Source organism: Triticum urartu, chromosome 4A, assembly GCF_056163025.1.
Source record: "Triticum urartu cultivar PI428250 chromosome 4A, HENAU_Tu73, whole genome shotgun sequence".
Classification (NCBI taxonomy): domain Eukaryota; kingdom Viridiplantae; phylum Streptophyta; class Magnoliopsida; order Poales; family Poaceae; genus Triticum; species Triticum urartu.
The window spans coordinates 319,436,937-319,509,025 of NC_141876.1; the positions used below are offsets into that span (position 1 = coordinate 319,436,937).

Below are 72,089 nucleotides of genomic sequence, written 5' to 3' on the forward strand. Positions count from 1 at the left end.
ATCCCCTCGCCCACGCCAAGCCCCTCTCCACTGGTCGTTGCTATTGAGTATCGTGACTATTAGGGTGTATAGGATTTATCCCTACCTTTTCTTGTACTGCAAGCAGGTCATGTACTCACTATATATACGCCCACGAGGCTCCAGCAATACAACGAACAACTATTCCACCAAATCCCTCTTTCTCTTCTTACATCATATTAGCCTACTCAATCCCAAACCTAGTCACCACTGCTTCCACACCCGCGCGCTGCCCCAAGGACGGTCGGCCTCCATGACCGCCGCTGGGGTCCGCGCCGCCCGTACCTAGGGCTCGTTCGTCGGTCATGTTGACTAGCTTCCCTAGAGTCTTTTTCCCGATCCTTGATCCGGGTTTTTTATCTCTCACTGGTCATTTGATCAGTGTTTTTTTGGGTTCTCTGATCTATAGATCGGGTTGAGTCACTCGCCGCCGTTGGTCATCAGCAACGCTCGACTACTCCATCAACATCTTCATAGACTTGGACTGGATCGGGTGTCCGACGATGCCCCTGACTTCATGCCCGATTCAGATGCGGTCGATCACACGGTTGTGCATGACCGGTCGTGCTCGCTGCGTTGGTCCATGAGTCACACGTCCTGCGCGGGCATGCTTGGCTGCCCGATCGCCCGCCCCAAACCACCGATCCACAGCATGGCCATGTTCTGGATGCATGCATGTTGGCTACCCTTGCCTGGTGCGTCCCATGCTAGTGGAGACTCCTCTTGTGCCTTCCTGCGGCACGTGTCCAAGCCTGGTTGCAGGCTGTTGCAACATCCCGTGTCTGACGTGTGTCATGCTGGATTACATGAAGTTTGTTCTACAGTTTGTGCGCCTATACCGATTGAGCACGGACTGCAACTGCGTCGTCTCTACGGACCGCAGTGTCGCCGCCCCGTGGTTCTTCCCACGATAGCAGAGATCCACACCGTAGCTGCGTCGCCCCTTCGGGCCGTAGCGCCATGGCACATGGTCTCCACCGCTACCATGAGGCCTTCTCCGTAGTTGCACTAACCCGCACGCTACCGCTATGTCGCCTCTTCGGGCCATAGTGCCGCAGCCCGCGGTTAACTGCCGTTCCAAGGTTCTCCGCTCCAGGCCATCCCCAAGCCTGCTCCGACCCTCGCGCTGCTGCTGCATCGCCCGGTCGGGCCATATCCAGTGTGGCACGTGGTCCCTGCAACCGCCATGAGGTCTTCCCCGCCGTGACCCCGACCCGCGCGCTACTGCTGCGTCGCCCCTTCGGGTCGTAGCGACGCGGCGCGTAGTCTACTCCCCCATCCTGGCACGTCGACTTCTATGTAGTATGTGTCGCGCCGCCTCCTTAGGTGCGGGAAAGCCACCGTCCGTGCCGGTCTTCGTCACGCTGTCGGATTCATTATCGCCTACTTCGAGCACCGCCACCGCACTTTTGACCTAGTTGCCGCCGCCTCCTTAGGTGCGGGAAAGCCACCGTCCGTGCCGGTCTTCGTCACGCTGTCGGATTCATTATCGCCTACTTCGAGCACTGCCACCACACTTTTGACCTAGTTGCCGCCGCCTCCTCAGGCCGCCGCAGCCGGTCTTCTACCCGGTCCACGGCAACTTCCTCAACACCGACTATCCCAACTCGACACCGACCACGGCGTTCTTCGCACAGCTACCTCGACTAAGGATACACCACCTACACTCTCGGCTACCTCGACAAGTGGCAGAAAGGGCTATCGCCTTGCTGGAGCAACCTCATCGGCTTTCCCTCCAGCCACTACTGCCATGATGTGTCGACCGTTACGACTGTGTGTGTTGTGTGTGGGGGGGGGGCTGTCCGTCATCTAGCCTTTGGATTCTTCTCCAGTCTCACCGTCTGTGTCACTATCGTTGTGACTACGGGTGGATGTTGAGTATCGTGACTATTAGGATGTATAGTACGTATCCCTACCTTCTCTTGTACTCCAAGCAGGTGATGTACTCACTATATATATGACCATGAGGCCCAAGCAATACAACAAACAACTATTCCACCAAATCCCTCTTTCCCTTCTAACAGTCGCCATGCCCTAGTGCCCGCGCAGCCGCCTCCCATGGCGCCCTGATCCGCGCCGTGGGACCTCCCCATTGCCAGCACCGCTGCCCCCCACGCCTGAGCCTCCTTGCGGCTTCCTGCAATCAGGTGGAGCAGAGAGCTCGCGCTTGAGCTCCTACTTCCTTCGTCCATGGCGCTGTCGCCTCGCCTGTGCCTCAAGCTCCGACCCGCCTAGCTCCATCATCTCTGCTTCGCCCCGCAGCTACCGCCCCAACTCAAGCCTCCCCCACGCGATCCCGCACCCTACACGGCTCTATCGTCGCCCTCGTCTCCCGCCGACCTTCAACACCTCATCACCTAAGCCCTCTGCTCGACCAGGAGCTCATCACCTTGGGCGCCTCTACATCTTCGGTCGAGCACCCTGCCTCCTCCTTTCCATGGTCGGCCATCTACAGCACCTCGAGGCCGTTGGGTGGCTCCTTGGTAGACCACCATGACCCCGTCGTCGTCCCACACCATCGGCCAACCCTCCTTCCTTTTCTATTGCCATGCACGCGTGGTTGTTCGCTGTGTGCCAAGACCGCAGCTCCAAGTTCCCAGCACGGATATGATCCCCGCGAGACTCAGATGTCCACCAAGTCCAAATACACGACCGCAACCGGGACCTTTGTTCTGCTACATTTTGGACATGCCATTTCCTCGAAGACCAGCGATGCCTAGTATGACTACATGAACGGAACACAAGTTCCGCGACAACCTTGTACCACTACCCTCAAAAGAACCGAGACCGGCAAGTCCCAAGACCCCAAGTACCACGACATCAACGACCCTCAAGTGCGACTACACGAAACCGCCAAGTACCTCTACACGCGTTTACTCTAAGACCATCCTGGATTCACCAAGTACCACGATGCATGAAGTACCTCTACAATCGTGTACAACCACCGCCAGTGTGCAATTTGCCGGGTACCACTACTTCCACTACCACCGCCACGAGAACATCTACGCGCATCAAACTCGATCCAACTCGAAAATGCACGCTTTGAAGGTATAATCGTCGAGGCGACCATCCAAGAAAGAATGCTTTGTTGTATTATATGCTTGTGTTTGCAGCGTGCATGACCCTTGTATGGCTTGCCGCTGACACATAGGACACTCGGTATCCGGGATCGCTCCCCATTGCTCTTGCACTTTTCCATCATCCCTACTTGTTCCTTGCATCGGTAGCTCAATCGAGTTAACGGAACCGGAGTGTTGCCGTGGCATCATTTTCGTCTTCGTCGCCATGGCACCGCTTTCCATCCGCCATGACGATAAATTCTCCATATCGATCATGCCACCTTTTTCATAAAAAATGCATATAACTTCATGACATCCTCATACATGTTACGAACACTTAAATTATTGTTTGCATTAAAATTGCTAATTTACATGCTAAATGGCTTATTTCATAACTAATTAACCATAGCTCCGAATCAAATAAACTTTATATGTAAATGGGGCTAGAAAATGCATAGATTTACATCGTGGCATTACTTTGCATGTTTAGCAACTCTAAAATTGTGTATAGGGAAGAACAGTAGCAAATTTGAAATATGCATATGGTGATTTTCCGGAATTGTTGTTTGTTGTTTCCGACCTCATTTAAACTTGCCTAGATAGTTAGTTTAATTATGCTTCACCTCTTGCCATGTTTAACAACATTCAATATTGTTGAGTAGCTTAAACGGGAGAGAACTAAATAATTTTTGTGAAGTTCCGTCAGTATGCAACTCATTGCATATTGAGCTCTACTTAATTTGTAGTATTGTTTTTTTGCATGCCATGCCTCATTAAAATGGACATGCGTCATAATTGGTTGTGCATCATGTCATGTCTATGTGATTGTTGTTTACTATGATGTTTGCTTCTTTCCGATTGCGCTTCTTCTCGATAATTTCAGTTACATTGCGATTGTGAGGATCCATTCGACTATGCCCATTCGTCTACTTCATGGATTCGGTCTTCTTCCTAGCAGGATTTCTGGCAAGATGACCATTATCCTGGATACCACTACTATCTTTGCTTCACCAGTTGTCTTGATGTTATTGCTATGTCGCGCTAGCTACCACTTGTTTATCAAGCCTCTCACTATGCCATGATAAGCGTCTAACCTTTTCCACCATCCTAGCAAACCATTGTTTGGCTATGTTACCACTTTGCTCAGCCCATCTTATAGCATTGCTAGTTGCAGGTTGTTCCTTGTTGGGAAATAGATATCATGGGATATCACAATATGTCTTATTTAATTAATGCATCTATATATTTGGTAAAGGGTGGAAGGCTCGACCTTTTGCCTGGTGTTTTGTTCCACTCTTGCCGCCCTAGTTTCCGTCATACCAATGTTATGTTCCTTGTTTTTGCGTTCCTAGCACGGTCGGGGTTTATCCCCCCATGACAGTTCTTTTTGAATAAAACTCCTCCAGCTAGGCCCAACATTGATTTTACCATTAGCCAACACGATAATAAACATGATAATAAATTTGGCGCATAGGGAGTTAGCACTACCCGAGGTTCGTTATTCAACATAATACAGGGGGGGCAGTGCTGAAGGTGCTGGTCCAAACGGGGCAGCATGCGGGGCCACCACGAGCAAACTCGAGGTCTAGTTTTACTCATAGAATGATCCATCTGATTGTGGCCTGAGACGAGATACGCGTGGCTACTATCATGGTGTCGGCACGTGGGATGTCTTGCTGGACTTGTTTTACCATTGTCAAAATATCTCATGAACCGGGATTTCGAGCTTGATCGGGTTTTTACGGGAGGAGGATTTTCTTCTGTTGATCATGAGAGTTTGTGACGGACTGAGTTGGGACACCCCTGGAGGGTTAAATCTGTTGAAAGTCGTTCCCGCGGTTATGTGGTAGATGTGAATTCTTAATATCCGGTTGTAGAGAACTTGACACCAGATCAGAAATAAAATACACCAACCACGTGCGTAACCGTGATCGTCTCTTTTCGAGTGAGTTCGAGAAGAGAACACGGGGGGAGGGGGGTTATGTTTTACTCGTAAGTAGTTCAGGATCACTTCTTGATCATTACTAGTTGCGACTGTTATGTGTAGATTCTCTTCTTACTCTTGTACTCATCAGCTAGCCACTAAACAAATGCTTACAAGCTTGCTCCAACCTCACCACTTATCCATTTCGATACCCATTAAGCTTTGCTAGTCTTGAAACCCATGGTAATAGGATTGCTGAGTCCTCGTGGCTCATAGATTACTACAACCACAGTTGCAGGTACAGGTAATGCGATGTCATGACGTGAGAGTGATGTTTACTTGTTTTGGAGTACTTCTTCTACTTCTATTTCAATAGAGAGGTAGGTTCCTGGTCGGCAGCCCGGGCTAGCAGGGTGGATGTCATTTGAGTTTTTGTTTGTGTTTCATCTGTAGTCGAATGTTGCTTTCTGTATGATGTTTGATGTATTTGTGAGGCAGATGTATGCCTTTTTTGGTTCTCCATCTATTATGTAATGGTACGATGTAATGATATCCACCTTCAATATCACTATTGAGAATGTCCTTGATGTGGGTGTAAGTCTTCAATATGCAGCTCTATCCTTGATGGGCCTTCAAGTCACTCTCGGATAGGATCGCATATTGGGCATGACAATGGACAAGAAAGTACAGTCAACAAGTCACTAAGAAATACAATTCCTGCTGCCTCTCTATATGTCGCAACATGCATTTGGGAACTCAAGTGGGACCTTTAGCAAACCATTTAAATGTGTCTGTTAACTAATATTAGTATCATATCACAATCATATTTGAACAACTAAGCTTTGGAATTATGATTGCTGTGTTGTTTAGCTTGAAGGGTGGAGTACTGCTAGTACGACAAAAAGCACCTACACAGATCATAGTGGTGTAGATAAAAGGGGAAACCCTAAGCATCACAAGTAAAATCAGGAAAGTTGAACTAGCTGGAACATATGGGCTTGTATTACCGGTATGGCTAGAAAGGGTTCAAAAAGGCTTCGGCCCAAAAAGGGTCAGCTCTATTCAACTAAAGACACAATACTGTTACTATCAGCCTAGACTCTCAAATGTTAGAAGTATATTATCTTTAAGAAAGAGATAGGAGTTATAGATAGAATATATTAAATCATGTATGACTTGCTTTCTACTCTTTGTGTGTGTGTGTCTCTCTCTCATGTACATCTATATATATGCTACACAAGGGTCAGATCAATACAACAAATATTATAGGTTCTATATTTTCTACATCAAAGACGACATAGCTCCTAGCATTTCCCGGATATTATGGCAGACCATCTAGAATAGTTGAAAGCATCCATCTAAAGCGACCCAATGGACCCGTCGACTGCAAATGTCCCTTCTCCACTTCCCGACAAGGAACATACACTACTAGGGAAAAGCCTAGCAGTAGCGAGGGTTTTCGGCCTCTCAGTAGCGTGGGTGCCGGCGCTACTAATAAGGCGCTACAGCTAACGTATAGTAGTAGCGCCTGTTGTCCCACGCTACTGCTATACATGAATAGTTGTAGCGCTCTTTGTGAAAGGGCGCTACTGATATTATCTGCAGCGCTGTTTGCTGGGACGCGCTACTGGTAAGGAGGCGCTACTGCTAAATTTCCCTCCTCGCTACTACTAGTTTATTTATTAGTTTTTTCCTGCATATTTGTTTTGTATTTGGTTTGTATTCGAATAGGCTTTATACAATAATCTTTAGCATATCATACACATACAAATGTAATCATAGCATATACATACAATTAGTCTCATCAAATCATGTCATCATCATAATCATCATCCAACACAAAGTCGTCTCTTGTCATCATCTCGAAAATAGCGATACAAGTCTCGGTTACTTGCAAATACATCGTCATCCATCTAAACAATGATATATGCGAGAAGAGCTATCACTTTGAGAACATGAGTTCGTATCCCTCTCTCGCATTAGCGTGAACCTAAACTAATTACTGCCTGTCGCTCAGAAACCGGAAACCGGTACACCTGGGCGGCCTGACACTCCGGCCACTTGTCGTATATATACTCCTGGCGTAGCACTTCTTCACCATCTATGATCTATGCACCTGCATCATCACATGAGTCGATGATATGCAACATATATAGTTGAGCAACGACAAGAGACAGACTTGGCAAAAATAGAAACAACATATCATAAGCATACATAACAAAGTTCATTGTACCCCAAAATGCCCTAACTAGAGTGATTTTCGCTAGTCGAGGAGGAGGACGGTTTAATTACATCACAAATAAAGTTTCACCGTGGATAACTCAAAGTTTTGTCATACAGAAAGTATGGACTAAACGGACACATTGTCATATGTTGACAATCACTCCAACATGTCGTTCCATCCATCCAAGTCAGGGAGATAGTCCCCGAGCCTAGTGAAATGCTTCAGGTCGAGACGCTGAGAGGCTATCCATGTTTAGTCGTCTTCCCGCGACATTTGTCCTTCTCCGTAGAACATCGCTGTTTTTCCGACGACCTCCTTCATGATGATTTGGGCAAGTTCGCGCTGGATGTTATAGAACTCAGCTCGAAGTCGATGATCCTCGATATCTCCTATGTCCTTTGCCCATTGCAGAATATGGGCATCACCGGAAGAAGGTGCCATGCGAAGGTTCTGGTGATCCCATCTGTACTCCAGCATGTGGTGTAGGACATAGAATCCATCATTAAGAGAATCGTTCAGTTGCTGGATGCAGCAGAAGTCGGTCTTATGGCCGAAGGCGACCCTGCCGCCCATTATCTTCTTGTCCCTGACCTCTCCACCCATTGATTGGTAGTAATACATAGCACTGTTGAGAATATCCTTGATGTGGGTGTAATCCTTTTTGTGAATGTTCTTCGACGAGTCCAAGTAAAGAGCGTGGGAGAATCGGGGGTAGAGGATGATGAGGACGGCCTGCCCGCCGCTGCGCAAAATAAGTCCTCAAATTAATTAGCCTCCACCGTGCAAATGAATGATTGAAATCGAAGGAAGGATAGCAGCGCGGATGACTTAAACGGGATGATAAGGCACGAGAATCGCCCCCTTGTCCTTATTGGAGAGCATGAAACTGGCGATGTAATCCCTCGCGTATTCACAGTGCTTTGTGCAGACTCCCAAAGAAGCACTCGTGCATGTAGTATGGGTCAGCGACACAGATATGAGATATCTGCTCAACCCCAATGATGTAGTTCATGTGCAAGGCATAAAGGCAGACAAACGTAAAATCCAGCTTCTTCACGTGAAACATGTCGAATATGTAATCGAATCAGAGGAAGAACTTATCCGTGGGGAAGCTGTCGACGTACGACATTTGCCGCGGAACATTAACCACATAGAGTGGGTATCCTGGATCTTTCGAGGCGATGAGGTCTTTCTCTACCCGCAGAACATCATCATGAAGTCTCTTTAGATCGCCGAATCTGGCCCGTAGCGCTGTTGTAGGTAGGATTGGGTGACCGAGGATATGCCATTTATCCGCATCGGGGATATTTAAACGGTCCTGAAGCCGAGGCTGCTGAGGCGGCTGGATCATAGAAACAACTTTTTTTTCCTTTCCTCGCTCTCTTCCTAAACTTCTTTACTACCGGAGGGTCGCCCATAATACGTTGAGACGGCAATTCAGGCATCGACTCATGATGCTCAAACCCTGAGGAGGCGCCAGTATAGACATACTGTTCAGCAACGCCATCGTCGTCCTCATCCTCATCCATGGCGACGTCATCAGCGACTAATGGAGCCTCCTCCTTACCCCGTCCGCTATCACCCAACCCGACACCCGACGCTATTTGGGTAGGTGGGGTGTTGATGTTCATACCTTGCTGAGGCTGCGTGCTCGTGGGTGTGCTCCCGACCGCCTCCAGACGAAGCAGACTCTTTGGCCACAACAGGACCCACCCAGCATTGCAACAATCACCAAGCCGCCGCGGTGTCTCGTCGTCATCCCCAGTAGTACTGGAGGAGGCAAATTCTCGTGGCCCGGTTTGACACTGGCCATGGAAACCTTGAAGACGTTCGGGGGGATCGGCCGGCTGTGGAACAATGGTTCCTTCGGCTCCATTATCGTCGCCTTCCCCACGTCCACCTTCTGGTCGCCGATGGTGTACAATATGGTGCACGGGGTTTCGTCGGCCTGCAAAGAAAAGTCTGCAACGTGAGACATCCAAAAGGCAACGAGAACGGGAGATTATACATTTATATTGAAGGGGGTCGGTGTGATAGATACCGTGAGGGCGTCGAGCTCAGCCAAAGACAAAGCACCGCCTAGCACGCCCGGTGCGGGAGCCGGTGCGGGAGCAGGTGCAGCTGCAGGTGCTGGTGCAACGCTAGTGGAGCTGCTCCCCGCCAAGAAGTCAGCAAGGGGAAAGTCCGCTGCATTTTTTTCTTCTGGATTTTTCCTGGTCCAATTGAAAACGGCCGGAACCAAGGTAGTAGAAATATCTACAGCCACCTATTTTGCGGCAACTACCGCTGTTGCGACTGTCTGCGTTGATTTCTTCTCAACCGCAATCTCAACCCTCTTGTCGATGTTTTCTTCATTTGACCTCCGTCTTTCCTTTCACTCCTCCGTGGTCTCACGGTAGTACTTCTTCCACGTGGCGCCGTCTCCGACACCGTGCACGTGTCCATACGACGGTCGAGTATCCACCAGTTGTTGTTTCAATATGTTCAACGCCCGGTTGAATAGAGTGTCCCACTTAGGCCTCGCCAATGCCTCAGACAGCGAGTCGCTTTCGGCCGCAATCCTGTGCTGCTCTCTCTGCAAAAGGCACAAGGATCGTTTACAAATGTGACTAACGTGTGCAGTCGAATTGATCAGAAACTAAAATTACCAGCAGTCTCACGAACTCCGTAATGACCGGTGTTATCTCGTAAAGCTTCTTCACTGGGTCCCAACGGTGCCGGGCCCTGAGGACGTAACGCTCCTGTAGGACGGTGAACTCCGCCAAGGGGTCTGGGATGCCCAGACTCGTGGCTTCCGCGTCCTCCTTGGCCCATTTGGACCTCTTTCCGCTGTAACCACAGCTTCCGAGGTGGTGGCTCCCAAAGTTCTCTCTTGAAGCCCCTTCATGTACTTAGACTTTTTTTGGCATCTTCGGCCTCGCAAGCCTCCTTGAATATTTGAAACTGCTCTTCCGTGATTGTCGGATTATCCTTTACAATCTCGGAGTAGGGTTCCTTCTTGTCAATGATCCTTGCTTTCACTCGATTTTTCCAGGCGGCCAACGCGTCGCTAAACTTGGTCATGGCGTGTTTGTTTATCTTCTTCATTGCCGGCTCCTCATCTGGATCTTTATAATCCTTCTCATTCCTGCCCGGGAACAAGAATATCTGGTGAAACTTCTTTAGGAGGGAGCTCCTCGTATTTTCTATCTTCTGTAGTTTCTCATCATTGATGGTGGCGGTTGTCCATACGATGCAGCCTATTTGATTGGCGTAGCATCGACGCGCTTCCTCGGGCGCCGTTGGCTCAAAATTGCCGTCGTCCACCTCCGTGACCACCACTCTAGTAGTCCTGAGTTTGTTAGGAACCCGTTGCCTCTTTGCTTTCGGTTCTACACCGGCTCCGCTCCCCGAGGCAGCGCCGGTCTCAGTCTCAGCGCCGGTCTGAGTCTGAGCGCCGGTCTCAGTCTCAGCACCGGTCTGCGTGTCGGTCTCGGTCCCGATGCCACCGGTGGGCCCAGCAATAGCATCGGTTGATCGTCGGTAAGGCTAAAAAATTCGTCTGCCGCCCGGTAGGCGTCATCGCAATCACCAGAACCCTATCCTTCATCGTTGCTAGCCATGTTTCCTATGATTAAATCTAGTCAATTAATTCTAGACCTAATAAAATGAATAATGACATAAAAAAGGCCTATTGTTTTGCAGGAATGTTGACTCCTTCCTGGTGCGGCAAATCATGGGCACTCGATATGTCCTAGTTTGTAGCACAAGTCATGCCGAAATTCACGAAAAATTTCGGCATGACCTTTGCTAAAAAGTGGACAAATCGAGAACCTGAAATTTGCCGGAACAGAAATGAATCAACATTCCGGCAAAACATAGGCCACTCAGCATCATTCCCTGGAAATAGTGTTCAAATATCCCTCTTCGACACCGCAACACATGTCCAAATATACACGAGCAACCACATGTCCAAATTTCACAAGCTAATTCAAAAACAAAGTATAGAAGAAAATTTATTTAACTACTAATAGAACAAAATTCAGTTAACTTTAGTTCTCTATAATGATGAAAGGAAAAAATTTTCAGTGAACTACTAATTTCATTCATTTAGGTTATTCATTTAACATCACCTAATTAACCTACTGTACCACTACTACTAGCAGCACTACTAACCTAATTAACCTAGCCAAACTCTAGTGCCCTAACTGAAAAACATCTAATTTACATCTACTAGTACCACTATTGCCCTAACCTAATTAACATCTAATAGTACCACTATATACTATACAAGCAGCATCTACCCTAATTAAACCCTACTGCCCTAGCTAACTTTTGTTGTAAACCAAATTTTTTGCTCTAAACTAGTTTTTGCTCTAACATCTACTACTTAACATCCTTTGCTCTAAACTAAATTTTTTGCTATAAACAAACTTTTGCTCTACTAATTTTTTCTCTAAAATGCAGAGAGAGATGAGTGGGGGGGTGGGGGACTTACAGAGAGGGGAGAGGCGGTGGCGGGGAGGTGCTCGGTGACGGAGGCAGGGGCGGAGAGGGCGGGCTCGGGCACGGGCAACGGCGGTCCTGGGCGGGCTCGGGCGGCGGTGAGGTGGAGGGCACCGACGGTGACGTCGAGGGCGGTCTCGGGCGGCGGGGGTGAGGCCTCGGGCGGCCTCGGGCGGCGGCGGTGAGGATGATGGCGGCCTCGGGGGGAGACGGTGAGGTTGCGGGCGTCCACGCCGGCAGGAGACAGCGGCGAAGTGGGGCGACGGCTAATTGGGGAGACGGCAGCGAGAGCGAGGGATTTTGGGAAGAAGTGGTGGCCGGGGGGCGGGGGGGGGGGGGGACTGCTGTTTAAGTGAAACATAACGGTAGTGCGTTTCCGAAAACGTGCTATAGCTAAGTTAGCTATAGCGCGTTTCCTGAAACCTGCTACTGCTATTCCTTTTTCCTTTTTTCCCTTTTTCTTTTATTTTTCTTTACATTTTATTTTTTTCCTTTCTCCTTTTCTATTTCTTTCATTTTCATTTACTTTTCTACTTGTTTTTAACTTTATTTTATTTCCGGTTCAAACATAGCAGCAGCGCTTTTCGCTAGTACGCGCCACTGCAAAAGTCATAGCAGTAGCGTGGTTTATTTACGCGTTCTGCTACTAAGTAGCAGTAGCGTTTGGTTTTGTACAGCGCTACTGGTAAGATTCTGTCTATAGGCTTTTCCCTAGTAGTGATACTGTACTATTCCCTCTGTTCCTAAATATAAGTCTCTTAGAGATTCCAATGCGGAGTACATACGGAGCAAAATGAGTGAATGTACACTCTAACATATGTCTATATACATCGGTATGTAGTTCTTACTCGAATATTTAAAAAGACTTATGTAACTGTAAAAGGATTTCGACTTGCTTTATAAATAAAGCAACGATGAACAACACCCAGTCCAAATGCACGCCACCACAACACACGCACGCACCCAAGGCAGTTCTGGAATGGAGGGAGTAATATACTTATTAAGAAGAACCGAGGAGAACACGATAACAAAGAGCAAGCAGATTTTAGATAATATGCCCACCCATCATGAACCAGAGCGCACAGAGAAATACTATTCCTTCCGGTCTCTCCATATGTCAGTCACGTGCATTTCAAAAATAAAGTAGGAACATTTAGTTGACCAATTAGACCCGTTTCAGTATTACTAATATCAGCATCATATCAGATTCGAGTTTGTACAACTAAGCTTGTTTAGCTTGATGGGTGGATTAGTGCTATTATGACACGAACCACGTAGGCTTATCGTGGTCATCATAAACTGCGGAAAACATAAGCATGATGAGTATAGTGTTGATCGTGCCAGTGGCATGGCAGATCTGAAGCCGCAAACCGCGCAAAGGGTACTTAGCAACCGAGGTTTGCTTGGAAATAACAACTAAGATTTGGTATGGACAAGAAAGTACAGTCAACAAGTGACAAAGAAATGCAATTCCTGTTGTCTCTCTATATGCCGCGACATGCATTTGGAAACTCAAGTGGGACCTTTAGCTAACCAAATAAATGTGTCTGTTAACTAATATTAGTATCATATCACAATCATACTTGAACTACTAAGATTTCGAATTATGGGTGTTGTGTTTTTTAGCTTGAAGGGTGGAGTACTGCTAGTACGATAGAAAGCACCGACGCAGATCATAGTAGGGTAGATAAAAGGGGAAAACCATAAGCATCAAGAGTTAAATCAGGAAAGTGGAACTAGCAGGACCATATGGGCTTGTATTGCCGGTACGACAAGAAATGGTTCGGAAAGGCTTCGTCCCCAAAAGGGGTAATCTATTCAACTGAAGGCACAATACTGTTACTATCTGTCTAGACTATCAAAGACGACATAGTTCCCAGCATTTCCCGGATATTATGACAGACCATCTAGAATAGTTGAAAGCATCCATCTGAAGCGACCCAATAGACCTGTAGACTGCAAATGTCCCTGCTCCACTTCCCTACAAGGACTGTACTGTACTACTCCCTCCGTTCTTACATATAAATCTCTTAGAGATTCGAATGCGGACTACATACGGAGCAAAATGAGTGAATGTAAACTCTAAAATATGTCTATATACATCCGTATGTAGTTCTTATTGGAATATCTAAAACGACTTATGTTTTACCGAAAAAGGCTTTCGTCCCGCTTTATAAATAAAGCAACGATGAACAACACCCGGTACAAACGCTTGCCACCACAACACATGCATGCACCCAAGGCAATTTAGGAATGGAGTAAGTAATATAGTTATTAAGAAGAACAGAAGTGGAACATGATAACAAAGAGCAAGAAGATTTTAGATAATACAATGCGTGTTGCTCACCCATGATGAACCAGAGCGCACAGAGAAATGCAAATCCCAGTTGTCTCTCTATGTGTGGTGCACATGCTTTTTGAAACAAATATAGGAACATTAGCTGACCATTTAAACGTTCTCTGCTTTAGTAATATGAGCATCATATCAGATTCGTATTTGAACAACTAAGCTTTGGAATTATTAGTGGCATGTTATTTCGCTTGATGGGCTGAGGTCTTGAGGAGCAGCGCTAGCACGCCACGAAGCATTTATGATAATGGTAGTGAATATAAAGCGGGAAAACCATAAGCTTTATGAGTATAGTGACCGTGCCATGGCGGGTCTGAGGGTACAAATAGGGCAAAGGCTGCTTTGCAACCAATGTTTTCTTTCAACTAGCCACTACGATTTGTTATGGACAAGATAAGTAAAGTAAACAAGTTACAATCTATTTTCACGGTGAGATCAATAAGTTAATGTCATATGAAAGAGTACCACCTATCTTGCGACGCCGTGTAGGCCCCTGTTGATACGTTGTGTGTGTTGCGGGTGCGATGGCTATTGGCGGCGCGGAAGAAGACGTGAGATGGCAGACGGCCAGGTCGGGGGATAAGTCCTGCTGTCGTGGAGGAGGTGGTTGTAGGAGCGGCAACGACAATGTGGACGACAACGCCGATGAAGTAAGAGGACGTGATGAAAGGATCCTGGTCCGGCGCCATGGGTGAGAGACGTCCATCTCTTGCAGTGGACGACGGGGTAGGGATAGCGGCTCTGGCAAGGTGGTGGATGGGGTGGCAAATGGAGGAGGCTGGCCGGTGTGTGGAGGTTGTTGTGGCGCTGACGGTGTATGAATGGGGAAATGGAGGGGGAGGGGGAGGGGATCTCAAACTTTGGGACCCGCTTGTCTGAAATGTGGGAAAGTTATGAACTTAGCCCCCATTTAAAATTTCAGATATCTCATCGGGGGATAGGACGGTAATCTCGCATCTCCCCAATATTTCCCGATAGCGATTTCAGGCGAGGAGAGGGTGTTTTGCCGCCCACGATTGGCGCCCATGGTGTATGAACCCGGCAAATAGCTAGGGCGATTGTGTCATGTCTAAGGGAAGTTACACACTTACCCCTATTAAAAATATTTGCCTACATTGATTTCGGATGAGGAGAATTTGTTTTGCCGCCCACGTGTATGAATGGGAAAATAGAGGGAGAGACAGGCCCTTCGGACAAGTTTGAATCAAATGTGTGTTTGCCGCCCATGTTTGGCGCCCACCATGTCTGAATGGGGAGACAAGTGGTCGTGTCACGTCTAATTGAAGTTACTAACCTACCCCTATTGACAACAGTGGAAATTGGTCTGATTAGGATGTGAAGTGTCAAGGGTAGACAATAATTTACATCTCGCAAACACAGGCTTCGGGCACGCAACAAATGATACTGGGTGTTTTGCCACTTCATTCAAAATTTGGGAGAATTAGCATTCACGTTTACCCTGGGCCCTGGCAACTAAATTCAAATCCAATTTGTATACAATTATGAATATCCATACATCATTCTACATTTTGTTATTTACTAACGAAAGGGCCCATGCGTTGCACCGGTTGTACAAAAATAAATATATTCTTAGAAATTGAAAAAATTACCACTAAAACAACATTGCAATCAGTCAAACAGCCATATCTTAACAAAAAATTTAAACAATTTTGGTGTAAAATAATTTTCAAACAATTAATGCTTTTTCAGTTTGTAAATCCCGTACCATTCTCAGAAAACAAACTAATAAGTAAACATGGATATGCTCGTACTCTCAGAAAACAGCCATATCATAACAATTTTTGTTATAAAAATCGAAGTACGTATCAAAAGTATTAGGATAAGATTTCCAATAAAAATTGATGAATGATTTCAGTTTAAATAGTTAACAAACAATGCAATTAGATCTCATTGATGCATGCCTAAGCCTCAAACCCAAGAATAGCCATGCATCCATAGTGAAGAATAACCATTCAAACCATTAGCAAATTCATTCAAAAAGATTGGCTGCTTGTACTTCATTTAGAATTCGCAACAAAGAGTCAAGTGATGGGCGTAGGTAAGTTTCATAGCTTTAGAGATATTTCACTTAGCTAGAAAAATAGTAGGAAACTAAAAAATGAAGTTTAATCAATGGTCATGGCTTGCTGCCAAGTAGTGTCAGTGTTGGGAGACAATGATACAACTAACCAATGAGAAACGAACTTGCTACTTAAATTGCTTCCTGGTTAAAAGAATAGATCGCTTAGTTATCAGATATAAAGATGGACATCAACATACACATCATGAGCCAATCTTAACCTCCCTAAGATGTACATATAACACTATTTTCAATTGAATCACATACCACATGCATACTTAGTAACTGTCCCCTTCTTATTCTTTGTTGTAGATTCTCATGAATGGAAATATTTCTCCCGTCTCTTGCTCTATGCGTCTCTTCATCTCTCTTAAAATTAGAATTGGCCCACTTTTCTGGAGATAGTTTTTCCCAGCAAATCCTTGCATATATATATGTTCTTCACACCTAATGGTGGAATGTTTATTTGCATGTTTACCAAGTGTGAGGAATCAGTCAAACCCGGTACCTGAGTTGGGGTGCATATAATATAAACCAGTGTATCATGAATTAGCATCTTCTCAACTAGAATGTCATCCACTAATTAATTTTCATGTACTATACTCATAGACAATAGTGGAAGATAAAACTACTAGATCCATGATTAGTTAACGATTATATGAAGAAAAATCTATCATATAGAAACTAACAAACAATGTGTTTTTACCAATGCACATTAAGAGCCCATGGCAAGAAGGATTCTATCTTATAAAACACTCTACACCCTGTATACTATTCATTGAGTTTATCAATTAATCCACATTCTCATCAATGAACTCATGCATCATATGGGAATTTCAGCAAGCACAGAATAGGTAACTAAATTTTTATTTTTTTGAGAAACAGAAATCCAACGAACACAGAACGGAGAATCCCTCACCGTTCACATAACGTATTAGGTCAAACGAGAAGACATGACACCTGTGGCCATTGGATTGCATCTTCTCAAACATGTCAAGTCCCATATGCAGGTCAACCAAACTATAATGGTTGTTGGCTCACCCCTATCTCCTCTACACCAACCCCACATTGCATTTAGTAATTATTATTTTTCACATGGTGCAATTGTTCATGTCTAGAGTTGTAAGTTCATCTAGTGCCACCCCTAGTTGTTCAGGTCTAGAGTTGTAAGAGAATGTGATGATGCCTGACCCTCCAGTTGCCGAAAAGTTGGAGGCTGAAATCAATGAGGCTGCCACCAACAACGCCACTGAAGACAATGACACTATCATGGCTGAAGATAATGTGGAGCCCGAAGACAATGTGACCATCGACACCATTCTACAGCCAATCATCCCTGATGATGCCATTCCTCCTCTAAGCACTCACACCATGGAATGTGCGTTCAATCGTGGTGAGTTGGTAACTATCAGATGGCCCATCATGATTCCACCCACTTCTCCCGGGCCACAATATGGTTATCATGTGGAGCAGTGGCCTCAAGTTAAGAAACCAAAACCCAGATTGCCAAGGCTTCCAAGTGCTGCCACAACACAGGGATCATTCAGTGTGCAAAGCTTCAGCGCGCACAACACTTTCTTCGACAGCGCCAAGAACCCCTACAAGGATCCCAAGATCTCCCCTGACAGGTATTAGAGTCATCAGCAGCGAGGCTATTACTCATGCATCATGTACAATCAAGACCGGATTTTTATGCATAAGTGTCTGGATTATGAAGCTATTGCTGGGCTGCCATGTCCTAAGGAGGCCTTTGACTTCTTTCAGGATCTTGGACTTTTGCCTTTTGTGACTGACAAAGAGCACTGGAACGAAGAGCTTCTATTGCAGTTGCATGCTACACTACACATTCGTGGCTACAACAGGGATCCAAAGACTTGGATCCTTGACTGGATGGCAGGTGATGTTCATCATGAAGCTAAAGCTCAGGACATCATTGAGCTTACTTCCCTGCCCACTCCAGGTGACTTGTATGAACCTGGTTGTCAGCTTCATCAGAACGAGCTGCAAAGCATTTTTCATAAGACAGAGCCCAACATGAGCCAAATACTGAGCATGATGAAGCCATTGCCCCATGACGCCGAATACTCCAGGAATTCTTTCTTCAGGACCTCGAGTACTTGCCACGTACAATCTATCACATTCTGAGGCGTACTCTCTAGCCTATCGAAGGAAATTCTTCTGAAACTAAACTTGAAGGCGCCATGAAGACATTGCTTTTCTATATTGTCAATGGCATCAGATTCAACACTCAGGATTTCTTCATCCGACAGCTTGCTGCTTCTTGGATTGATTTGTTCACTACAAAAAAAGACACATCCATGACATTTTGGGCCGAACGAATTTTTTTTCTGTCATACATATGACACTTCTATGACGATAAATGTGACAAAACCCGGTATCATCATAGATGTGGTGGGCTCCTACTTCTATGACAAAAAATCATGACAGAAAATGGGCTTTTCATCCTGGGCGGGCCGGAGACGCAGCTGCATGACATTCTTTGGGCCATCCATGGCGGAAAAAATCGTGATAGAAGTGAGGGCGAGGAAAATTTCGGGGAGTTCCCGGTTACGATGGGAGGTCGGGGACCGAGCGATGCGCATTTCTCTCGTACACGTACGCGCGTGTGTGCGAGGCGTTGGCTCTAATTGAACCTGAGCGAGGCGTTGGGCTCTAACTGAACCCGAGCGATTGCACTGCAGGCTTCGCGTTACTGAACCCGAGCGATCGATCGATGGCTGTTAACTGAACCCGATCGAGCGATTCCTTCGCTACTACTGCTAACTAAAGTCGATCGATTGGCTGAACAGTGAGCGTTGTGGGGGGGGGGGTTGTTAAACAGTGAGCGGTGGCGTTGCCTCTGGATGAACAGGACCCCATGGTGTGGAGGGCTGGATGAAGAGTAGACGGTGGAGGGGTGCCCGTGGAGGGGTGGTTGAACAGGACCCCGTGGTGTGGAGGGCTGGATCAACAGTAGATGGTGGAGGGGTGCCCGTGGAGGGATGGTTGAACAGTAGCCGATGGAGTAGCGCGCGGTGGATGCTGGATGAACAGGAGCCCGTGGAGGCTGGAGGAGGTCGACGGTAGCCCGTGGAGGCTGGAGGAGGTCGACGGTGGAGATGAACAGTATCCCGTGGAGTCCCGTTTTGCGGTACGCCACACCTCTCCCGATGAACAGGACCCCCGTTTCGACCGTAGGAGGTCTGTTTCGTCCGTTTTGCAGTATGCCACACCCCTCACGATCAACAGGACCCCTGTTTCGACCGTAGGAGGTCCGTTTCCTCCGTTTTGCGGTACGCCACACCCCTCCCGATCAACAGGACCCCCGTTTCGACCGTAGGAGGTCCATTTCATCCGTTTTGCGGTACGCCAGACCCCTCCCGATGAACAGGATCCCGTTTCGAACGTGGACACTCGAACACAAGGTCGTTTCCTCCGTTCTGCGGTACGCCAGGCCTCGTTTCCATCGCCTGTTCCGTCCAAGCCCTCCCGATGAACACGACCACGCATTACGTTTCGACCCAGCCGGTTGGCTCCCACGCGTTCTGTTGCCTCCCGATGAACACGACGCATTCCGTTGCCTCCCCATGAACACGATGCATTCCGTTGCCACCCCATGAACACGACGACAACGCTATTTCTCAGGTCCGACGCAGCCATGTCAATGAGCCCTCGTCGTACGTATGCGCGAGTAGGCGTTCGAGACCCCGCCCGTATGTGCACATACGTGGCCGTATTTTCTTTCTTGCACCCTGACTGTTGTACGTACATGTACATGCTACGTGCGCGCCTCTGCTACGACACGTGCGCGGCTCTACATCCACCAGTATATATGTATGTACACGTTTGCGACAAGAATGACAACGCTACGTACGCTTCGACCAGGTGGGTCCCGACTGTCAGGCACTTCCTTGCGTGCGAAGATGTAGCTGGTGGGTCCCAGCAGTTAGGGGGGCGAATCGTTTTTTTGCCCAGACGCACTTCCTTGCATGTGAAGGTGTAGCTGGTGGGTCCCAGCATTCAACGGGGAAACATTATTTTCGCGAAATACGGTGGACCGTTTGGTGGGTCCCCACTGTCAGGTGGAGGAATAATTATTTTGCACGTAATAAGGAGGCACTTCCTTGCTGCGGCCGTGGACCCAGCTGTCAGCGTCTCCACGCATAGTACTCTTCTGATGTAAGTCGGCCGTTGACCACATTGACGACGCCGTGCCAAGAGCACCATGGCGGTGGACGACGTCGAGGCCTAGGAAGGGGACGACACGGAGGCAGGGAAGACTCGGCAGTTGTTTCCCACACGCAGGGGAGTACGACTGTACGAGGGTTTACTGGTTTGTCTATCATCGCCGGAGAATAACAGCAGGTGTGGGTGAGTAGAGGGATGGCTAGGCCAGCGATGGGAGTATGGTGGGGCGGTGAGGCCTGCGTGGCAGCACAGCTGGCCGCGGGGAGGAGGGAGCAGGCAGTCCCGCCGGCGCTTGTTTGAGCGGCTGGAGCAGGAAGAGAAGAGATTGAAGAAGCACGACGGTCGTTGGATGGACATACAATAGTCAGTGCTTGTGCGTCAACCTTTTTTTAGGAAAGCCTCAAATCTGTGGAAAACAACATACAACCCATCTGCCATTATTTCTAATAATTTACAGCCCATTTGCTAATTATTAATGTTTTTTTGGAGCCCATATTCTTTTTGTTAGCATTACAGCCCATATTGTGGCCATGGTTAAAAAATTATACGAAATTTTGCATATTTCGATGTGGTCCGAACTGTTTTTAATCCTGAAATTTCGACTCACATTCAAACCGATTTTAAAAATAAATGTATATCAATATAAAATCCAACAAATTCTCCACGCATAAAAATTAATGTAATTTAAAATCTTGAAATGAAAAAAATACTTGAAACTAATTGCTTGTTTGATGTGCTTTAAAAATGTACAACCCATTTCTCATTATTGATGGGCCATTTTCTCGGCCAGCCGAATGAAAGCTCTCCTCGTCTTGAAAGATTTACAGCCCAACATGCCTGACAAAGTGACTTACTTGGAAAATAACAAAAAAACTGGGTTGTGGCCGTGGACCCAGCTGTCAGCCTCTCCACGTACAGTACTCTTTCGATGGAAGTCGCTCCTTGACCATGTTGACCACGCCGTGCAGAGAGCACCACAGTGGTGGACGACGGTGAGGCCTAGGAAGGGGACGACATGGAGCCGGGGAAGATGAGGCAGTGGAAGCCCACGCGGAGAGGAGTACGAGGGTTCACTGGTTCGGCTGCGGTGTGAGGCTGCCGTTGCCGCAGGGCCTGGCTAGCGGTGGGAATAGTAGGGGGCGGTGAGGCCTCTGCGGCAGCACAGCCGGCCACGGGAGGCAGGACCATGCGGCACGACCGTCGCTGCTTTGGGCGGCTGGAGCAAGAAGACCAGAGGTTGAAGAAGCACTACCGACGTTGGATGGACATCATACGGTCACTAGAGCTAGAATCGTTCATATTGACTAAGTTGACAAAGCCCTTCATTCCCGTCAACTTAGTGGGCCAACAAGTCAGCCTCCCACCAAGGTGGGTCCCAGCTAGCCGGGGGAGTATTCATATTTTTGTGTGTAATAAGGAGGCACTTCCGGTGGGTCCGAGCTGACATCGGGGGGAACGTTTTTTTCATGAAATACGGTGGCCCGTCCGGTGGGTCCCCGCGGTCAGGGGAAAACTATTTTTTTCGCAAAATACTGGTGGCTCGTCCGGTGGGTCCCCGCTGTCAGGTGGAGGAATAATTATTTTCCTCTTAATAAGGAGGCACTTCCTTGCGGCTGCCGTGGACCCAGCTGTCAGCCTCTCCACGTATAGTACTCTTCCGATGGAAGTCGGTCATTGACCACATTGACCATGCTGCGTGAGCACCACGGCGGTGGACAACGGCGAGGCCTAGGAAGGGGACGACGCGGAGCCGGGCAAGACGCGACAGTGGATGTCCACGTGGAGAGGAGTACGAGCGTTCACTGGTTCGGCTGCGGTGTGAGGCTGTCGTCGCCGCAGAATAACAGGGGGTGTGGGTGAGTGGAGGGATGGCCTGGCCAGTGGTGGGAGTAGTATGGGGGCGGTGAGGCCTCTGCGGTAGCACAGCCGACCATGGGAGGCAGGAGCAGGCGGCACGACTGGCGCTGCTTTGGGCGGCTGGAGCAAGAAGACCAGAGGTTGAAGAAGCACTATGGCCGTTGGATGGACATCATACGGTCACCGGATTATTGACTAAGTTGACAAATCCCTCTGTCCCCGTCAACTTAGTAGGCCCACAAGTCAGCCCAACAATATGGTGGGTCCCAGCTAGCAGGGGGGTATTCATTTTTTTGGGCGTAATAAGGAGGCACTTCCTTGCATGCGAAGATATAGCTGGTGGGTCCGACATGTCAGTGGGGGGAACGCTTTTTTCACGAAATACAGAGGCCCTTCTTGTGGGTCCTAGCTGTCGGGTGGAGGAATCATTATTTTGCGCGTAATAAGGAGGCATTTCCTTGCGTGCTGCCATGGACCCAGCTGTCAGCCTCTCCATGTACAGTCCACTTCCGATGGATGTCGTTCATTGACCACGTTGACCAAGACGTGCTGAGAGCACCAGGGCGGTGGACGATGGCGAGGCCTAGGAAGGGAACGACACGGAGCCAGGGAATACTCGGCAGTTGTTTCCCACGCGAAGGAGTACGAGGGTTTACTGGTTCGTCTGCCATCGCCGGAGAATAACAGCATGTGTGGGTGAGTAGAGGGATGGCTATGCCAGCGCTGGGAATACGGTGGGGCCGTGAGGCCTGCGCGGCAGCATAGCCGGCCGCGGGAGGAGGGAGCAGGCAGTCCCCCCGGCGCTTGTTTGAGTGGCTGGAGCATGAAGAGCAGATATTGAAGAAGCACGACGGTCGTTGGATGGACATACAACAGTCACTGCTCTCGTGTGTTGACTAAGTTGACAGGGCATTGCATGTGCGTCAATCTTTTTTTTATGAAAGCATACGCGTCAACCTGTAGTAGGTGCACAAGTCAGCCTCAAATCTATGGAAAACAACATATAGCCCATCTGCCGTTATTTCTAATAATGTACAACCCATTTGCTAATTCTTAAGAATTTTTTTGGAGCCCATCTTCTTTTTGTTAGCATTACACCCCATATTGTGGCCACGGTTAAAAAGTATACGAAATTTTGCATATTTCGGTGCGGTCAACTATTTTTAATCTAGAAATATCGATTCACATTCAAACTATTATGAAAAATAATTTATATAAATATAAAATCCAAATAATTTTCCACGCATAAAAATCAATGGAACTTAAGATCATGTAATGAAAAAAATTGAAACTAATTCCCGGTTTGATGTGTTTTAAAAATGTACAACCCATTTCTGGGCAAACCGAATGAAACTCTCCTCGTCTTGAAAGATTTGCAGCCCAGCAGGGACGATAAAGCAAGTAGGCCTTGTTTGGGCATTTCTTTAAAAAAATAGAACTGGGCTAGCCATTTTCAGCAAGAAAAAATATAACTGGGCTCATGATGTGGTAAACATAAATAAAACCCTGGCTAGAAGGGCCACAACTCCCGCACAGCCCCATTGTTACCCTGATCCGTCGCTAAAACTAGTATAAATAACATCTGCTTGTTCCTTAAAAAAACTGCGGGACTTGCTGGGTCCCTGGTGTCATCCGCTCGTTGTGTAATTCTCTCGTTTATTGACTACGTTGACAATGGTGTGAGCCCCAGATGTCCAACTATTAGGAGGAACCATATTTTTGGGCTTGTACTATAGAGACACTTGCTTGCGTACTGCCATGACGCTGGTGGGTCCCTACTGTCATCCTCTCCACGTACAGTCATCTCCTTGTTCCTCTCGGTTGTTGACGACGTTGACAACGCAAGAGGGCGGCGCACCGCGCACGGTGAGCGAACCAAGGCCGCAAGGCGGACGATGACGGCGAGGCCTCGGACGGAACGAACAGGAGCCGTTGAAGATGCGCCGGTCCAGTCGCAGGCGGAGGGGAGTATGAGGGTTGACTGGTTCGGGCGCGGGTGCGTGTTGGGGCTGACATCGCCGAAGAATAACAGGACGTGTGGGGGAATAGAGGGAGGGACTGGCCAACGTTGGAGGGTACGTACGGTAGGGCGGCTGAGGCGCAGCCAGCCATAGGAGGCGGGAGCAGGCGGAGCCGACGGGGTGGTTTGGTTTGGGCGGCTTGAGGAAGAAGACAAGAGATAGAAGATACACGACATATGTTGGATGTCAATCCAACGGCTGGTAGGAAGAATCATTTGTTGACTGACAAGTAAGTCGACACCACCTTGGATAGGCTATTTCCTCGTGGGTCCCAAATGTCAGAATCCAAATCTGTCACGGTCATGCAACCTTTCCTATGAAAATTTACAGCCCATTTGATGTGCTAGTTCTAAATAAGTTTGTGGGTGCTAGTGGGGGCTGATCACTTGGCTTCTGTAATGCACAGTGAGCTCAAGCAGCCGGTGAGAGTGATGTTATTTCCCTTGGTTGGGATTTGTTACAATATCTTACTCTAAGTTAAACGAATGGCAAGCCATTTGCCCTGTTTCAAAGAAAATATGACAGTCAGGGCTGAGTTGAAAAGGGTAGGAACATCTAACTCCATCTTACAAACTGTACAAAAGCACGAGGGTTAATTGTTCATCAGGTTTACAAAAAAACCAGATTGAAAAGGGCAACAACATCTAACTCCAACACTGTTTTTGGCAGTCACAGTCAAATGGATCGGTCAGGTCCATAGAATGAACATCCTGGGTCATAAAATTTACTGGATTATGACCACAATATGTTGTAAATAGAAGCTCGGCATGTTCAGAAGCTCTTTTGCCCACCTGAAACTCCTTTTTTTGCTCTTCGACATACCCATCTGTTAATTCAGTAAATATATGGGCTTTTGAATTGATTTTACTATTTACTAGTGTGGATGGGCTATTTTGTCTTGGGTCCAGAGAAACAATTACTACTAGTACAGTGGAGACACTCTACAGCTACCCAGAAAAACAATTACTACTAGTATAGTGGAGACACTCTATCGCTTCTGGCTCCTCCTAGGTCATTGAAACGTCTCCCTCTACTGAATGTCGTTATACTTTTGTTCACCGACATGCGGGCCATGCAGCGCGCGGGCCCAAATGCCATCCACCAAATTAAAAGGCGGTATGCAGGCGAAGAGTCACCCCGGTCGTAGCGCGGCAGTAACGAGCCACCGTATCACAAAACCCCACCTCCCCGCAGTCTATGTTTGACGGACGAAGCAACGATCATTTCACTCTTCGCTGAATCCCCTTCTCCCTCACCGTCTTCAAGAAAGGCAACACTCGCATCTGCCACTGTTCTTCTCTCCGAACAAAGGAAAGGTGAGCGGATCCGTGATTGTCAGCGTAATGGGAACCAGGGTACCCAGACTTGCCTGTCTGCGGCCCACGCCGCGTTCCTGGTACGGCCCGGTAGGGCCCAGCCGATCGACCAGCTGCTTAAGACCCTCACGAGGGGGCTAGCCATCGCAAGGAGAACGACCAACACCTCCTCACGGAGGGGCCTCACCTAGGCTGCTCCAGAGGGGCAACCAAGACCTCTCCCAAGAGTGGCCTCGGCTAGGCTGCTTCGGGAGGGCGGAGATCTCAAGGCAAGGGCTGCCTCGGGAGGAGGCAGTGACGCAAGCCATGACGAACCATGCCAGCGGGCGCCAGCATGTGCCAGCGGGCGCAGTTTCCATATCAGTGCAAAGGAGACCGCATAGGCGGAGGTTCTCGAGGGGCCAGGCAAAGGTTTAGCCTTTGATGCAACAAGACCGAAGACCGCTAGGACGGCAGGAAGGATGTCATCGTCGAGCCCACCACCGCGTCACCGCCTGCCCTCTTTGCAGGCAAAGTCCACCTTTTGTCAGGATAGGAGCGTCCTTGTGTTGCCGCTCAAATGGACGTTGTGGGATTCCCTTCCCGCCTAAACATTTCGAGGGAAGAGGACCCCGGCCATCTATATAAGTAGCTAGGGCTCCTAGCATAGAGAAGGGGGACCAACCCATTGGGACTTAGCATAGCAAAGGAGAAAGAACATCCGCATCCTCACCCCTCTTGAGCTGGCCTCCTGAGCTCAGGAAACCACTGTATTTGTTCATACTCGAGCCCTCGTGAGGCCAATCCACTAAAGCAGGATGTAGGGTTTTACACCGCAAGGTGGCCTGAACCTGGGTAAACTCTTGTGTGCTCTACTTGTTTGCTTGCTTGCATTCCATTCCCACCACTAGGAGAAGAGCGAGGCGCTAGGTAGACGTGTAGTGGGAGAGATCTTCGGCACGCCCCTGTGTTCGAATCTTGAGGGTTTTGCGGAGCCCGAAATCCGACTTTTGGCGCACCAGGTAGGGGGCGTGTCGAAATCTCGCCTCCCCTCTTCTGCCCTACGTCGCCATGGTAACACCTGACTGTTGCATCCGCGTGGAGGCTGGGGCCATTCCCGTTGCCCGGGCGGCGTCGGCGGACCACGCCGCTCATGGGCGCTTCGTCCCCCATGTCGACGACCCCATCACCGGCCGGACCACTAGGGAGGGCCCCGCTACGCCACTCCCACTTCCCCTGGCCTCGCCGGTGGAGGTTCTAACGGCCCAGGAGATGCTCCGATACCGGCCGCCTGCGGCGGGACTTGACGCTTGGGTGGCTCGCCCCGGCGAGCTGCTGGACGCTGCCGGCAGGGCGTCACCGTGCCATGGGGTCGCCTGCATCATCGGAGGATCCCAGGAGCCGGCGTTGGCCCGTCACGCTAAATCACACCTTCGACGGCTGGGGGCTGCCGCTCGGCCGCAGGAGGCCCCTCGGGAGCTAGGCGCGTAGGGGCACGCCATCGTCTTCGGCCCCGGCGACCGCACTAGAGCTACAACCGGCACATGCACCCTCCCCATAGTATGTACCCCCACCATCTGTGGGGTGGCCGTCACAAGGACCCTTGTAGACAGCGGCGCCGGGCTCAGCAGCCTCTCTGCGGAGGCCTTTGGTCGTCTGCCGCTGGCCTACGGGCGGCTCCTCCCCACCAAACCCTTCTCGGGGGTCGCGGGCTCGGCCATCCCACTCGGGCAGGTCCGCCTCCCCGTCACCTTCGGGACACACGCCAATTACCGGACCGAGCTCATCAACCTCGACGTCGCGCCTATCCACCTACCCTACAACGCCATCCTCAGTCTCCCGGCCCTGGCCAAGTTCATGGCGGCGACTCACCCGGGCTACAACAACGTCAAGATGCCCGAGAGCAGTGGCACCATCACCATCAAAGGAGACACCAAGGCCGCTCTTCAGGTCCTCGAGCACGCTTCCCGAGCCGCTGCCGCGGCTCGTCCAAGCGCAGAGGGGGCTCCGGAGGCCGCCGAAGCCGCTCCAGCCAAAAAGAAACAGCTCTTCTCTCAGGATCGTGCTGAGACCAAGCAGGTACCCATCGATGAGGGAGACGCGAGCTTCACTTACACCATCGGTGCGAGCCTGCTTCCAGAGCAAGAGGAGGCGTTGGTGGCCTTCCTCAGGGCGAACAAGGACGTGTTCGCATGGACGGCGACCGACCTGGTCGGGGTGCCTAGGCACGTCATCGAACACCACCTCACGGTGTGACCGAACGCACGACCTATCAAGCAAAAGGCGCGGCGGCAGGCTCTGGAAAAGCAGGCCCTCATCGTCCAGGAGGTCTGGAAGCTGGAAGAAGCAGGCGTTATCCAGGAGGTGCGCCACCCAGAATGGTTGGCCAACCCCGCCATCGTCCCGAAGAAAGGAGGCAAAGAGCGCATGTGCGGCGACTTCACGAGCCTCAACAAGTTCTGCCCTCAGGACCCGTTCCCTCTCCCTCGCATCGACCAGATCGTGGACTCAACGGCCGAGTGCGACCTGCTTTGCTTCCTCGACGCCTTCTCGGGCTACCAAAAGATCAAAATGGTAGTACAAGACGTAGAGAAGACGTCGTTCCTAACCCCATGCGGGACCTATTGCTACATCTGCATGCCTTTCGGGCTGAGGAACTCAGGCGCCACCTTCCAGCGGCTGATGTACATCACCCTCGGCCCTCAGCTCGGGAGGAACGCAGAGGCCTACGTCGACGACATCGTGGTCAAGTCCAAGGAGGCCAAGACCCTTATCGGGGACTTGGAGGAAACGTTTGCCAACCTATGCAAGGTGAACTTATGCCTCAACCCGGAAAAATGTGTCTTTGGGGTCCCCTCGGGCAAGCTGCTGGGATTCCTGGTCTCGCACCGGGGCATTGAAGCCAACCCGGAGAAGGTCAAAGCCATCGAGAGAATGAAGCCGCCCACGACCCTGAAGCAAATGCAGAAACTTGCGTGATGCATGACGTCCTTGGGGCATTTCATCTCGAAGCTCGGCGAGCGCACCCTCCCCTTCTTCAAGCCCGTGAAGAGGAAGGGGCCTTTTGAGTGGACTCCGGAGGCCGATGCTGCCTTCCAAGAACTCAAGAAGTACCTCACCAGCCCACCGGTTATGGTGGCGCCAAGGCCTCAGGAGCCCTTGATCCTTTATCTCGCCGCTACGCCTCACTCCGCCAGCGCGGTGCTGGTAGTGGCATGAGAGGAAAGGGTCAGGGGCCAGAGCTCACGGAACGACCCGAGGCCCTCTGAAACTCCGCTGACTCATGACACAACCTCCGGAGCCGACACGGCCGCAACGTCTGCCGACCCTGCCGGCCTATGTAAAGCTCCTGAGTCATCAGAAGCGCCTGAGGATCCTGCATCACCAACCCCCATGGAGCATCCCGTGTACTTCGTCAGCACCGTGCTCCGCGACGCTCGCTCGTGCTACCCCATGCCCCAGAAGCTGCTACTGGCGCTCCTTGTAGCTTCCAGGAAGCTGTGCCACTATTGTCAAGGCCATCCCATCAAGGTCATCTCAGCCTACCCCCTGGAGAAGGTACTCTGGGGCCCGAACGTCGTCGGCAGGGTTGCTCAGTGGAACATCGAGCTGCAGGCGTTCCAGCTGGAGTTCAGCACCATGCGGGTCATCAAGGGGGCAACGCTGGCTGATTTCGTGGCAGAGTGGACCGACGCTCCGGACCAGGGGGCGGGCGAGGACCGCTCGCTGGCCCCGGGCGATGAAACTCCGGACGGATGGGTGGTATATTTTGATGGTGCCTTCTCGCGCCTCGGCGCGGGGGCTGGCGCCGTGTTGGTATCACCCACTCAGGACAAGCTCCGCTACGGTGTGCAACTTTGCATCCAGCGTGGCGAAAAGGTCTCCAACAACATCGTAGAGTACGTGGGCCTAATCGCCGGGCTCAAGGCCGCGGCCGCACTAGGGGTGAAGCGTCTCACCATCAAAGGCGACTCACAGCTCCTCATCAACTTCTCTAACAAAGAGTACAAGCCCAAGGACGAACAGATGGAAGCGTATCTGGAGGAGGTGCGCAAGATGGAGAAGCGGTTCCTAGGGCTGGAGCGGCATCACGTGCCGAGGGGCACGAATAAGGAAGCAGACGACATTGCTAAGCGGGCCTCCCGACGAGAGCCGCAGGAACCAGGTGTCTTCAAGGAGCGATTGCTCAGGCCGTCGGCAGCACCACCTACCCCAGAGCTGGCATCCACGCATGAGGGGCTGCCAGCGGCTCCCAAGGTCGGCGCACCACCCTGTGGACCGCCCTCCGGAGCCCGCCTGCTGCTCGCCGCCGAACTTGAGGAAGATTGCTTGACTGAGGAACTCAAGGCATACCTACTGCACGGCACCTTTCTCAGACCCTGTTTTTCATGCCACTACACTTAAGCTAACAATCATGATAAAATGTGGTTTCACAAAAACTTTTTAGTGTTTTGGACCTTGCCTTGATTGGATTTTGTTTGTTGTTTGCAAGTGCTCTAAAAATCAAATAAATCCTCCAACTCTTATACTCCTTCTCCTTGATCCAAAACCTTGCCCAATGATCATGCCATGTGTGTAGGACACAAAAACAATTTCTTGCAAAAATATTTTGGCCAAAAAGAATTTTATAAATTAGGTTTTCCAAAAACCCCTAAATTGAGACTTGAACTACAAGTACTTAATTAAGGGTGTGAAAAATCTTTCAAAAAGTATATTTGAAACCTATTAGGTATAGGGCTCCCATAAACCACAAAAATACAATTTTAAAAGTTATTTTCCTATTTTATTTAAAGGCTTTTTCTTAAGGCCAGAAATGGTATTTAATACGTTAAAATTATTTTAATGCATTAAAAATATTTGGGAAAAACCTAGGGAAACTCAGTGGACATATATTATCCATATATAAGAGTTTCAACACATGGTCATGTTCAAAATATGGGTCAAATCCCTCAAAAACCCTTTCTGGATATTTTCAAGCTTTTGAAATATTTACAAAGGAAATATTCCCCAAAAATTGCAAGAAAATTCTAGAATGTCACATGTGACATGTTTGATGATCTGGCCAAGTATCATGTCATGAAGAATAGTATAACCCCATGAAATCTCCTCAAAACCATTTCTGTCCATTTTGAGGTTTGAGCAACTTTACATTGCGAAACATGTCCAAATGTTCTCAAACCTTGTGAACATGCTCAAATGGTCTAATTATTAATCTAGACCAAATGGCACAAGTTGGAGAGAATGTTATCTTGCTCAAAGGGCCCCAAAACCCTTCCTGTCTAGAACCAAATTTGAACAACTCTACATTGGCAACTTTCTCCTTTTGATCTCAACTTTCGTGGACATGTTCATAACCTAAAATGATGACACTACACTAAGTGTTGCATCAAGGAGAATAGATTTGCGTGACTAAATCTTGGAAAGTCCATTTCTGCTGATTTCTAGGGTTTACAAAAGTTGCATTGACAACTTTTCCCAAATGAACTCAATCTTGGTGGAACCTCTTGTTTTCTCAGGCCATTTGACCCTGTCAAGCCTCATGACAAGGGAAGTCCATTTTCTTGCCCAAACCTACATCAAACACCTTCTGGCGGAAATTTAAAATGCATGTTTTGTACACTTTCCACTAATCTCCATGAGCTCAACTTTTTCCTACAGCCTCATCTGCTCCTCCTCTACCTCCTGCATGCTTAGCTGCCCGAGGAGCAATGATTAAGGGGGGCAGAGACCCATTTTTCCTCTCTGGACAAGCCCATTTCTCTCCCTTTCTCACCTCACTCCAGTGGCCAGCAGGGCATCCAATGTCCCTCCCCTCTTCTTTACTCCCTCCTAGAGCTACCAGACATTAATGGCCGCGCCCACAAGGCATATAAAACGCCATGGCATGCCATTTGCACGCTCTGGAGCGCGCTTCAGTGTGCTCTAGCACTGTAGCCGCCCCCTTCCAACCACCTCCGGCCAACTCGGGCCTCCCCAGCACGCCCGACGATGCGCCTCGGTGTCCACAGCACGGCAGTTGGTCGGCCGCCTCCTCCTTCTCCCTCCTCCTGCCCTTGCTCGCACGCGCGCCGGTCGCCCGAGTGCACCAGTGAGCAAGCTCACACGCGCGGTGCCCCTGGCCCCCTTCTCTCTCTATCTTCTCTCCCCTAGCTCTAGACCGAATCCAGGAACACCCCAGACACACCGCGACGAGCTCCCGTGACCTATGGCGAAGGCAACGAGCTCGCCGGCGCATGAGTGCTCGGTGGACCGTCGCCCGCCTGTTTAAAGGCCACCCGGAGCACTATCTCGTCTCCAACTGCCCTCTGGACCCCCCGGACCGCGCCATTCTTCCTCCCGTGCCCCCCATCCACCTCCAAGGCCGAAGCCGAGCCGCCGTCCATCACCAAAATTCGCGCCGTCCCGACTCCCTCCTCTCCCTATAACCGCATCACAGGACCCCCCCCCCCAGAACCTGAGGAGCTCGACCGCACCCTTCTTTATACTCCGGCGAGCCGCTAGGCCATGGCCACTCTCGCCCGACGCCACCGTCCGCTGTGGGCGAAGCCCTGCTCCCGTCCGGTGACGCAGGCACCCATGGTGGGGTCTCCCTGGTTCGTCTCTCTCCGCTGAGCACGCCGGTGGGTGGATCATCGCCGGAGACGCCCTATAGCACCGGCAGCCGGTGTCGAACGCCTCCTCTGTCGCCCTTCGCGCCCGTGCAGGAGGTTGAGGACGAACCTGCAGGCGGGGCCCGCTCGTCAGTGGCCCAACCACCGGGCCACGCTGGCTAGTGGAGGCGGGTTCGACGTCTCCCACGTCCCCGCAGCGAAGGTGCACTCCGCGTGGGCGCCTTCGACGTTGCCCTATCGCCCGCGTGGCTGAGTTGCTGGGCCGGCCCAGTGGCGCCCTACCGTTTAGCCTCACCCAGTGCACGGTGTTGCTGCCCAAATCCAGCCCGTTTGGGTAAAAACCTTTTCCCTTTCCTTTTCTGTACAATTTTTGAAATCCATAAATAGTTCAAATTAACTCCAAATTTGATGATTCAAATTTCTAGTAGCTCATAAATTCATGATCTATCACATGGTGTTGTTTGCACATTTTCCAAGAAACATTTCCTTCACAAATATTTATGACATCCCCTTTTTCTATTTCTGTGATAAACTTTAGAAAATCACAGAGAGCTCAAAATTGATCCAAATGCCATGATTCAAATTCCTAGATGCTTCTAAGTTCATAACTTAGTTTATGAACATTTTTCTCAATACTTTCTGTACCACACAAAATAATGAGCCATTTCTTCATATTTGTCAACTTTGTAGATTCATAGGAAAATCATTTGAACTCTAAATCCAGTGAAACCAACTCCTAGATGCTTCTAAAATCATGGTTTGTTAAATGGGTGCCTTTGCTCATTTTTCAAAAATATGTTCTCTACACTTCTTGCAAATCCATAAACCCCTTGATTCCATCGTATCAAAATGTTTAGAAATATACACTGACCAAATTCCAATGAAACCACTCTGGTTAATTTTCATATAACCAGAGATGTCCTAGAAAAGTCAAATCAATATTTTTAGGGCACTTTTATTTTCTGCCTTGTTGTGTTGCTTATTATGGTTGCTTTCGACGATAGTTGACGAAGTAGACGAAATGCTCGGAGTTGGACCAGAGATATTTGAAGACCTCGAAGACTTTGTTAAAACATGCAAGCAACCCTTTGACCATGTCTATGAAACCCTTTTTATGCATGACATATAGCATCATATTGTTGTTGCAACGGAATCATGATGAGGTGGAACCACTTTGATGGTTTGCCTCCGTTACTTCCTCGTTGATACTTGCATTGTGCATGACCCTACCTCCTTATGAGACGGGAATATGCATGGTGATGGAGACATAGTATTTTCAAAAGACTTTTTGAAAACCCCATCGGGTGACACTTATGCCCGGGGGAGATGATGAGTTGGGTAGCCACTTGATGATGAAGTGGTGTACCGAGGCAAGTGTGTGTTGTTTTCAAAACGGATTGGTTTATGTTGCGACCGTTATTCCAACCTTACATGCGCAACCACTCTACCCTTATATGGGAAAGGGCATTATTGATTACCTAGGCTGATACTAGCTTGGAGCCCGCATTACTAGTGACAGGGGAGAGTTGGTGCTCTCTCTCGGGATGGGGTCGTGCCAGGTAGGGCGGCCAAGAACATTTTTATGGGGCACCGAACACACCGTTGGTACCCCGTGCCAGTGGTATGTGATGAATATGGGAGCGAGGCTCCACAATTTTAAGTTGTGAAATGTTGGGCACGGGGGTTACTACCAATCGAGTGGACTCCATGTTAGTGTCGTCTAGGGAAAGATAGTGATCGGGTGCTTACCCCGGGTACTTGAGGTACCGCGGGTCGTGGATGACACGGAAGTTCCCCGGATCTTGTGGGTAAAGTGTGCAACCTCTGCAGAGTGTAAAACTATTCGAATAGCCGTGTCCACGGTCAAGGACAGTTGGGTAACCGCTCTTGGGCTACGTCCACATGTTTACAAACCAGTGTATGTGTTTGGATAAGTGGGAAGAACTACTTGGGTCAAGTCAAAGGACTTGACATGATTGAGTTGGGTTGATGCCCACTCTATTTATGTTGATATCTGTAACATGTCCTCATGGTTACTTGAATTCTCCTGATGCATGTCATACAAGTTGTTGAACATGTCATTGCACTCAAAATTAGCTTTCTACAAAAATATACTTATATCATGCATTGTTGTATCTTGAACCAAAACATGGGTTGCTTGCGTGTACATTCAAAGTACTCATTGGCTTGCCACTGTTTATTTAATTGGCCAGGCATGGAAGCACAGGAGTTCGAAGAAGAGTTCTTTGGAGACGAACATGCGAACTAGGACGTTTCCCAGTCAGAATGCCTATAGGGTTAAGGAAGTTGGCATGGGTCCAAGTTGTTATTGAAGATTTCCGTTGCGATGATACACTCAAGACTTGATCATAATGCTCCTACTTGTGTAAAATGGTATGTATGGATGTAAGACTCTTGTTATTCAGCTCTTGTGTGTTCAGTGAGCATTGATCTCTGGGATCATTGTACACGTGCATTCGGTGATCTCGACTTATGAGTCGGGGTCCCCACAACCTTGCCGGAGAAGGAGGAAGGCGCGGAACGCATGGCTCGGTAGGCCTCGGCCTACTTCATCCAAGACAGTGAGCTCTACAGCAGGCACCCTAATGGCGTCTCGCTAAAATGCATCTCGAGGAGGCAAGGACAAGAGCTGCTGGCCGACATCCATGGAGGGGATTGTGGCCATCATTCGTCGTCCCGCACCCTCGTGGGCAAGGTCTTTCGCAGCGGCTTCTACTGGCCCACAGCATTGGACGACGCCACGGAGCTCGTGCGAGCCTGTGAGGCATGCCAGTTCCATGCCAAGCAAATCCATCAGCCAGCGCAAGATATTCGGACCATCCCACTCTCCTGGCCCTTCGCGTTCTGGGGGCTGGACATCCTGGGACCGTTCCCCCGAGTGGCGGGGGGCTACCGCTTCCTCTATGTCGCCATCGACAAGTTCACCAAGTGGGCCAAGGTGGAGCCGGTGCGCACGGTTCCTGCAGTATCGGCAGTCAAGGTCATCAAGGGCCTCGTGACCCGCTTTGGCGTCCCCAACCACATCATCACGGATAACGGTTCGCAGTTCACGAGCAATCTCTTCAGATCATGTTGTGCTATCCTTGGAATGCAGATCTGCTATGCCTCAGTGGCCCACCCCAGGAGCAATGGGCAGGCCGAACGCGCCAACGCAGAGGTCCTGCGCGGCCTCAAGATGCGCAACTTCAAGAAAAAGCTCGAGGCCTGCGGCAGGGGCTGGATCAACGAGCTCCAGTCCGTGATGTGGTCAATCCGCACCACCGCAACCAAACCTACGGGAGAAACCCCGTTCTTTCTCGTTTATGGTGCGGAGGCGGTCCTCCCTCACGAGGTCAAGCGTCGCTCCCCATGGGTCTTGGCTTTCCATGAGGAACGCCAGGACGCCGCCTAGCGGATGGACCTCGTGCTCGGCGAGGTGGGCCGCCGCCGAGTTGCGCTCAGGGCAGCGCGATATCAGCAGGCGCTGCAGCGGTATCATTGCCACAACGTCCGCTCGAGAACATTGGAAGTTGGTGACATGGTCCTAAGGCGGGTCCTCTCCATGGAAGGGATACACAAGCTCTCGCCTATGTGGGAGGGCCTGTTCAGAATCGCCCGTGTCTCTAGGCCTGGCGCTGTGCGCCTGGAGACGCAGGATGGGATACTCATCCAAAATTCCTTGAACATTCAGCACCTCAGGCGGTTCTATCCATAATCAAGGCTCCGTGCCCATGAAGACAATCAAGGCTTTGTGCCCGTGAAGGTCTCCGCTCATGACACTCTCACGTAATAATGAGTTGGGGCTGTACGCGCCTCGAAGTCTCCTGTGCGTTGCCTACGGACCCTCAGATCGGGCTCCCACCCACGTCCCAGTGGCAGTCCTTAGCTCCGTGCTGGGAAGAAGATGTAGCTAGGGGTCGGACGCGACCTTTTTCCTTTTTTCGCCTTGGTGTTTGGCTGTCAGCCTTTTCGACTTCCTTGGCTGTCAGCCCTTCCTCTACCCCATGCTATGAAGTTTTTCGAGTTCATTGTAGTTTGCTTTGGTTTCGCTCGTTTTTCTCGCAATGTTCTCAAGTTCAATTCTTTGGGCCGGGCTGCACCGCTTATCCTCCCTCACGCGCCTCGCGCGTGGGGGCTGGGATACGGCCGGTCTCAGCTCTCGGCTACCGTGACCTGACGACCTCACCTTGCCAAGCCTGCCCAGGCTCTGGCGTCAGGCTCTTCATCCCTCATGACTTACTTCGCCAAGCCTGCTCAGGCCTTGGCATATCAGTACTCGCTCCGCGCTCTCAAGTGAGCTCAAGGGCGCAAGCCCTCCTCAACTCACTAGGGCTCATCTATGCTCGGGGGCTTCGAGTCCGGCGGTCCTCATGACTCGCCTGGGGTCTCGTGACATCAGGAGGCCACCCTCCTCAGGACTTCGTCTCACGACGAGCGCAGTGCACAAGCTTAGTAATTTCATCCAGAACGAAAATAAACAGCAGACTTCCATTTCATGCATACATGCCATTATTCATTACACGCCCACCCGAGGTAGCTTAAACCAAATACAAGAAGGAAATGAAGAAAATAAAAAACAAGGGACATGTGGGTTCGGAGCTTGAGGATCGGCGTAGTCAGCACCTCAACCAAGACGGAGCCCTACTCCCCGCGCTTCACCGAAGAGCGGCGGCGCGAGGGCCCCTCCTCCTCGGCGAGCCGGGCACGGCGGAGCGGCCGCCCAAGATAGCCGCCGCTGCTGGAGGAGCTACTGCTGCCACAGAGGGGGGACCCGCGGAGCCTGCCGAGGCCGAGCTCGTCTTCAGAGGGAGACCTGCTCCTCAAGACGCCGTCGCCACCCTCCTCGTCGTCGTCCTCCTATGGGCAAAACCCAAGGCGCCTTCCTCCCTCCGAGAAGGCCTTGAAGAGCACCAATGACACCCCATCGTACTTGAAGTGGAGGGTGCACTTTCCCCGCAGCCGGCACGCACGGGCGAAGGATTGCCAGCCACAACCAAGGAACACGTCGCCTGAAGCGAGGACCTCGACCCCCACGCTAAAGGCTCCGCTACAGCACCCGTCGGCCTGCAGCCAAACGTCGTCGGGCCCTCCTTCCGGCGGTTCGGTGCGGAACCAGCGGGGAAGCCGGAGCCACATGCTGCCGGGCTTCTCCACCCACATCACGAATTCGAACGCCGCGTCGGAGGAGTGGAGTTGCCGGCGCGGGGTACAGATAGGCGCCGGTCGCCCCCCTGCGCCACCTCGACCACCGCGGCCACGGCCGCTCCCACCGAGAGGAGAGACTCCACGCCTCTCGCCGGCGACCCCGTAGGAGCCCGAGAAGCCGCGCCCGCTTCCCCGAGGAACCGTCACGGCTGTGCCGGCATGCTTGCGGGGAAGAGGACAAAGGAAGGAGAGACCAGCTCCTTCACACCATGAAGATCTTGGTGGCGAAAGGGAACAAAGGAAGGAGAGAAGATGGTGGTGCTGGCTTGAAAATGGCCCGAGGGCTCCCCCGGGCCTCATTTATAGGGTGATGAAGGCCAACCATCGATTGGTCATGGCCATGATGGCCGTGTCGCCCGCGCCAGGGAGTCGTCTAGTCATAGAGTTACCGAGGCTGCGTGGGGAGTGGAGTCGCCATGTCCCATCCAACCATCACGCGCCAGTCTGGCCCGCAGTCCTTGGGGCCCGTGGCGCTCCGTCCTCGACTAGGCTTCGCCCAGAAGCCAACTCCGCGCACGCCTTGAGCCCGGGTGCTACTGTCGGTGTACTGGGAACCAGGGTACCCAGACTTGCCTGTCTGCGGCCCATGTCGCATTCCTAGTACAGCCTAGTAGGGCCCAGCCGATCGACCAGCTGCTCAAGACCCTCGCGAGGGGGCCAGCCATCACGAGAAGAACGACCAAGACCTCCTCAGGGAGTGGCCTCACCTGGGCTGCTCCGGAGGGGCAACCGAGACCTCTCCCAAGAGTGGCCTCGGCTAGGCTGCTTCAGGAGGGCGGAGATCTCAAGGCAAGGGCTGCTCGGGAGGAGGTAGTGATGCAAGCCATGACGAACCGTGCTAGCGGGCGCCAGCGTGTGCCAGCGGGCGCAGTTTCCATATCGGTGCAAAGGAGACCGCACAGGCGCAGGTTCCCGAGGGTCCAGGCAAAGGTTTCCCCTTTGGTGCAACAAGACCGAAGACCGCAAGGACGACGGGAAGGATGTCATCACCGAGCCCACCACCGCGTCACCGCCTTCCCTCTTTGCAAGCGAATACCACCTTTTGTCAGGATAGGAGCGTCCTTGTGTTCCTGCTCAAATGGCCGTTGTGGGATTCCCTTCCCGCCTAAACATTTCAGGGGAAGAGGACCCCGGCCTTGTATATAAGTAGCTATGGCTCCTAGCATAGAGAATGGGGGACCAACCCATTTGGACTTAGCATAGCAAAGGAGCAAGAACATCCGCTTCCTCACCCCTCTTGAGCTTTCCTCCTGAGCTCAGGAAACCACTGTATTTGTTCATACTCGAGCCCTCGCGAGGCCAATCCACTAAAGCAGGATGTAGGGTTTTACACCGCAAGGTGGCCTGAACCTGGGTAAACTCTTGTGTGCTCTACTTGTTTGCTTGCTTGCATTCCATTCCCACCTCCAGGAGAAGAGCAAGGCACTAGGTGGATGTGTAGTGGGAGAGATCTTCGTCACGCCCCTGTGTTCGAATCTTAAGGGCTTTGCGGAGCCCGAAATCCGACAATGATGTTGGTATATTTTTGTTCATAGAAAAAAAAGAACTTTTGCAAACAGTAACTGATCCTCACTCTCTTTTTTGTTTCATTGTCATTGCGATTGTGTTTTCCTTTCAGTGGTCTCCTAGTATTCGTTAGTTTGATGATGGACCAAGGAGAACCAGGCAAAAATCTGCTGATATTGGAGCAGACGCGGGAGGCTGATCCCCACGAGACAAAGAGCTCCAAGAAGATGGAGGCAACCACCGAGCCGACCCCAGATATGCTCACGGCCACTACTTAGATGGTCAACGCCCCGTTTGAGGTTACAGCCCCTGTGGCACTATAGGAGCAGTTTTCCCCCTTCGAGGATGTGCCCCCCCCCGCTGAGCTGCCCAAGATGATTTCCTTCTTTGCCGATCTCGATTGTGGTTTTTCATCTAAGTATGTGGTGATTTTTTTTAGAAAAGGAAGTATGTGGTGATTAATAATGCAAAATTTTATTAGCTTCAATGCCATGCTATACATAGTGGTTTAAATAACTTGTGTTTCTTATACTGAAAAGTAATTCAGAATTTGTTTCTGTTTCAATTAGAGCCCTGATGCGGACAAGGATTGTGTGGTTGTACATGTCACTCTCTATGAGGCGGACGAACTGAATATACGCACTGGGAAAACAGAGTTCGTAGGCTGTTGGATCCTGGAAGCCATTTGCGGTTATACCAATGAAGAGTTGTATTCCAGCCTCACTGTTGTCAGGCGTGTTGTCCAGGGTGTACTAAAGCACAAGAAGTTCAAAGCTACTCCTTCGTTTGTGAGGCATACTGTTCTTGTCAAGCTTACGCAGGAAGATGACGTGGCATGCCTCCACAAACAAGTTTATCAGTGGCAAGGCCACAAGGTTGTCTTCATGAAGGTTCACAGGATTGAGCTGCTGCAGGACGTCCTCGATGATGTTCATGGCAAGGTCCACCTTGTGTCCAGCCCAAATTAGATCGAGGCATGAAATAGTTGCCCCAGCTAGTGTTTAATAGTAGCTTGGATTGTGTATAATTATCCGAACCGTGCCTGTTATCGACCCCTTTGGGGCTAGTACTCTGTTTGAATCCGTCTATGGGAACTGCTGCTACTTTTGTGTGCCCATGAATCATGTGATAACCATCGTAATTGTTGCCGAAACAGATGCGTCCTCACTAGTTTTTCCATGAATATGGCATGGTAAGACATAAGTTGTTACGGTTTATGATACGAGCAGTGTGTGTTTTGATGAAATAGAGCACTCGTTCGAGAACCGTGCACCGACGTATACATAAGTACCTTTAAACACTGTTGGTGCTACCCCACTTGTAAGCAGTTGCGCAAAACACGGCACATTGGCTCAGCTCGCTTCAACACTAGGCTATCGACCAGCTAACAATCAACAATCTGCTGTCTGACATATAAGCATCTGTGTATCTTGTTACAGTGGTTCATGCACTTAATTGAGGCCACAATGTAATAAATTCCAAATGCTCACACACTAGTCCAGCGCTCATGTGGAACACTCACATTAAACTCGTCTTCATAAAAAACTTGAAAAGCATAAGTTAAGCAATTTTATACATCTGAATGATTCGTTGAACATAACAAACATATACTAGTTCATAGCAAAAGACAAAGTTGTGAGAAGGTTTACAAATCAGGAAAAAACAAGCAAGGCTTCTCTGAGCAAAGGGCCTCCCAGCAGGCTTAAATTTCCTGGAGTTCACTCTGGTTTTTTCTTGTTGCCACCATCCAGGGTTAGGTTCTCTCATTCCAGAATAACCAATTATAATAGTGGTCTCACCTAGAATGCTGAACTGAACCATGCAGTGTACTGACCAGCTGAAATGCTTGTGCATTCCACTAAATTTAAGCACCGCTATTTGCAAAAATAAGCAGACCACAATGCCTCTTGTCCGCGCACCTGTCCAAAAAACCACCGTGCAGCCGTGCCAGCTAGTCCTCAGTCCATGGATGAACTGGTAGAAAGTGCATTCCGGACTCAGATGCAGTTGTTTTCGCTCGTCCCTGCACTGCAATCAGGAAGTAAAATGTACGAATCAGCTTCTTTTAGATTGTTTTGGTCATTCTACCTTAGTTACAACCAATGTAGGGATACCTTGAGGACAGGAGGTTAGACGACGGCAACGAGGGATAGCCATCTCATTTTGCGTAGTTGTACTAAAACTGAGGTGTGTGCTTTTGATTGCGCGGATAGAAACGATACGGAGACAGACATCCTGAAATGATATGGAGACAAACATCCTTGTTTGCGCAAATACGAAATACGGTTATTTAAATAGTGACATATATTACTACTTTCCCTCGTTTCCTCTTAGAACCAAGTCCTAGATTCATGCTACAGCTTTCCCACTTTATTCCCGGTTTGAACCAACGCTTTGAGTCGACTGTATCAACTAGCTTTACTTCTAATAATAGTAGAAGTCTAGGTGGCTTTGGAACAGCGGACGGAAGTAGAAAAGGATCCACACGAAGGGATCTAGGGCAGTAGAGCAAGGCAGGTTTTGAAGGAATATATACCTGAGGGTAATCGGCATGTGGCAAAGACGTCGTCGGGAGGCCGCATCTTGGCCACAATATCGCAGGGAGGAAGAAGGGGTCAGAGGCCCTCCCGAGCCGGCGCTCTCTCGGAGAGAACGACACGGCCGCCGATCGGGACACGCGGGCAGCCGTTGGTCTCCTCCCTCGCCGTCGACGACAGTGTGAACGATGCACCTACACCCCTGCCCCGGTCGAGGTTGTCCGGCCGGATTTGTGACCAGCTGTGAGCTGAGAGAGAGTGTGGCCACCTATGTGTTGCTTAGATCTGGAGAGAATGAAGAGTGAACGAGAGGAACCCTAGTAAAGCAAGGGCTAAGGCTCCTGCTTTTATATATAGTGGAGTGATTTTGATGTACTAGCTTCAAAAAAATGCGCTCCTATGTTTAACCGCGAGTGGGTGTGAGAGAACTAGTACGTGCGTGCACCGCTTCTCTTCGTGAGAGTACAATATACTATGCCCAAAGAACGTTCGCCGCAAGAGTAATAGTATAACTATGTGACGTGTGAGCTAAAATAAAATGTGTGCACCGTCTTTTGTTTTATAGAAGTTTTGAGGGTAGGGTGTGAAGATCACATATGTGCGTGACATCTACCTACAGATAGACGGTGGGTGCGACGTGCGAGTCTGCAAGAGGACTCGGGAGAGTCGTGACTCGTGAGGGTGTGTGTGCGTGGGAGAGAGGGGGGCATGTATGAATGCAATGCATGTGTCCGTAAATCATTATCCGACAAACGCTCGCCACAAGCCTTTTCCTGACCAACGCCGTAAGAACCGTTAGATCGGCATCTGACAGTGTCAGTTTTGCCATGTCATTTAACAGAACAGCCACTCCTCCTACACACAAATCTTCCACGTGAGTGTTAGCAACTGTCGTATGCTCCCTCCGTTCTGAAATGCAGTGCATATAGATTTATTGAAAATTCAAACCTCGCAAACTTTTACCGAGTTTTTGTCTACCAAATTGCACATGTAGAATACCATGTATATATCATTTCATTCATCTTTGAGAGGTAACTATAAAGATGGTGAGGAGTCTACAAAGAAAGACTATCGTATCACCCGCAGCAATTTCAAGCATCCTTTAGTCTCGAGGAATATCATAGGAACTCTATATGATATGATTTTTATAGGATTTTTTCCTTTAGAGACAATTGGTTCATAGGAATAGATTCATATACTCCACATTTCAAAGTAAATAAACATGATATCATTTCTATAGCTTTAGAGCCACTTGGTTCATATGAATGGATTCCTATACTCCCTTAATTTCAAAGGAAAATAAACATTAGCGTATATTCAATAGAAAAGTCCCTATTATATGAACCAAATTATATCTCTTTTCTAATCCCTCCTCATAGGAATTGAGATACATGTCATTTCTAGATTCAATAGAAAAGTTCCTATGATGTGAACCAAATGACATCTCTTTTCCAATCCCTACTCATAGGAATTGAGATGCTCCGTGTCATCTCTTTCCCTACAACTTCCATGTATACATCTTCTATTCCTAAATAGATAGTACAACCCACTAGCAGCTTTTTCCCAAAACATGCAACTATGGCACAAGAACTATATAGTGTGCCAATAACTTTGAAAGATGGTCGCTGGATGAAGCTAACCCGACAATGCAGAGATAGGCAAATCCGAGCACTACTGGCCGTTGGATATCATCAACATTCCTCCAGATCTGCCACATGTACAATGTAGAAGACTCCATGGTTGAACTTAAGCATAATGCGAAAACCTCTAAACACAAGCACTTCTCCTTTCTTCTAGAATCTTCTGTATCATAATTGATTATTTTTTTATAAATGAATTGCCATTATCTATTTTTTACTTTATGATTTACAATGCACAACCCCATGCATCTTAACATTTTTATAAAACTAATTGATTTTCAATGAGATGAACTATAAGAACTAAACGAACATCTACATCATGCATATATGACTCAAAGCTTTATATACTATAGTGTGTATTTTTTTCATAATTTGGTTTCGAAATGTCATGCATTGAATACATGTGTACCTTACTAGTTTTGAGAAGAGTAGCCAATTTCACGCGGCCCCGGGTACATCAAGATGCAGGGCCCATGCATCATTGCCTTTCGGTCGAACCTACGTCCACAATTTTTTGTACATACTATATCTCCACTAGTCCCCGAACCCAAAATGCTGCCTCGTTCCCGTAAAACCAAGCGGCCCACACATATTTAAGGCGTCGACTGGAACCCGTTTACTATGACGTGGCCCCGCACGCCGTAATACTCCTACAAACCCTACCACTGCACTCATCATCGGTTTTCTTCAAGAGGACGAGGGAGAAGACGATTTGTAGTGGAGGCGCTTTCAAAAAAAGGATCTGTAGTGGAGACCCCTACCCTAGGGTGCCCTAGGTAGCTGCCGCACGCATCATTGTTTTCTCTTTTCTTTATGATCTTGCGCCCTAGAGTGAAATGATGGTTGCTTCATCCGTCCAGCTTAATGCGGGAAAGGTGGGGCTTTGTGATTTGACCCCTCATCGCTCATTTTCTACTACTGCGGCGCTACGACCGGGGTGCCTCCAATTCCAACCGTTGCTCCAAACTGTAATTTGGTGCTTCGCACGTGGAACAAGACGGTGGATGAGCCACATGTCGGCCAAAGGGGTCCTTTTAAGTTTGTCGCCATTTTGTGTGCGGACTAACCCTGCTTGAGTTGACACGCCAACATGACAGGAGTAGCCTACCACTTGGTTTTGCTCCTTGGTGAATCCCGACTATATTGATATAGAAAGATACGTGCTGAACTACCCTCTCCGTCTTGGTTTTTTTATATTTAGGCGTCTCGGTTTATAGGGCCTTCCCTTAGTTCTAGGTCATCCATTTGACTAACTAAATATGAGTTACTATGTCACAAAAAGTATATCATTGGATTCTTTAGCGGATGTAGTTGTATTTAAAAGTCGAGGGCAGGGCTTTTCCTGTGCGGTAGTCGGGGAGTTCCGCCTAGTCGGTTCGATAGAGACGCGAGAAGACGAGGGAGTAGGCTGCTGCAAACATAGGGCTGTGTGATTTGACAGCGAGTTACTGCTGGACAGGTGGGGCCTCGTGATTTGACTTGCCATTAACATTTTAACTGCGGCGCTATGACCGGCGTGATTCTCCCGATTCCTGACCACATCCATACAGGTGCCTCTTCCAGTGCTCCACCATGTAGTAGAGGTTGGCTCTTGCACGAGAGCCCACTTCTCCACTTTCTCCTAGCCTCTCTTTCCGCCACATATGCAAAAATGCCATGTAAAGCACACTATTGTACTTACTTTTACTTGCTCCTACAGGTGCTTAAGCTTGCCACATAGGCATAAAGTCTGATGTGGCAAGTTAATCAAGAAGAGAGAGACTAGTTTGGTGACCTAAGGAAGAAACAGTGCTAAGCACGTGTACGTAGGTGAAAAGACAATTTTGAGTCTATAGCTAATTAAATGAAGCAAACTTAGCAACACCATTTCATTGGAAGAGGTCACTCCTTGGCAAATGCAATAAATACTAGTACTCCCTGTGTCCCATAATATAAGAACGTTTTTGGCACTACACTAGTGTCAAAAACGTTCTTATATTATGGGACGAAGGGAGTACAAAGAAAGAGATAGAGAGGAGTAAAAAAATACACTTATAGCCAACCTTGTTGTAGTATGAGTGACTAAGTGATGACTATGTATGACATGCCAACATTAGATAGCCTAACGCACCGTGTTAAATCTCCAAGGGCGCGACCGCGTGAGAGATGCGACGGTCGTGGTTGGCGCGACCATGATACGGGCTGCTGGCAGCCCTTGGATCTGAAATCAAATGGTCGCATGCTAAGTTGCTGAAAATTTGTAGAATAACCCTCCAGGATAGGATATTCACCCTTAGGTCTAGAATCACGCCATGCAACCGTTCAATCTCAGATCCATGGGCTCTCGGAAGCCCGTATCATGGGAGAATGGAAAGCCACTACCATGCCGTTCGCACGCTGGCAGTTCGCTCCTACTCGTCCCCGCACGTCCTTCAATACTACGGCTGTTCGCTCCTAGTCGTCCCGTCCATTCACATTATGGCAATTCCACTAATCCTAACCCTCCTCCCAAATCTATGGCGTCCCAAATCTCCACGATCGGCGGTGAGTACAATGTTAGAACCATCACCGGCGATGAGTTCGACGTCATCTACACCCGTTCTTCCGCGACGGTGAAAGGATGCCTTTCTCGCTTCAGACGCATGTTTGAAAACTCAGATGATGAGTGGGTCGCTGGGCTAGATGTTGACTACAGCACAGTCCTGGGACAAGAGAAGGATCTAAACGACGAAGAGAGGAAGAAGCCCGTCGTGATCTAGGTTTGCGTAAATAACGTTTTCTTGGTCTACCACATATGCCATGCCGACATTGAGTGCTAGGATTTTAAGAACTTCCTCAAGGACAAAAGTGTGAAATTTGTTACTGTAGGCTTTAAGAACGACAGGGATGTCCTGCGTCGGATAGGTCTCGTTGTAGGCCAACCCTTCAATCTCCAGAAGGCAAGCCTGGTGTCCTCCTCTCAACCTTCAATGCTGACCCTAGCAGGAGCTATGGTTCATCCTTCGTACCGTAAACTGGAGAAACCTCATTACACGTTTCATCGTCATGCATGTCAGCGGAATGTACTAAATATAGACCTCATCCACTACGCTACAATGGATGGCTACCTTTGTTTCAATATCTACAAGGGTTGGATGAAGAGCAATAGCCAAGTGTGCGGTTCAAGCAAAGAAGTATCGGCCAAGAGGGAGAGGGACAAGAACGAAGTCGAGGACGTGGACGAGGACTCCGAGTAAGGTGGCAGTGTCGTTGCTCATGGTGGTTCTAAACTTCTAATGCAGTGTCTACCGGATTAGTTGCATAGTTTAATTTCAGGTGTGCTTAGTTTAATTTGAGGGGTGTGTTGTGCTGAGCCCCCAGCAGAACTATGTTATGTTTCTTCTCGTTACTTTAACTCTTTAGTATGTACATACTACTAGTATTTCTTTAATAGAATTTAGCACCCCAATTAAGCATGTACTAGCTTTTTTAATAGTACTATATGCATAATTTGGCGACGAGCGCTCTCTATATGTACCACCTTTTTTTAATTTCAATTTTTGCTCCATGGTGCAATCCATGGATAGTACTAATGTACAAAAGTATACATTTTTTAAAAGGCTAGAGTACTGTTCATCACATATATAGCCAGTTAAATTCTCAACCTAGAATGACGTGCATGCCATATAGTAAAAATGAGGTGATTTTACCGAGCGATCGGCGGGGGAGCATGGCCTGTCATGCGGTCCCACGTGTCATGATGTACCAAGACGATGCGCGTGTCCCTCTTGAGGCGGAAGCAATACTACGTGGTTTGAGATGATGGCGAACCGAAGTGTGAAATAATGGTTGCTTTGTCCGTCTGGGAAGGTGCGGCATTGTGATTTGACGTATCATTGCTCATTACTACTACTGGGCCGGTACAAGTGGGGTGCGTCCCCCCTGCTGTTCTGCACTGTTATTTGGTGCTTGACACGTCGACCTGGTTGCTATATGTCCCACATGTCAGCGACAGGAAGTACATAATTCATGAAAGGGAGCATCGATGGAGGAGTATACTACAGAATTCATGAAAGGGAGCAACTTAGTTTTGGAAAAATCTGTTTTTACGGAGTACGTACCCACTAGGGTTTATAGGGCTCATCTAAAAAACATTCGTTTTTCCGTTTGATAAGTCTCAATCCTACTATACTAGTAGTAGTACCATTACATGTTGGATGGATTTCGAGGTGCGTTAGATCACCCGACGCAAGCAGTGTCAAGAGGAAACTAACCAATGCATGTACAAGTTCATGGAAATTTAGTGGTCATTCATGAATTCGTTCTATTTAATGCCTCGGTAAACATAACTTCTTGAGAAAAATGAGCGTACTAATTACTTGTGCAAACTACGAAATTAATTCGACCACTCACCGTCTAGCTTGGTTGGAGATATTTTGAAATTGAGCCATAAACTGGAAAGGAGGGAGTAGTAACTTTTGTCTCGATTACTATTTGTGGCTTTGTATAGATGCAAAATGTATTTTTTATAGTGGCCTTGTATAAGTAAATGGAGGGAGTACTAACCAAAGTATGTAGTAGGGACGAGGAGTAAACGGAGGGAGTAGTAAAATTTTCTCCTCGTGCTATGAGCCACCGCGCGCGTGGGCGAGGGAGCAGGCGTAAAGGCGTACAGTAGTAGTAGTAGTAGTAGTAGTAGTAGTAGTAGTAGTACTACTACTACTACTACTACTACTACTCGTAAGCAAGCTTCACCTCATCCTGCGAGCCACCACGCCTGTAGGCGGGGGAGACAGCGTATTAAGCAAGCTTCTCCTCATTCTGCGAGTTGACGGGACACATCAAAAGTACTCCAGTGTATAGAGCCTTGCCTCTAAGGTAGGCCCCACATGGTTTACCTCTTTTTTTAATTTAACATAACGTGTCAAGTCGCAATTTGTTTGTTCACCCATGGTAGATGATCCTCCCTCCACCAAGTGGACAACCAGTACACGTGCCAAATTACCACGTGGGCTGCCTTTTTCGTACAGAAATGAGCTCCATCGTGTACCCGCGCGGGTGTGGTTGGGAAACAGATGGGAGTACATGCACCGTGCGTGCACCTCTTCTCTTCGTGCACGTCCCCCACCTACGTGGGTGTGTGTGAGAGAGATACAAACCTAGACATGATGCGCCATCCATCCCCATGCCTCCGCCCAGTCCGACCACCAGTCACCACCACGCCCACTCCTCCTCACATTATCTCTCATCTTTCTCCCTCCATTTTTATATACAAGGGGCCACTATCAAAATTACAATTTGCAGATATACAAGGCCACTAACACTAATAAATGCAATATTAATGGTGTTTGCCTCGTTGTACTACCAAAGGAAGACATTAATTATCCCTTACATGCATGCGGGAGTTTGTAAAAAAATGCATCTTGATGTTCCGTGCAATGCACGAGCATCTTGCTAGTCCATGAAAACAACACCTGGCAAAATTCCACAGAGAACGAGGGATTTGAATCTGTTGGGAGGGGCTGTTTGGATCTTGCCCGGGGTAGCCAAAATATTGGTGACCCTTTTCTCCACCGGTGCCTTTGCCACCGATGAACGAGGAATGGCTCAGGTGCTCATGCTGTCATGAATCCTCCAGCGCGCATGTTGGAGACGAGCTCGCACGAGCTATGTTTTTTTGTCCCACAACGCCGCCTGAGCCGCCCGCAGACTGACCGGTGACTCGCAAATTACGCCATCCAACCGTAGCCGCACACATTATGATAGCAACTCAACCAACCGGACGAAATTCAAGCAAACACGTAGACAAACTGATATTTCATATAAACAACGACAGAATTCATATAAAATACCGGATTTTCATACAAACATGACATATTTCATTACATTCAAATGAACTACGTGGTGCTAGTTCTGGACATCATAGTTATATAACACCTGGCCTAAATGGTCGCCCGCCGATCGATTTGTGTTCCTCATGTCTGGCAGCACGATCACCGGACTGCCAGGAGCCCCGGAGGTATATGCTTCAGCGCAAAGGACGGCTCGCTTCCCCACTTCCCAACTAATATCATAGGCTGGTGCCGAAGATGATGGTGGACGGCACCGGCTCGAGTTCATCCTAACATTCCCCTCTTCCGTGGAGCCCATGCGGGGTCGACAAATGTCCTCGCAACAAAAGGATCCGGCAAGACACCTGCTGTGTACGCCGGCGTCGCCTCCGCGGTGGCCTTCATGGGACCCAGGCGGCGGCGGCCTCCCGTGTTCTACTCCTTGATGATGGCGGCGGACGCGGAGGCGCTGGCCACCGACTCGTCGCTCTCCGCGCACCCGGTTTCCGTCGCTGCTTGCATGGTGCGGCCGCCGGCATGGGAGTCTCGGACACAGAAATGGGAGACTCGGTACGAGGCGGCAGCATGGACGGCAGCAACGATGCCCATGCGCCGCTCCTCGTCGAGCTGTCCTAGAGTGGCGAGTTGTTGAACCGCGCGCCGACTTGGGGCAGCAACTGGCTCCATCGGGCGAGGGGAGGGAGGTGGATCAGTAAGCTGCATAGCTCGTATCTGGTGGGCTACCCAGCCGGCTTGGATGCGGAATAACTACTCTTTGTAAGCCATTGTAAGAGTGGACAAAATGGTGGAGGATATAGGGGAGCGGTGGAGGTGTGCGATTCTTGGCCGGTGTTTGGCCTCGTTTAAATAGGAGATTAAATAGACGGCAGACGGGAGGAGCTCGGCCGGTGTTGTGTTTAACACCGGCCCGGTCATGAACGGACGTGTGTCTAGAGTGGGTTTCTCAGATTCCACACGGGCGGGTTTCATGGAGGCGTTTGAATTTGGCACGGAGGCGTGTTCAGCCGGGCGTGCCGCGAGTGGCGCCCTCGACTCTGACCTAGGACACCGCGCCATTCTTCCACTGATGTGTGGGCTCTTTGGGTGCCTGGCCTGCATGTCAGTGACCCAACACAGGCAGCGCACAGCAAAGGAACCTTTGGTGGGCCAGGGCGGTCAGAAGCGGGCATTTCATAAACTGATGATTGTTCATTGAGTGTGACATCATCTTTTTCATGTAGATAAGCCTATTATGTTGATAGCCCGTTCGATACGTTGTGATTCATAAATACCGCTGCAAACATCAATGTTCTGCTTATCACAGATATGATTGATTAATACCCGTAACAATCCATGTCCTTAACAAAGCGTGCATGCACGTATAGGTTGAGCGTGTGTCTTGCGTCGTGTGTTGTATGCATGCAGGCGTGCGAGTGTTGCGTGCGTGCAAGAGTACGTTTCAGTGTTGCATGCATGGGTGCTTACATGCGTGTGTTCGTGAGTGCATGTGTACGTGTCAGTGTTGCACGCGAGCATGCATGCGTGTGTACGTGTCAGTGTTGCACGCCTACATGCGTGCGTGCATGTGTACGTGCGGGGTGAGGCTACACGTCAGTCGACTGACTTTTTCATCTCTGGTCATTAGATTTTCCAGCCGTTGGATACGAAATCAAGGGCCTCCAGTTTATCATCAAACTCCACCCTCCTGAGCCGCCAGCCACCCGCGGCTGGCCCGCCCTCCCCGAAACCACTCCCCACCGTCGGTCCGCCGCCGCACCGGCCATCCCTCTAGCCCCCCCCCCCCCGCCCAGCTTTTTCTCTGGGGATCCCCACCCCACAGTCCAATGAACGCCTCCAACCGCCGGTGACTGCCAACCAGAGGTCTCACGACTTTGAATACCCACCGACCACTAATTTATTACCATTTATGTCCTTCATATACGCGCTGACGGGTGGGCCCTATGGTAATGTGTGCTGCTTAATGTGGACCGTTTGACTGGTCAATTGATCATGTTATCAACAAATTACGGAGTTGTATGGTGAGCCAGCGACCGTATGATCACCCTAAAATGTACTCCTATTTTATTAACACAGTACAGACTCAAACTACCATTTCTTTCTTTCATATACGGGCTGACAGGTGGGCCCCATGGTTATGCGCCCCAATGGTGCAACACTAGTTGCGCCGCGTGGAACGTTTGACTGGTTAATTGATTGTGTCATCAACAAAATACGGAGTTGTACGGGTGAGCCAGTGACCGTATAATCATGATATGTATTTGTTTAACACGGTACAGACGCAAGGGCTCGTATATACGCGCAAGCACTCACCGCTATAAGCGCACACACGTGAACACTACCCCTATGAGCACCTTCGAGAGAGTGGGCCAGCATATATGATCTTGAGATTTTACGAAGTCACCATAGGTGCCTCATAGTCGAGTGGAACGTCTCCTCCCGCTGAATGTACATCGCCAGAAAATACTGAAATTAACACAAGATAAATGCGAGCACCGGGACTTTAACCTTGATGGGCTCGAGAAACCACTGTCCTCTAACCATCCAACCACATTTTGGTTAGTACGACAAAATGTATGTGGTGACCGTGATGAGCTTATTCTGAAGTCCAGTGACCATATCGTGCTTTTGCTTCAAATACAATGACCATAAGTGTCATCAACAAAATACGGAGCACGCATCAAATGCAAAGTCCGTCAGTGTCATCAACAAAATATGGAGACGTATCATGAGCTAGATACCGTTGTACTATTGTATATGCTTATTTTCTTAGTGGCCGATTGCATGTGTGGTGTGGTGGGCACATCATTTCTAGTTGTGGTGGGTCAACAAGAAGTCTCATGGGTCGGTTCCATCCTGCGCTACATATAGGTTGGACCGAGACGTGTTATATGAAGACCCATGTCGAGGACTCGACGTACAACACGAAGCTACCAAAGTCGCGGAGGACTCTATCCCCACTGGTGATAAGCCGACTATATATGATTTGTAACCCTAGGCCCTTAGTATGTTAGACAAGCTTGGGGGCTAGTTCGTCGATACTATACACACGCACAATGCCTGGTATTCACGTATACTTTGTACACACCCCTATCACTAATATACAATACCAGGAGTAGGCTCTTTCTTCAACTGCAAGGGTCCGATCTGATGTAGGGTAAAACTTTGCCTCATATTACCATCCATCCTAACAGCCAGGGATATCCTACCGAATGATATGATGAAATCATATCTGCCAACTACTAAGAGAGAGGTGTGTCGGGGGGGGGGGGCAATGTGTGCGAGAGAGGCCTAAGATAATGTGCGCGTAGGAGACACGTAGGCACATATATGTGCGTATAGAGGGCTAGTAGAGACCGTGCATGTGTATATATGCATGTGAGAGAAATAGTGTTTTCCAACTGAGATTAGTGAAAAGAGTGGTACATAGTAGTCAGAAAGAGATAGAGAGAAACAGAGAGAGCATGTGCGTGAGACACCCCGACACCCTGAGAGAGATTGTGAGCATGTGTGAAAGAGAAATGCCGATGCATATAAAGTGTTTGCACTTAAGCGTTAGATAGAGAGATATATAACGCGTTTGTGAGAACAGGGCAAGGCATAGTGCATCTACGTGTAAAAGGCGGTTCTACGCATTAAATTAAAATATAAATGGCATTATTATTTTTGGATGAGATCATGAATTTTGCAAATTGCGTATGGACGAAAATCGGTCTATCAGACACACATACTCTATTGAATTCTAGCTTGTGCATGTGTTTATTTCATATTATCAATCGATAGAGTGAGAGCGGTTTGAAATACAGGCAATGGATGCTTTTGCAATTCATATATAAACATTAATTAGTGCACTCCATGTTGTTAGTGTGAAGCACTTTATACATTTGTCACTTGCATGGATACATTTCAAATTGCTAGCTACAAAATAGAATACATGTCGAATTCAACATAAAGGGGGTATCAAAGATTCGAATTCATAGGAAGTGCATTCATCTATTTGAACCCGAGATAATGGCATTTGTAAATCAGATGTAAAAGGGGGCATCAATCTTTGTTGCGAGTTTGAACATGCTATATATATTCATACGCATATTTAACTTTTTTTTGCACCCAAGGAGATTATATCTCGAACCATGCATGAACTGAGGTAAGTTGCATATTTTTTAATATATACTCGTGTACAATGTATATTCAAATGTACCCCCTCCATTCCAAAATAATCGTAGCTTTAGGATTTTCAAGAGTAAAGATTTGTGAAGTTTGACAAATCCTGAAAGTTCAGTTCAAGAGAACCGAAAACGTTAATGCTTCTGCTCCCAAATATTGAACGAAGCGCCAAATAGGCCTCTGGTCACCCGAAACCGCGCGAGACTAATGTTTTGGTTGTAGGAAATTACTGTCCTGACTCTGGCCCGTGTAGCTTATCGGCCCAATGTCCAAAGGTCTAAACCAGGGTAGGTTTGTAACTTCACCAAGACGCCAATCTCAACCGCCTCCGAGAAGCATTCATACGTCATGGGCGCGTACCCATGCGCTCGGCCGAAATCTATCCCGACCACATTTGGGACACCTGACATGACTATCCTACCCCCAACCCGCAATATGTCCGAAATTTTAGATGGGGGCAAAGTTTGTAACTTTCCCCAAATTTCAAACAAGCGTGTCTCAAACCGAAACATTGTTTCCCCTTAGTTCCCCGCCCCCCTCTGTTTCCCCATTCATACTCCGTGGGAGCGAAAACGCACTCTCCACCAGCCGCGAAACCCCAGCTTCCTTTGTCGTCCACCCCATAGCGGCCAATCCACCGCCGCCCTCCTCCATCATGCCCGAGCCAGTACCCCGACGTCGTCGTCCAACGCAACCGCAACCACATCGCCCTCAAGGACTTAGCAGCTGAAGCCGAGGCAGAGCTGCCTCCACGATGTCGACGCCGACGTGTGCCGTACCAGTACCACTCTGACCACGCCGTCCTGCGCCTCACTCCTGCGGCTCCACTGTCGCAACCGTCCACCGCACCGGAGCTGTTCCCGCTACGTTGTCGTTCGCCGCCTCGGATCTGCTTCCCCGCTGCTGACAGACGGCCACTGCACCACACTCAGCAACTTGGCCATGCGTTCGTCCAAGGCTGCACCGTCCTCCACAGCTTCTGGTTTCCGGGAACAACAAGAAGATCGTCGGAAAAACAGAAGGAGGGCACAACACTGCCAACAGAAAGAGGTACTCCTCTTCCCTTATTCGTGCAAATCTTATGTCCCCGCTCACACCGTATTCATCCCACGAAAGAAACTAGTTGAGCGCTTCTTACTGCATCTTCTTCGTGATACTAAATGCACAAGGTTTCCTCCCTTCTACTATTTCACCTTTGATAGAGGTCAGTAGCCCGCCTGGATTCCAATTCAGGGTCAGTCGAACTACAATTAAAAGAAGCAGCACCCGCTTAGGCGCGCGGAGCACCTAGTCCGCCTGTTCCCCAGGGAAGCGGCGCATCGGTGTCTATCATAGGGGTGTGGGGCGCAGGAGCTACTTGCGCCCGATCTGGAGGTCGGCGGGGCTTGAATGGATGGCTGGGGGGGCGGTGCGGTGAGGTCGAGGGGAGGGCGTAGGCAGGGGAGGAATACTGGACCGGTGGTCGCTGGCGTTTCAAAGAAGATCGTCAACACTGACTGGCTGGACGTAGATGAAGGCGATCTGCCCGTCCTTTGTTCATCGGACGGTGCAGAAAAAATGGACTGACCTATTTGCTTTCAGTCGACTATTATTTTCATAGAATCCTGTAGTAATTTAGTGTGCCATGCATGTTGTAGAGCTATCATATGTCTCTCATCATTTATTTCTCACCGACCTGCTATTCCTTTACACTGTACTAATTGTGCACACACTTCACCCATACTCACACTATTGTTTTTTATGCATGGGTATTTCATACTCTGACGCAGTGTTGATGAATGCAGAAAACAAAAGACAGAAGTTGCTCCAATGTAATTCGAAGATAAGCACTAAACGTTTCAGCGCTCTAATGGGTGTAGTGTCAGCAGTTGGAGACAGTAAACGTAGCTCTGCAGTTGATGATCTCAATTGCCACACACAACCATCCTAGGTGCTTGCTTTAACTTCGCACTGTCAAATGTGGTTGCATGTTGCATATGGTGTCTAGCTTGTATTGCTTCCAATTTGCTTAAATTGCATCTGCTTACTTTACGAATTATACCTTTGATAATGACATGCCTTCATGTTTTTGATACATACTACATATGTCTATTAAACATGTTCGTACATCAAACTAATGCTCTTTTGTATACCTCGTCAATCACTTATGATGAGACAGTCACTCGAGTGGGTTACTGTGAGACGCCTTACTCGTTTGAAGAGTGAAGGGTCATCCTCCCCACATGATTCTCAAGAAACAGCAAGGCTAAATGAAGATAGTCAACGTAGCTCTCTAGTTGATCACCACAATTCCCCCACACCACCATCGCAGGTGCTTGCTCTTACTTGTCAGTGTGATATGTGGTTGCATGTTGCATATGGTGTCTACCTTGTAATGCTTCTAATTAGGGTAAATAGCATCTACTTAGTTAACACATTATATCTGTGAATATGACAAGCCTTCCTGTTTTTGGTACATACTACGTCTTTCTATTAACCATGTTCTTACGTCAAACTACTTTTCTTGTGTATCCCTCATCAATGCTCCTATTTGTTAAATTGCATCTCCTTATCTTACACATTATACATGTGAATATGACACGCCTTCCTGTTTTTGGTACATACTACATCTGCCTATCACACCATGTTCTTACATCAAACTACTATTCTTGTGTATCCTGTGTCTATTGCTTATGATGAGACAGTCACGCGTGTGGGTTAATATGAGACACAATACTCTTATAAAGAATGCAATTTCCTCCTCTCCACATGATTCTCAAGAAACAGCAAGCCTAAATGAAGATATTGAACATAGCTCTGTACCTGAAGACCGCACTTCCCCTACACCACCATCACAGGTGCTTGCTCTAACTTCGTAGTGTGATATGTGGTTGCATGTTTCATACGGTGTCTAGCTTGTAATGCTTCTAATTAGGATAAATTGCATCTTCTTAGTTTACACACTATACCTGTGAATATGACATGCCTTCCTATTTTTGGTACACACTACATCTATGTGTTAACCTTGTTCTTACATGAAACTACCTCTCTTCTGTATCCTGCAACAATCACTTACGATGAGTCACCTTTATTCGTTGCATATTGCATATTATTTCTCGCATGTTGCCATGTATTGCTTCTAATTTGGTGAAATACATTTGTTAGGGCACCCTTTTAATTTGGCAGAGTGATATTGGTTTCATCTTTCATATGGTTTCTAGCTTGCATCGAAGGATATTCCTTCTCCCAGGACGACCCGATCAGACTCGGAGTCCTGGTTACAAGATATTTCGACAATGGTAAAACAGGACCAGCAAAGCCACCCGCATGTGCCAACAAATCCCGATAGGAGCTGCACATATCTCGTTCTCAAGGCACACCGGATTGTCCAAGGTTCCGGTAGGCCATCCCAGAGTTGCCCCTGGTGCCCACCGGCAGCTGACAGGTTGGACCAACACTTAGAGGAGCACTGGCCCGGGGGTTTAAATAAAGATGACCCTTGAGTCTGCAGAACCCAAGGGAAAAAAGGCTAGGTGGAAAATGGTAAAACCAATGTTGGGCCTTGCTAGAGGATTTTTATTCAAGGCGAACTGTCAAGGGGTTCCCATTATAACCCAACCGTGTAAGGAACGCAAAATCAAGGAACATAACACCGCTATGACGGAAACTAGGGCGACAAGAGTGGAACAAAACACCAGGCATAAGGCTGAGCCTTCCACCCTTTACCAAGTATATAAATGTATTAATTAAATAAGAGATATTGTGATATCCCAACAAATATCCATGTTCCAACAAGGAACAAACTTCATCTTCACCTACAACTAGCAACGCTATAAGAGGGGCTGAGCAAAGCGGTAACATAGCCAAACAATGGTTTGCTAGGACAAGGTGGGTTAGAGGCTTGACATGGCAATATGGGAGGCATGAGAAAGCATGTGGTAGGTATCACGGCATAGGCATAGCAAAAGAGCGAGCAACTAGCAAGCCAAGATAGAAGTGATTTTGAGGGTATGGTCATCTTGCCTGAGATCCCGCAAAGAAGAAGAACAAGTCCATGAAGAAGACAAATGGATGTAGTCGAACGGATCCTCACAAACGCGACGTTATCGGAACTAACCCGAAGAAGGAGCACCGGAAAGAAGCAAACAACATAGTAAACAAACAACACATAATCATGGCATGATGCACAAGCAAGTATGATGCATGTCCGGTTTAATGAAGCATGGCTTGGCAAAGTGCAACAAACAACACTACAAATTAAGTGGAGCTCAATATGCAACGTGACTTATTTAGTTCTCTCTCGTTTAAGTACCCAACAATATTAAATGTTGACTAACAAGTCAAGAGGTGAAGCATATGAAAAGTACCTATCTACACAAGTTTAAATGAGGCCGGAACAACAAGCAACATGTCCAGAAAAATCCTCATGTGCAAAATATGGATTTAGTACTGTTCTACCCTAAACACAATTTTAGAGTTATTAAACATGCAAAGTAAAGCCACCATGTTAAACTAGGCATTTTTCTACCCCATTTAGATATAAGGATTATTTAAAACCGAGCTATGGTTATTTAGTTATGAAATAAAGCATTTTAACATGGCATAGGGGCAAATTTAAACAAACAGCAATTTAAACATTTCAAACATGCCTGAAAGTTGGATATAATTAACCTACACATAATTCTAAGCATTTTTCATATATAATTCATTTTAATCCGATGCAACAATTGTGAGTTATTATATGCATGTTGTTTAGGGGCTAAACTGCAAAACTGCAATTCACTGGAAATTGATAAAGTCGCAGCTCAGAAAAAAAACATATGCAGGCTGAAAACCGTTGGGCGCTGGGCTTTGGGTGGCTCACCATGGACTTTAGCCCAGCTGGTGAGGGGGAGGCCAGGCAGGCCGGATTTGGCACGACTGGGCCTTAAGGCAATGCGATGGGGCAACCCATACACACCAGCGCTCGTCCTCCCCCCTCGAACGAGCGCAGAACACAGGAGGCGGCGCAGGGCAGAGACAACGGCGGCGGCTGCTGACAGGCTTGCGGCGCGGGAGAAGGAGAGGCTCCGGCGCGGCTGGAGATGGACTTGGCGCGACTAGAGAAAGACTGCCTGCGTTCTAGGAAGACGAGTGGTGGCAGCGCTGGTACTTCCGGCGACGGCAGACGGTGAGACGACCACCGGAGGCAGCACGAGGTCGAGGGGAACCGATTCCCGGTGGTGCGAGGCGGATCCGGTTCCCAGAGATGGGTCTAGACGATGGTGCCGGATGAGCTCGAGCTCCGGGCGCCATGGCGGTCTTCCTGTCCATAACGAGAGAGAGAGATGAGAGAAACGGGAGAGGAAACGAGGGAAAGTAAACGAGATGAGGAGGAGCAGCGACGGGGTCGGCCTACAGGTGGTTGGCGCGCTCGGGCTCAAAGGTGTCGATGGGGAGGCAGGGAGTAGGGGGCCTCGGTTGTTGTTGCTGCGATTTGGGTGACGCTGAAAAAAAGGGAGGGGTATAGTGGAGGCGTTGGGTTGGTTCGATCAGATCTGGGAGGATCCCGAGGAGGATTTGGAAGGTGGCGGCGGGTGATGGCACAAAGGAGCTAAATTTTAGGGTTGGACTAGGGGTGGACTACTATATATACCAGAATATAGATAGGAGGGAGTATTTTGGATCATCCGATCAAAATCGGACGGTCGGAGATGAATAGGTTAGGGAGTCCAAATGAGGAAAAGGTGATGTTTTGTAGATGTTTGGGGATGTTCTGGACCCAACGGTGACGACTGCCCGGGTTGGGTTCAGGTAAGTTTCGGACATGCGCGAGGGGTCGATGCACTGTGCAAAGAGGGTTAGGCAGACAAGGTTAAGTATGTGGTTGATAGCGGACTATGCAGAAAGCTTTGGGCTAAGAGAAGAGAAGAGAGAGAGACCCGCCGATTGTTTCCGGAGAACGAAAACGTCCGATGTTTGACCGGCTATAATGCCGCTATAAGTTTAACGGTATGACTATCAAACGAACTCCGAATGCAATGAAACTTGGCAGGCGGCCTACCTACACTAAAACAACACCGCATGCCAACTTTCAACCCATTCCGAGAACATTTCCTAGCCACTTATAAAATACTATTTCGGATGTGTCGCGGGCGCGTGCGAGTGTGTCAAGTCTTAGAACGGACAACGGACAGAACTGGGGGAGGCCGGGACGGATGCAAGTTTTGAAAACATGATGATGCAATGCACATGATGACATGAAAAGATGCAACACGCGAGCCAATGACATGGCAACGTCGGTGAATCACTGAAAGACACCTGGCACAACGGTCTCGGGGCGTCACAACACTCCACCACTACGAGAGGATCTCGTCCCGAGATCTAGGATGGCACCGGAAGGAAAAGGAAGAGGAAGATAAGAGGTCAAACTAAGTTGCTTCTTAACAATAGAGTGAAACCAAAGAACCTTGAGAGGTTAAACAAATCGAAAGAAAGAATACAATGAAGATGAACAAAGTTGAAAACACCCCGTTAGAAAAGAGGAACAAGGAACATTACTCGAACCTTGTAGGTTGAAAAAACATAAGGAAATGGTGCAATGTATAAGAAGTACATGCAAGCACTCCGGTTGAAACGAGATGTACAAAGAACGATAAAGATCAATTACGACAACACTCCGGTTAAACAATATAGAGAAGGAATGAGAATGATATAATTTGGACAACACTCCGACTGAAATTGGAAGAAATTAACAAGAACTTGACAAGATGAGAGGATACTTGATGAAATCAACAGTACGCTGCCTCCGGAACTATTGAAAGAATGGCAGAAGGGGTAACAAAGATTTTAGATAGCACTCCAGTTTAGGAAGGAGGTAAAAGTTGATAAGATGAGAGAACTCAAATGAAAACACGCCACTCCGGTTGAATGGATAAGCAAAGGAAAGAACATGATCTACACAATACGAGATGATGAGTGAAGTGTGAAGAGAGCATCATCACAATGCCTCCGGAAGAAAGAATAGAAGATATATCATTAGAATAGGAATGGACAAGAAAAGGCCAACTTCTGCCACAAATGAGCTTGAAAAGCATCCTTGAAAAGAAGGATTTCACAGTGTTGTTGGAAAATCAACAACGAAAAGAATAAGCTTGTAGTGGGCTTATGGAAAACAGCTCGAAATTATGAGGTGAAATTCTGCCACTAATGGAAACAATAGACTGGATTTATATGAACAAGGAGACGAGAAGCTTATCTCACCGGGAGGATAAATGAAGAACTTGGGTCATTTATAAGCACCATAGATAGCAACAATCCTTAGGGAAAGCTTTAGGTGAAATATAACCCAATATAACTCCAAAGAAGTGATTGATGGGTTGCAAAAGAACTCATGAACAAACTGAAAATGATGGGTTTAAAATATGTGATTCCTAACAACTTTTGAATCATGGAACATGAAGGGAAAATTGTCAAGAAAGACATAACACCATCTCAAAAGATAATTTAGGAAAAATTGCACTTCGGAATGCAAGATGAAGAATACTTGAGCTCCTCTAAAAAGAATCTCGATGAACACTTCAAGAAGGAATTAAATCCTTAAAGAACCATCATGTAGAGTCTCCATAAGGAACTCCGGTAACAAAAGGATGATCAAACGATAGGAAAGAGAAGTTGAAAACACAAGGTGATGGGGAGCCGATTCCCGGCGGTGCGAGGCGGATCCGGTTCCCGGAGATGGGTCTAGACGATGGTGCCGGACGAGCTCGAGCTCCGGGCGCCATGGAGGCCTTCCTGTCCAGAACGAGAGAGAGAGATGAGAGAAACGAGAGAGGAAACGAGGGGAAGGAAATGAGATGAGGAGGAGCGGCGACGGGGTCGGCCTATAGGTGGTTTGCGCGCTCGGGCTCAAAGGCGTCGTGGGGGAGGTAGGGAGTAGGGGGCCTCGGTTGCTGCTGCTACGATTTGGGCGGCGCTGAAAAAAAAGGTAGGGGTATAGTGGAGGCGTTGGGTTGGTTCGATCGGATCTGGGAGGATCCCGAGGAGGATTTGGAAGGTGGCGGCGGGTGATGGGACAATGGAGCTAAATTTTAGGGTTGGACTAGGGGTGGACTGCTATATATACCAGAATATAGATAGGAGGGAGTATTTTGGATCATCCGATCAAAATCGGACGGTCGGAGATGAATAGGTTAGGGAGTCCAAACGAGGAAATGGTGATGTTTTGTAGATGTTTGGGGACGTTGCGGATGCAACGGTGACGACTGCCCGGGTCGGGTTCAGGTATGTTTCGGACATGTGCGAGGGGTCGATGCACTGTCCAAAGAGGGTTAGGCAGACAAGGTTAAGTATGTGGTTGATAGCGGACTATGCAGAAAGCTTTGGGCTGAGAGAAGAGAAGAGAGAGAGACCCGACGACTGTTTCCAGAGAACGAAAACGTCCGATGTTTGACCGGCTATAATGCCGCTATAAGTTTAACGGTATGACTATCAAACGAACTCCGAATGCAATGAAACTTGGCAGGCGGCCTACCTACACTAAAACAACACCGCATGCCAACTTTCAACCCATTCCGACAACATTTCCTAGCCACTTATAAAATACTATTTCGGACGTGTCGCGGGCGCGTGCGAGTGTGTCTGGGCTTAGAACGGACAACGGACAGAACTGGGGGAGGCCGGGACGGATGCAAGTTTTGAAAACATGATGATGCAATGCACATGATGACATGAAAAGATGCAACACGCGAGCCAATGACATGGCAACGTCGGTGAATCACTGAAAGACACCTGGCACAACGGTCTCGGGGCGTCACAACACTCCACCACTACGAGAGGATCTCGTCCCGAGATCTAGGATGGCACCGGAAGGAAAAGGAGGAGGAAGATAAGAGGTAAAACTAAGTTGCTTCTTGGCAATAGAGTGAAACCAAAGAACCTTGAGAGGCTAAATAAATCGAAAGAAAGAATGCAACGAAGATGAACGAAGTTGAAAACACTCTGTTAGAAAAGAGGAACAAGGAACATTCATCGAACCTTGTAGGTTGAAAAAACATAAGGAAAGGGTGCAACGGATAAGAAGTACATGCAAGCACTCCGGTTGAAACGAGATGTACAAAGAACGATAAAGATCAATTACGACAACACTCCGGTTAAACAATATAGAGAAGGAATAAGAATGATATAATTTGGACAACACTCCGACTGAAAATGGAAGAAATTAACAAGAACTTGACAAGATGAGAGGATACTTGATGAAATCAACAGTACGCTGGCTCCGGAACTATTGAAAGAATGGCAGAAGGGGTAACAAAGATTTCAGACAGCACTCCAGTTTAGGAAGGAGGTAAAACTTGATAACATGAGAGAACTCAAATGAAAACACGCCACTCCGGTTGAATGGATAAGCAAAGGAAAGAACATGGTCTACACAATACGAGATGATGAGTGAAGTGTGAAGAGAGCATCATCACAATGCCTCCGTAAGAAAGAATAGAAGATATATCATTGGAATAAGAATGGAGAAGAAAAGGCCAACTTTTGCCACAAATGATCTTGAAAAGCATCCTTGAAAAGAAGGATTTCACGGTGTTGTTGGAAAATCAACAACGAAAAGAATAAGCTTGTAGTGGGCTTATGGAAAACAGCTTGAAATTATGAGGTGAAATTCTGCCACTAATGGAAACAATAGATTGGATTTATATGAACAAGGAGACGAGAAGCTTATCTCACCGGGAGGATAAATGAAGAACTTGGGTCATTTATAAGCACCATAGATAGCAACAATCCTTAGGGAAAGCTTTAGGTGAAATATAACCCAATATAACTCCAAAGAAGTGATTGATGGGTTGCAAAAGAACTCATGAACAAACTGAAAATGATGGTTTTAAAATATGTGATTCCTAACAACTTTTGAATCATGGAACATGAAGGGAAAATTGTCAAGAAAGACATAACACCATCTCAAAAGATAATTTAGGCAAAATTGCACTTCGGAATGCAAGATGAAGAATACTTGAGCTCCTCTAAAATGAATCTCGATGAACACTTCAAGAAGGAATTAAATCCTTAAAGAACCATCATGTAGAGTCTCCATAAGGAACTCCGGTAACAAAAGGATGATCAAACGATAGGAAAGAGAAGTTGAAAACACAAGGTGATGGGGAGCCGATTCCCGGCGGTGCGAGGCGGATCCGGTTCCCGGAGATGGGTCTAGACGATGGTGCCGGACGAGCTCGAGCTCCGGGCGCCATGGCGGTCTTCCTGTCCAGAACGAGAGAGAGAGATGAGAGAAACGGGAGAGGAAACGAGGGGAAGGAAACGAGATGAGGAGGAGCGGCGACGGGGTCGGCCTGTAGGTGGTTTGCGCGCTCGGGCTCAAAGGCGTCGTGGGGGAGGCAGGGAGTAGGGGGCCTCGGTTGCTGCTGCTGCGATTTGGGCGGCGCTGAAAAAAAGGGAGGGGTATAGTGGAGGCGTTGGGTTGGTTCGATCGGATCTGGGAGGATCCCGAGGAGGATTTGGAAGGTGGCGGCGGGTGATGGGACAATGGAGCTAAATTTTAGGGTTGGACTAGGGGTGGACTGCTATATATACAAGAATATAGATAGGAGGGAGTATTTTGGATCATCCGATCAAAATCAGACGGTCGGAGATGAATAGGTTAGGGAGTCCAAACGAGGAAACGGTGATGTTTTGTAGATGTTTGGGGACGTTCCGGACCCAACGGTGACGACTGCCCGGGTCGGGTTCAGGTATGTTTCGGACATGTGCGAGGGGTCGATGCACTGTGCAAAGAGGGTTAGGCAGACAAGGTTAAGTATGTGGTTGATAGCGGACTATGCAGAAAGCTTTGGGCTAAGAGAAGAGAAGAGAGAGAGACCCGCCGACTGTTTCCGGAGAACGAAAACATCCGATGTTTGACCGGCTATAATGCCGCTATAAGTTTAACGGTATGACTATCAAACGAACTCCGAATGCAATGAAACTTGGCAGGCGGCCTACCTACACTAAAACAACACCGCATGCCAACTTTCAACCCATTCCGAGAACATTTCCTAGCCACTTATAAAATACTATTTCGGATGTGTCGCGGGCGCGTGCGAGTGTGTCAAGTCTTAGAACGGACAACGGACAGAACTGGGGGAGGCCGGGACGGATGCAAGTTTTGAAAACATGATGATGCAATGCACATGATGACATGAAAAGATGCAACACGCGAGCCAATGACATGGCAACGTCGGTGAATCACTGAAAGACACCTGGCACAACGGTCTCGGGGCGTCACAACACTCCACCACTACGAGAGGATCTCGTCCCGAGATCTAGGATGGCACCGGAAGGAAAAGGAAGAGGAAGATAAGAGGTCAAACTAAGTTGCTTCTTAACAATAGAGTGAAACCAAAGAACCTTGAGAGGTTAAACAAATCGAAAGAAAGAATACAACGAAGATGAACAAAGTTGAAAACACCCCGTTAGAAAAGAGGAACAAGGAACATTACTCGAACCTTGTAGGTTGAAAAAACATAAGGAAATGGTGCAATGTATAAGAAGTACATGCAAGCACTCCGGTTGAAACGAGATGTACAAAGAACGATAAAGATCAATTACGACAACACTCCGGTTAAACAATATAGAGAAGGAATGAGAATGATATAATTTGGACAACACTCCGACTGAAAATGGAAGGAATTAACAAGAACTTGACAAGATGAGAGGATACTTGATGAAATCAACAGTACGCTGCCTCCGGAACTATTGAAAGAATGGAGGAAGGGGTAAGAAAGATTTCAGACAGCACTCCGGTTGAGGAAGGAGGTAAAACTTTATAAGATGAGAGAACTCAAATGAAAACACGCCACTCCGGTTGAATGGATAAGCAAAGGAAAGAACATGATCTACACAATATGAGATGATGAGTGAAGTGTGAAGAGAGCATCATCACAATGCCTCCGGAAGAAAGAATAGAAGATATATCATTGGAATAAGAATGGAGAAGAAAAGGCCAACTTCTGCCACAAATGATCTTGAAAAGCATCCTTGAAAAAAAGGATTTCACGGTGTTGTTGGAAAATCAACAACGAAAAGAATAAGCTTGTAGTGGGCTTATGGAAAACAGCTCGAAATTATGAGGTGAAATTCTTCCACTAATGGAAACAATAGATTGGATTTATATGAACAAGGAGATGAGAAGCTTATCTCACCGGGAGGATAAATGAAGAACTTGGGTCATTTATAAGCACCATAGATAGCAACAATCCTTAGGGAAAGCTTTTGGTGAAATATTACCCAATATAACTCCAAAGAAGTGATTGATGGGTTGCAAAAGAACTCATGAACAAACTGAAAATGATGGGTTTAAAATATGTGATTCCTGACAACTTTTGAATCATGGAACATGAAGGGAAAAATGTCAAGAAAGACATAACACCATCTCAGAAGATAAGTTAGGAAAAATTGCACTTCGGAATGCAAGATGAAGAACACTTGAGCTCCTCTAAAAAGAATCTCGATGAACACTTCAAGAAGTAATTAAATCCTTAAAGAACCATCATGTAGAGTCTCCATAAGGAACTCCGGTAACAAAAGGATGATCAAACGAGAGGAAAGAGAAGTTGAAAACACAAGGTGATGGGGAGCCGATTCCCGGTGGTGCGAGGCGGATCCGGTTCCCGGAGATGGGTCTAGACGATGGTGCCGGACGAGCTCGAGCTCCAGGCGCCATGGCGGTCTTCCTGTCCAGAACGAGAGAGAGAGATGAGCGAAACGGGAGAGGAAACGAGGGGAAGGAAATGAGCAGAGGAGGAGCGGCGACGGGGTCGGCCTGCAGGTGGTTGGCACGCTCGGGCTCAAACGCGTCGAGGAGGAGGCAGGGAGCAGGGGACCTCGGTTGTTGCTGCTTCGATTTGGGAGGCACTGATAAAAAGGGAGGGGTCGGAGAGGATTTGGTTCGGGAGGCATACAGTGGAGGCGCTGGGTTGGTTCGATCGGATCTGGGAGGATCCCGAGGTGGATTTGAAAGGTGGCGGCGGGTGATGGGACAAAGGAGCTAAATTTTAGGGTTGGACTAGGGGTGGACTACTATATATACAAGAATATAGGTAGGAGGGAGTATTTTGGACCATCCGATCAAAATCGGACGGTCGGAGATGAATAGGTTACGGAGTCCAAACGAGGAAATGGTGATGTTTTGTAGGTTTTTGGGGATGTTCCGGACCCAACGGTGACGACTGCCCGGGTCGGGTTCAGGTAAGTTACAGACACGCGTGAGGGGTCGATGCACTGTGCAAAGAGGGTTAGGCAGATAAGGTCAAGTATGTGGTTGATAGCGGACTATGCAGAAAGCTTTGGGCTGAGAGAAGAGAAGACAGAGAGACTCGGCGACTATTTCCGGAGAACGAAAACGTCCGACGTTTGACCGGCTATAATGCCGCTATAAGTTTAACGGTTTGACTATCAAACAAACTCCGAATGCGATGAAACTTGGCAGGCGGCCTACCTACACTAAAACAACACCGCATGCCAAGTTTCAACCCATTCCGAGAACATTTCCCGGCCACTTATAAAATACTATTTCAGACGTGCCGCGGGTGCGTGCGAGTGTGTCTGGGCTTAGAATGGACAACGGACGGAACTGGGGGAGGCCGGGACGGATGCATGTTTTCAAAAGATGATGATGTAATGCACATGATGACATGAAAAGATGCAACACGCGAGACAATGACATGGAAACGTCGGCGAATCACTGAAAGACACCTGGCACAACGGTCTCGGGGCGTCATAGTAGACTGGCGTGCTAGCCTCTCTGACGAGCCTAGGTAGGACTGCGGTGTGTGGATCAGCCGAGGGTGGTCATGACCTGATGGTGTGTCCGGCCGGAGTTGATCGAGCGTGGTGGGTAAGTTGGTGCACCCCTGCAGGGAAGAAAACATGCATCGATAGCCTGTCCTATGGTAATGGACACTTGGAGTTGTATCCCCATCGATACAACTAGCACTGGATAGTTGTGATGAGAAATGGATAGTATGGCTCTGGGATTGCTTTCTCGGAGGGGGTCGAGGAAGGATCTCTGGGCGAGGTTGATAACACTACTACTACTTTACATTATGTTGATCTGTACTCTTCTAAATGTTGCAAGATGCTTGAAGATGCTAGTCTTCAATATGTTATGCTTTCCCCTTCTCTTCTGGCATTCTGCAGTTTAATACGCGGATACAGCCCATTCCTTTGATACAGACGCATATTTTGTTTAGATCTGATGTAAGGCTTGCGAGTACTTTGGATGAGTACTCATAGTTGCTTTGCTACCTCTTTTTCCCTCATACCCGATTGTTGCGACCAGATGACAGATCCCAGGAGCCAGACGACACCAAGGAGGACTACTACTACCCTGAGGTTGCCTACTACTACGTGACAGCCGCTGACAACCTGGAGTAGTTAGGAGGCTCCTAGGCAGGAGGCCCTGCCTTTTCGATTATTGTTGCTTTTGTGCTAGCCTTCTCGAGGCAGACTTGTTTAACTTATGTCTGTACTCAGATATTGTTGCTTCCGCTGACTCTTGTGTATTCGAGCTTATGTATTCGATCCCTCGAGTCCCCTGGCTTGTAGTATAAGCTTGTATTATTTTAATTTGTGTCTAGAGTTGTGTTGTGATATCTTCCCGTGAGTCATGATCTTGATCGTACACATTTGCGTGTATGATTAGTGTACGATTGAATCGGGGGCGTCACGGGTTGGTACCATAGCCGACTGCCTGTAGGATCCCCCTTTCCAACTCCTTGGCCGAGTTCAGTCTAGTCACTGAAAAACTTTTACTAACATGGCTGCGTGTCTTATGGGCCCACGTCGCCATTGGGTGGTATTAGGATCTTTTATTCCTTGTCTTACTCTGGGATTCTGATCTCTCTTCTCCTCGGGTTAACGGTTTCACTAACTCTAACATTAGGATCTCATGGACACATCCACCCAGAGTGCCCCTAATTACAGATGATTGCCTACTGCACCAGATGATTTCGAAGATACTCTACGATGTTCTCTCAAGACCTTGTGTCGTCGCTTTTGCAATTCCCTCTCATCGATAAACCCCTATGGATGACGACCTACACTTGTCATTCATACCATCATTCCTCGTTGATCTTGTTATCACAAGATACCCCAAAGTTCTCTCTTTTGTTCTAAGAATAGTTTGTGCCTACTGCCTTGCAGTTCTTTGTCACATGAATACCTCTACGGATAATTCCTCGCACTGACCGAGTATCCGCTCATCCCCATTTGTTCATGTATTTCACAAAATTCCTTGAAATACTATTCGATCTTCCGAAATCCTTAGTAGTGTATTGCTCTTGAAATTCCTGCCTGCTTGCATTATGGTTAATTCCATATGTCTACCAATATTCCTTAAAATCCTTTGTGATTCCCATTTTGATCCTATTGACTCAACAGGTGTGCGCATGCACGCAATCATCAGTCGATCCTTTTAAATTATCTTTCCGGCTCAGTCATCATTTAGAACATGAGCCGGTTATCGACCAATCTATTTGACATCAATTGTACCCGTAGGTCTAGTCAACTTATCCATCCTTGATCAGAGCGTCTGCTTTTGATCCTTCATTTTGGAAATCATAATTCCTTTGTTGTCTAAGCATCGAATTATTCAGATGTTCTATAATCTGATGCCCTTGCATTCTTTCTTCCTCTGATTGAGTACCGATACTCACATCAACTCCATTGTGGACCGCCAGGCCCATTGTTGGGTTATTATCCGATAGTATCCTTCACATTCAAAATTCTTGTGAGTTATTCCCATGATACATAATGTCTTTGAGAATTTGTATCCTCTGTTTTTGTCAACCATGCTCTACCTTTTGAGCTTGTGTCATAACTCTTGGATTTTGTGGCATGTGTTCCCAAGATGCCCCTATGGGTTGAATCTATTCTTTTGCCATTTGTGTGAACCCGAAAGATTTCACGGGTCATACTCATATGATATTTCACAAGGTAAAACTTTCAACACCAATGCCATTTTCAAAGTGAGAAGTGAATGAAAGGTTATGTATTGGAGAAGTGGGAGTCGACCTTGAACTTTATGTTCATGCCCATGGAAACGATGTAGATCTTATCATGGAAGCTTCTACTAAAATTAATTGACCCCTTGGTATAAGTTTTTATATCTGGGATTTGGTCTTTTGCAAATGTGGTTCCGACCATATTGTTCTTCTTTGATCTCACTTCTGGGACAAGTTGAAGTACTGGTCTTCTACAGATGAATACACATCTCCAAACTCTATTATGCCCTATCTTCGGGTATTACCCTCTAGTATCTCAAGGATATCATGCATTGCACCACATCTTATGAACTTTTGATGAAGTACTACCTTACCCTGTCTTAGTCACTTCATGGGTTCTAGGTTGTTTGTCAACCTAGAACACTGATAGGTGAATTGATTCCACACTCTGATTCAATAACTCTTAAGTAATTTTCGTTGCTTAAGAGTTTAATAATCCTTCAATTCATTCCTAGCCTGATCGGCAATATCATTATCATGCCAAATTTTAACTGTGCTACCTGGTCCTTCTTCCTGGAGCACAATTTTCGACGATGTGCTAAGCTTATGTTGATCTTCCTCGTCATATCATTCCGCCTTGAACAACAAGCTTGATTTCAAGTTTGTGTAGTATCCATGGCTTCAATAATCTCTCGCTTCATCCTCCCTTTGACTAGATGTCATCACCGATCGATTTCATCTTCTTTAAACCCCCGATAAATGTGTCGTGATCACGGACACTATTTTGTTTCCCTCGGAGATGTCCATTGAATTCATGTCTAGAAATACCATCCTTGCCCCTCGATGATTTGTGATATCATTGATGACATCCTTGACTTTCTGCCAACACACACCTAGTTGTGTTTGGTTAATCCTTATGTTCCGAGATAATCTTGGAAGTGTTCCATTGTATCTCTTGTGATCTTTCGATCCAACCCTTACTTGAAAAACCATGTTATCGCTATCTCGGAGCACCACTATGGTATTGTGAATATCATTGAGAATAGTGGAAGTGCAATGCTACGTGATTCTTGATCAATTATCCAAACACCATTGTATGGGTATTATCATGATTCTCCCCTCGTCCCTTTATCTAAATGCTTTTGAACTTGCTGTCCTATCATGTATACCATGCTCCACTTTTCCTTGGGAAGGATACACTACTAGGAAAAGGCTTGCTAGTGGCGCACCTATTTTGCCTACTAATGGCGCACCACAGGTGCGCCACTAGCATCACGCCAATAGAATTTTTTACTAATGGCGCACCACGGGTGTGCCATTTGTATCTGGTATACTAATGGTGCACCACGCAGTGCGTCATTAGTATACCCATGGTGCGCCATTAGTATGCCTCCCAGGGGGCCATATTTACCCATGTGCTCTGGATTACTAATGGCGCACTAGTTGATGATGCGCCACTAGTGTGCTCTGGCTTACTAATGGCGCACTAGTTGGTGGTGCGCCACTAGTATGAATATTAGGGATTTTTCTGATATTTTCACAGGTTACAAAATATATTACTAGACAGAATATAGACAGCACCACATAGCAACATCAGAAGATTAGTCTCCGAATACAATTCATCATATTAGTTTCCGAATTCAAAAGACCGAACAAAGATAGAACATTACAAGTCTCGAGACCGCGAGTAGCGAGTTTGTCGAAGTAATACTAATCCTAACAAGTCCTACTACTCATCATCATACAACTTCTACTCGTTATTAACAACAAGTCCTACGATCATCATATTGATAGTCATCGAACCAACCCTACTTAATTTTTCTTAGCACATGATCATCAGTATTAGGCAGGACCTAAATACCCTATTTAAGGTAAAATAGCATAAAACAATATAGACCCTGACTCTCCATTATGGAGAATGGAGATCATCCTGTCTCCAATTCTTGCGCTTCGCTTCCTTTTGCTTCCAAGAACCTCCTTACGACTGTCCATACATTTTTCCATCCTTTGTTTTGCATGTCTCCACTTCTTTTAGAAATCTGGTATGGACAGTTGAGATTCCTAGGATGACCTGGCTGTATGTTCAAAACATTAAGGCTACCTTTCTCAGACATCAAATGAGGCACACAATTCTCTGGGATTATCTGTTGAAAAACATAGTAATAACTTCATAGTTAGCAATGATGTACTAGTTTTAGAAGTATGCAAAAGATGCACGGATGTCGTAATAGTAAAAAAATCTTACCAGGGTATCTCCATGGTAGTTAGCGTAGTTAAACACATGCACTAGTGGCACGTATTGACCATAATGTTGAGGAGTTTGATTGTAGATATTGTAATTCTCAATGTTAGTACAAAATCCGACCAGATGATTTTTCTCCTTGTAAGTTAATTCGGAGCCATCGGTGTAGTTGGTTTTTTCTACCATCTCCCGCACATTCTTTGAAGAATGGAAATAAGCTGTCAATGGAAATAGCTGTCAACTATTTTGAAATAAACAATATAAATTAGCTAATAAGAATTTTTGAGAAATTCGGTAGAATTGGAGGCGTATCAACAAGGACCCAAATGTCCATATTGTCTTGCTTGATTTCAGGATCACCGAGATCCATGGTGACAAGCATACCCTCATCAAAACCATACATCTTGCAAAGTGCTTCCCATTTTTTGCAACCAAAATGGGTTATGCTCTCAGAATTGTACAACTTTACTTCAAAATCCACATCATGATGAGTCCTTAGGTGAATTTTCTTTGTTTCCAAACTTTCATGGTCTTCAAAACCCATCCTCTCCAAGGCATAGTGCCTTGCATGGCATGGGATAAGCTACTTGAATTGTAAAAGATGAAAATTAAACGTTGAAATAGTTGTAGTCATGCTTAATTACAAAAAAACACTTGTCGTCGTTGCGTACCGTTTCAACATCGAAGGATTCCTTGAGCTTAATGCTGAAGCGCTGATCATAGTCTAGGTGAGGCATGTCGCACAGACCTCGCTCGTCATGGCACCAGCTGCACTCCCCCGGGAGACTTTTGTTGTCTGATGATGACATTTCCTACGTTCATAATTCAAAACTACATCATCTCCATTGGGTCCAATAAGATAATCCACAGTGTGGTGAAAACACGCCCTTTGAACTGGTTTGAGCAATTGCTAA

General features: G+C 47.9%; 1 protein-coding gene across 1 annotated transcript; it reads left to right on the forward strand.

Moving 5' to 3' along the window:
- The first annotated feature begins 28,894 nt into the window (after positions 1–28,894).
- On the forward strand, positions 28,895–29,905 carry LOC147975709 (uncharacterized). Its single transcript, XM_087520548.1, has one exon. It carries the CDS (start codon positions 28,895–28,897, stop codon positions 29,903–29,905), a length of 1,011 nt encoding a protein of 336 aa, XP_087376674.1.
- Positions 29,906–72,089: the final 42,184 nt, after the last annotated feature.

What these genes read in the sequence shown, in the direction of transcription:
- LOC147975709 (XM_087520548.1), top strand. Translation starts at nt 28,895, where the DNA reads ATGGAGCATCCCGTGTACTTCGTCAGCACCGTGCTCCGCGACGCTCGC.